The sequence below is a fragment of the Solanum lycopersicum genome, chromosome 5 (genome assembly GCF_036512215.1).
Source record: "Solanum lycopersicum chromosome 5, SLM_r2.1".
NCBI lineage: Eukaryota > Viridiplantae > Streptophyta > Magnoliopsida > Solanales > Solanaceae > Solanum > Solanum lycopersicum.
In genome coordinates, this window is record NC_090804.1 from 3592785 (window position 1) to 3662813 (window position 70029).

At 30.8% G+C, this 70029-nt stretch overlaps 11 protein-coding genes across 16 annotated transcripts in view; 6 read left to right on the plus strand and 5 right to left on the minus strand.

The window, feature by feature from the left end:
- Positions 1-9686: 9686 nt before the first annotated feature.
- LOC101251377 (cysteine--tRNA ligase 2, cytoplasmic) lies at positions 9687-14758 on the minus strand. 2 transcript variants are annotated; one of them, XM_004238870.5, is made up of 9 exons: positions 14378-14758; positions 13348-13411; positions 13024-13185; positions 12138-12308; positions 11784-12065; positions 11579-11704; positions 10926-11147; positions 10726-10842; positions 9687-10377 (listed from the first exon to the last, which is right to left on the minus strand). In XM_004238870.5, the coding sequence occupies exons 1-9, from the start codon at positions 14548-14550 to the stop codon at positions 10000-10002; spliced, it is 1695 nt and encodes a 564-aa protein (XP_004238918.1). In that variant the 5' UTR covers positions 14551-14758; the 3' UTR covers positions 9687-9999. The 2 variants fall into 2 exon arrangements, with proteins under 2 accessions (XP_004238918.1, XP_010320757.1); XM_010322455.4 differs by having other exon boundaries at positions 12138-12359; positions 14378-14711.
- A 639-nt stretch (positions 14759-15397) lies between these two features.
- On the plus strand, positions 15398-19091 carry LOC138348452 (uncharacterized). Its single transcript, XM_069297649.1, has 4 exons — positions 15398-17642; positions 17755-18267; positions 18335-18634; positions 18837-19091. Exons 1-4 carry the CDS (start codon positions 16944-16946, stop codon positions 19089-19091), a joined length of 1767 nt encoding a protein of 588 aa, XP_069153750.1. The 5' UTR covers positions 15398-16943.
- Positions 19092-19270: 179 nt separating this feature from the next.
- On the plus strand, positions 19271-20864 carry LOC138348453 (uncharacterized). The gene is made up of 4 exons (XM_069297650.1): positions 19271-19467; positions 19615-19750; positions 19979-20559; positions 20636-20864. Exons 1-4 carry the CDS (start codon positions 19271-19273, stop codon positions 20862-20864), a joined length of 1143 nt encoding a protein of 380 aa, XP_069153751.1.
- An 831-nt stretch (positions 20865-21695) lies between these two features.
- Positions 21696-24548, minus strand: LOC138348380 (uncharacterized). The gene is made up of 3 exons (XM_069297606.1): positions 24070-24548; positions 22446-23679; positions 21696-22326 (listed from the first exon to the last, which is right to left on the minus strand). The coding sequence occupies exons 2-3, from the start codon at positions 22950-22952 to the stop codon at positions 21886-21888; spliced, it is 948 nt and encodes a 315-aa protein (XP_069153707.1). The 5' UTR covers positions 22953-23679; positions 24070-24548; the 3' UTR covers positions 21696-21885.
- Positions 22960-23567, minus strand: LOC138348454 (uncharacterized). Its single transcript, XM_069297651.1, has 2 exons — positions 23129-23567; positions 22960-22982 (listed from the first exon to the last, which is right to left on the minus strand). The coding sequence occupies exons 1-2, from the start codon at positions 23565-23567 to the stop codon at positions 22960-22962; spliced, it is 462 nt and encodes a 153-aa protein (XP_069153752.1).
- A 2572-nt stretch (positions 24549-27120) lies between the features above and the next one.
- Positions 27121-28759, plus strand: LOC101244288 (uncharacterized). Its single transcript, XM_004239364.4, has 3 exons — positions 27121-28000; positions 28084-28162; positions 28497-28759. The coding sequence occupies exons 1-2, from the start codon at positions 27197-27199 to the stop codon at positions 28150-28152; spliced, it is 873 nt and encodes a 290-aa protein (XP_004239412.1). The 5' UTR covers positions 27121-27196; the 3' UTR covers positions 28153-28162; positions 28497-28759.
- A 4518-nt stretch (positions 28760-33277) lies between these two features.
- LOC101251674 (uncharacterized) lies at positions 33278-34473 on the minus strand. Its single transcript, XM_004238871.5, has one exon. The coding sequence runs from the start codon at positions 34264-34266 to the stop codon at positions 33388-33390; it is 879 nt and encodes a 292-aa protein (XP_004238919.1). The 5' UTR covers positions 34267-34473; the 3' UTR covers positions 33278-33387.
- A 6920-nt stretch (positions 34474-41393) lies between these two features.
- Positions 41394-50816, plus strand: LOC101251979 (glutamine--tRNA ligase). 2 transcript variants are annotated; one of them, XM_010322456.4, is made up of 23 exons: positions 41394-41797; positions 42782-42832; positions 43231-43302; positions 43523-43622; positions 43811-43906; positions 44759-44820; positions 44900-45001; positions 45156-45251; positions 45794-45946; positions 46019-46074; positions 47121-47211; positions 47281-47367; positions 47572-47769; positions 47850-47948; positions 48397-48528; positions 48636-48772; positions 48852-48951; positions 49050-49145; positions 49273-49373; positions 49479-49584; positions 49680-49769; positions 49870-49999; positions 50540-50816. In XM_010322456.4, exons 1-23 carry the CDS (start codon positions 41675-41677, stop codon positions 50632-50634), a joined length of 2373 nt encoding a protein of 790 aa, XP_010320758.1. In that variant the 5' UTR covers positions 41394-41674; the 3' UTR covers positions 50635-50816. The 2 variants fall into 2 exon arrangements, with proteins under 2 accessions (XP_010320758.1, XP_010320759.1); XM_010322457.4 differs by lacking the exons at positions 41394-41797; positions 42782-42832; positions 43231-43302; ... (3 more) ...; positions 44900-45001; positions 45156-45251 and adding an exon at positions 46158-46265 and having other exon boundaries at positions 45879-45946.
- A 2210-nt stretch (positions 50817-53026) lies between these two features.
- Positions 53027-54587, minus strand: LOC101244584 (MYB-like transcription factor EOBI). The gene is made up of 3 exons (XM_004239365.5): positions 54361-54587; positions 54021-54150; positions 53027-53817 (listed from the first exon to the last, which is right to left on the minus strand). The coding sequence occupies exons 1-3, from the start codon at positions 54509-54511 to the stop codon at positions 53274-53276; spliced, it is 825 nt and encodes a 274-aa protein (XP_004239413.2). The 5' UTR covers positions 54512-54587; the 3' UTR covers positions 53027-53273.
- An 8046-nt stretch (positions 54588-62633) lies between these two features.
- Positions 62634-67885, plus strand: LOC101244872 (uncharacterized). 4 transcript variants are annotated; one of them, XM_004239366.5, is made up of 11 exons: positions 62634-62771; positions 64017-64245; positions 64563-64664; positions 64802-64971; positions 65089-65222; positions 65294-65471; positions 65826-66393; positions 66534-66646; positions 66757-67000; positions 67238-67485; positions 67660-67885. In XM_004239366.5, the coding sequence occupies exons 1-10, from the start codon at positions 62716-62718 to the stop codon at positions 67460-67462; spliced, it is 2019 nt and encodes a 672-aa protein (XP_004239414.1). In that variant the 5' UTR covers positions 62634-62715; the 3' UTR covers positions 67463-67485; positions 67660-67885. The 4 variants fall into 4 exon arrangements, with proteins under 4 accessions (XP_004239414.1, XP_069153884.1, XP_010320761.1 ...); XM_069297783.1 differs by having other exon boundaries at positions 65089-65207; XM_010322459.4 differs by lacking the exon at positions 67660-67885 and having other exon boundaries at positions 67238-67585.
- A 1050-nt stretch (positions 67886-68935) lies between these two features.
- LOC101252282 (ethylene-responsive transcription factor ERF116) overlaps positions 68936-70029 on the plus strand; it is a 1505-nt gene continuing 411 nt past the window's right edge. The window contains exon 1 of the mRNA XM_004238873.5: positions 68936-70029. This exon is cut by the window's right edge and continues 411 nt beyond it. Coding sequence (XP_004238921.1) covers positions 69061-70029 — 969 coding nt within the window. The 5' untranslated portion in view covers positions 68936-69060.

The following is a 70029-nucleotide window of genomic DNA, read 5'->3' on the forward strand; positions in this document are numbered from 1 at the left end:
CGTCATCGGAGGGAAAAAAAAGGAATCACAACATTATGACTAAAATGAATGAATGAACTAACATAACAATGTTTTAAAAGTTATCAGTATTACAAACTTCAAATTTGAACCCCACAAATATAACTCATTGATGATCAATTTATTATTATTATTTTTTTATGTTTGCGTGATTAACGTTGATAACCATTTTCTTTTATTAAAAAAAATAATTTATGCTTTTATTTTTTTCATAGCAAGTGATCTTTCAAAATCTTACTAGCTACACAAGAGAGAAGCTAATTTTTGAATGTAGAGCGTAAGTATATCGTATTTCTGTCTCGAAGATAGAGAGTGTGTTTTTGATAAATCATCAATTTAAGAAAAAATAGTTTAAAACAGTGCGGAGAACAAATAACGAAAGTAAAGAAGTCATGATAAAATATAATAGAAAGCATAATAAAATATTCTGAACAATAACTACAACATAACAATAAGATAATTGAAATACATAATATAGCAAATATTATGTGTCTCCTTAAAACAATTTATTTAAAAAATAAAATATCATATAATTTTTTTGTTTTATATTATTTGATTAATGATGTTATATATATAAATGCTTTTTGTTAAATATACTATGAGTGAATGTTTATATTCTTTAAATTCCATCGTTAGATTCTTGTCATAATTAATATGAATCCAACCTATTTAATGAATATTTTTGAAAAAATTATTTTTTGAAAAATGGTACATTATCGTAGTTAAGAATAATTTATTTATAGACTTCTTATTTTAACCATAATAATAGTATATGATTCAATGACTAAAATTTCTATTCTAAATCGCTGATAGCTAACAATTTTTTTAATAATTTATCATTAAATAAGATTAACAATGAATTTTATCGTTTAAAATAGAATTTTTAGCTTTTCTTTCTTGGTAACTATAATACCTATCCTCAAAAACAAAAATTTCAAAAAGTCAACCTAGCCATGACTAAATTTAGTTGTTATTTTTTATTTCATAAATTTTTATTTTATATGGTACTATATTTTTTAACCTTTTTTTTTTTTTTTAACTTTTTGAGTTTGTGGAGGTGAGTAAAGGAGGCAAAAATTCATGCATCATAAATATATATGTGTAGGGTCAATATATTATTATACATTATATAGTACAATGGTAATTATTGGGTTCGTTAAATTAACATGAAATTATGACATCTAGATTTAGGAGTTAATTAGACTTAGATTAGGTCCTATAATGAAAGCTTATGAGAGAAATTTTTTTTTCTCAACACTAAACCTAACTGCCTATAATTCAAGTTTAAAATATGTTTAGGTCTAATCATATTTATCATATATGTATATGGATCTAATAATTTTCACTTTTGTTTCTTTATCTTATCTTTGGTGGGAATATTAGAAAATTGAAAGTATATAGAAATGAAGCAAAGGATTGGGCCACAATATAATTAGCCCTTCTATATGGGGCTCAAGAAGTTGGTTTGACTTGTAAAACAAAGTATTCAATAAAGTTATATGGAATTGATGAAATCTCTTTAATTTTAATCAGATCGATCTCGAGACTTAAAAATGAAGAAAATTTGATATAGAGTACGTACTTGTTTCCTTTTATTGGCCTAGTATGCAAAACGAATTAAAATTATTCTAGTCAGACATGATCAAGTATCTTATACCTTGAAAAAAATATATCGAGATAAATGATTTGATATTTTTATCCTTAATCAGATCGGGTTCGAATCTTCTAATGAAAAACTTGTGTTATGAATATTTACTCATTGTACGAACTTAAATTAATCGGATCGAAGAGTGTGAAATTAACTTAGCACTACTAATTAGTGGTTGAGACTTTACTAGAAGTGCCTAATAAACCACACAACTTTTGAACTTTCTCTTAGGTTTATTTTGCAAGCTTGTCAAAACTAAGTGGCTATGCATACTAAAAATTTTGGACTTAATTAACTTTAGGGTATTCTAAGTTGCAATATTATGAAAACACATAAATAAACAAAACATTTTGTACTCAAGGTTTTTATACTAGCTGTCAAAGATTTATTTTATTTGTTCTCTATTATTTTATTTTAAAATCAAATAGAATCTTGGCCATAGAAAAAAAAAAGAACTTTTGATTTTCTTTCTTCCCCTCCTTTTTCTTCCATTAAGGAAAGTCTTTTCTTTCATCTTTTCTTTTTTGGTTTGCTTTTTTTACTATAATAGATAAATATATGATAAATAGAAATTCGTGTTACGTAGGATTCCTTGTTATTTATTAATCTGACTAATTCAAATTCCTTTGACATATATAAGATCCATTAAATTAACTTTTTTCATTTTCATAGCTCGAGTACGAAAGATGAAGGAACTTGTTGTAAACTAATTTCTATATATATAAATGGTCAATTGAAAAGGGTACACAAGTTTTGGAACAAATTGTTACACCAAGACTAGAGTATAAAGAAAACTCAACTCTTTGTCTAAATCATGCAACATGCCAACATCTTGATAGTATTCATTTTTAGAGTCATCATGTAGGAAAATATTCCATGACATCTAATATTTCAACAACCAATATGTGTGATTATATTGTCCATTTCTATGAAGTTTGTTACTATGGTGGAGTCAGAATTTTCATTAAAAAAATTAAAATATAAAGAAATAAACATATGAAGTAGTCAATCAAGACAGGTAATTTCAACATTTATATAGTAAATAAATGAAAATAATTTTAATCTTGTAGACGTAGAATTATATTATTTTCAACAAAAAAGAATTTGAATGAACCTCTTGTGCCCCTAGTTACACGAAACCGCCCCTAGTTAGTTTTATGACTTGGGATGAGTAGTTTTGGTTTTAGTTGATTGAGAATTAGGTTTGAAAATTCACACCTTTAATTTCAAACTTCCTTACAAGTTTAACTAGTTCTTTTACCATTAATCTAATCTACCATGAGACTAAATTAAACCTATTTCTGGTACTCAAATAGTTGACAAGAATAAGTTCATTTCTCCCTTGATTAACTTCACTTCTAAATCTAAGTAACCAAGAGAAAAGAAAAAGGCCAGGGACAAAGTTTTTTTTAGTTTAACCATCTGATATTCGTAATTCGCTAGTTTGACTAATCAAGAAATGTGTTGTGAAACTTGTTCAAATGGAAAGTGTTTTCTATCAAGATTCAGAGCAATGAACACTACAATAAAAATGACTATTGCATTTAATTCTTAATTGCCGCTAAATATGTATTTTTAACGGTAATTGTCACTCTTTGTATATGTCCCTAAAGCCTTTAGCGACATTGGTTCTAATGCCACTTAACTAATGTCGGTAAAGACTTTACCACTCTTTATTAGTGTCAATATTTAATGCCACTAAAAGTTATTTTTGTTGTAGTGGAACCCGAGACTTTGTCTTTAAGGGTTTGGGTGATCTCATCCATCTCATCAGCTTATACCTTTTAGTGATTTTAGATTCTAGATTATTTTACTTCCTAAGAATAATAAAAAAGAATTATATGCATAACTAATTAAGGACTTTGGTTGTCTTATATATGCAAGTGTCCTAAGGTTACTTATATTTTATATTGAAACATATGCTATGCTTTAGGGTTGTCTTATATATGTAAGTGTGACTCTATTATTATAATTCTATAGGAATGAATAGATTCATAGAACCAAAAAGTTTTTTTTTTTTATTTTAATATTGAAACATGGTATACTTAGGATAACAGTTGCAAAGAAGAGCCAAAGTCATGTTAAAATATTAGGGTCTTTGCATGCACATGGCTAGTGAAATTATATTAGGAAGAAGCACATGTGAATGTGCCTCACACTATTGAAACAAACCCAATAGTAGTATATATATATAGGAATCTAGGAACCAAGAACAATGTCACATTACCCATATTTGGGTCCTACTTATACTAGAATGACCACTACCTCCATCTTTTACTTTTTAAAAAATATTGGTTCAGCTCAGTCTACTAGTGATATTATTCGCTATAATTTTCAGTCATCAGCTCAATATCAAAATGAGTTACGAGGTCTAGAACCTTGTTTACTCATGTACTCGATCGATATATTTCCCCTATTTTGTTGATGTGTGATTTTTGCCTATGATGTTACAAATTTTTGTTTGTATATTGTAGCGTGACGGGGAAATATATGCATTTGATATTTACATCGGATTAATCAATATAAGATGTATATTGTGTATACAATTTTAAATTAGATAGTTATAATTAAGTAATATGTATCAATCTCGCTTCAGTTATTACTTTTTAAATTTAAAATGTTTGATTTGATATAAATATCGAGTGTAAATAAATCTATTTTTAGGATGTGGTAGCTAGCAAGCATATTATACTTGTCCAATCACATTTGTCAAGTTCTCTTGTTGATTAATTAACAACAACCGTCCTTAAACAAGTTGTTCCTCTTTTCTTGTTAATGGTATTCCATCATCTTGATTAACACTACTAATTAAAACACTTTTAATTAAGGGGGATCTTAATCATGTAATTAATTTTCTTTGTTGTTGATTGAAAGTGATGGCAATATTATTGTTCAAAGATCTCCCAAATCCTAATTATGGCCCACCAACTAGTGTTTATCAAGATTAATCAACCAATTAGAAGTAATTGCATGGATTTTAAAACATCAAATTATATAATATTTCAGACATTGATCCCATCATAATGTACAAAATAAATATAATTAAATCATTAACTTTCTAGTCATCTTTACTTCCTTTTTGGAACCATTACTTTGGAAAGATCCAAAAAAAAAAATTAAAAAAAAATTATAGTTAATACCCAACAATTTTGACTTAATTTTCAAGTTGTAATCTCCTTTTTGGGATGTTTTCAAAAAGCATAATTTAATTAATCCAAACAATGTGGGTATGACTCAATATAAGTCCATACATGTATTCCAAGTGACACCTACCTACTCTTTAATCATATAATAATTAAAGAGTAATGCATAAGTCTTGTGAAGTGATAATTAGTTATAAATAATCAATAATTGTGATATTTAAAAATCAGATATTACTTACTTTAACTAATACAAGATTTTTACTAGCTTTCATCAGTTCAGATATAGAGTACCTCTCTGTGATAGCAACACACACTTTAACTAATATCAAATAATTTATATTAGTTCTCTTCAGCTCAGATATCGAGTTCCTTTGTCATTCTGCACCTCATGACTGTTGTCATCGATCTTTATCATGTTGTTAATTATATAATTTATCAAAAGACATGCTGACAGAATTATCCTATAAGTGCCTTAATTATGTAAATATTTTTTTATAAAACTCTTATTACATTTAAATTATATAGGTACCTTGCTTATTAATCTATTAGCTAGGGGATTAATTAATTAATTAATTAATTACATAATAGTCTAATAAAATGAACCCTTGTTTATAGAGTAGACACATCTAGACTATTTTAATTATGTTAGATGTCAATCCCATCATGACCTTTTTTTTTATTTTGAAATTACAATTAGTAATTAATTAATTCATTAAGGAAAACCCGTGAATTAGGAGGGGATTAGTCAATCAATAAGACAAATTTTAATGTGATTTGATTTTGGGTTATATCAATAATAAAATAAATAAAGTACATAAACACCACTTAACATGTCGTGCAAAAACAACTAACTTAATTAGTGATCTTTTCAGATAATTAATCACCAAAAATAGAGAATTTTTCCACCACGAATCAGTGGATAATTTGTACTTTAAATTATAATTTTTTATTTATTTTTCATCGAATTCGCTCATTAGGAAAATATATAGTGGAGTATAGATTCTCGCTGAAAATATTGAAAAACTTCGTAATTTTTTCTTGTGAAAATAATCACTAAATTTTTTTTTTTAATAAAACGGTATAATTTACAAGTAGTGAATGTGATGGGATTTAATAAATGAATCATACAAATTAGTGTATTATAATCTAATTTTATTTAACGAATTTCTATTAGGTGCTTTCGATTTTTGTGGGCTCCAAGTAGTATTATAACATGCCACGTGTTTTTGAATATTCATATCTTTCATTATTGATTTTTAATGTAAAGTTAAACTATTAACAAAAGCATATCTTCTTATACATTTTGAATACTTTATAGATATATTTTAATAGAAATTAAATAAATTTGTGATTAGAATCTTGATCACAAAAGAATCTATAGTAACATAAAGTATACAAATATTTTTCAAAAGAGTATTTTATAGAAATTCGTATAATATCGAATAAAATTAACATATTCAGTATAATTCTATAAATAAAATTTGAATAAGTGAGATTATTTTTGATAAATTGTCAACTCAAATAAATATTGTATAATCAATGTATACATGTAAAAACACACGCATATAGACATCTTAGGCATGTGATCTTGGTCAAGGCTAGGATTAATTAAACAAAAAAAAATTAATTTGAGGTGTTTGGAATTAATCACTTTAATTATGCAATTTTTTTATTGGCATAATTAGGAAAAAAGTAAAGGACTTTGGTTCAACGAGAAGTCAAGTTTTATATATATATATATATATAGGACGAATATTAATTAAAGTATTATTTGTAGTTCAAAGTGAGTTTGAATGTCTTATATGTTATACACATTAGGTCATTCTATTTTATTTTAATTAAGTGATCAACTATGTAATATACACTATATAATATACAATTATATTCAAGGAATAGATAACCTAAGATGACCTTTCGAGAGATCTATAAATTAGTGTACAATACAATAATGTATTTGTTATTAATTAGAGAACCAATTAGTAGTGTACTTTTTTTTGATAATTAAAATGTGTATGATTATTATAATATAGTAGATAACAATTAGGATGACATAAAATAAATTGTATTGTCTTAGACTTATCTAAGACCTATCGTTAATATTTACTTTCAGTCAAAAATCAAATAATTAATTTTGACGATTCAAAAGTAATGTGAGAATGTATATTAATTAATTGAACTATGAATATATATACGAGAGACATGACTTGTTTCATTAATTTCATTTCAACGTTAAACGCGATTAAATTCAATCATAGTTGCACTCAAGGTCATAATCAGTAACCTAGTTATTGCTAACGTGTATTGAAAATCATGATATCGCTGCTAAAACTCAATGAAGGCAAAAACACAAAATTATTTCTTTTGTTGTATCGAGGTGTTAATGGAGTAACCGTATACTATACCTATGTTAGTAAAAGAAAACAAATCACTCATAAAATTAATCGAAATACGTGAAAACTAACTTGTAATACATGTTGATGCAAGGCTTTGATGTAAATCCATCAAAATGAGTACATCGAAGTTGGGCCCAATATCCAATCTACTAACTTAAGGCCCAATATTTCCAATTACTACAAGAAATTCAAGCATTAAGATTTTTTTTTTAAAATCATCGCAATTTCATTACAAGTTACAAATTACAAATTATATTCGCGAAGGTATCGAAGAAAGAAACATTTATTTACGTTGTTAGTGAAAACATGTTCATTTCTATAAGAAGGATTCACTCAAGGTGTAAAAAGAAATATAAGGAATTTTACGATTTTTTAATAAAACGATCTTTTATCTTCTTCATATTGAAAAAGTAGAAAAAATAAATTGTTAATTGATAGAAATAAAACGACTTTTCGTATAAAAGTGGACAATCTCATTAAAAAAAAATTTATAACTTGACTTAGCAACACAATAAATGACATATTTCTCTTTAATCCGCGTATAATCAACTAACTAACGTAAAGACTTAAAAGAAAGAAAGCAAAAAAGGAAATTATTTCATGTTTACAATATAGTTTCCTTAAGACAAACTCATGAATCATGATGACACTTCATATGTACTATCAAAAAAATTATAAATTTTCTTTGTGGAAAAAAAAAAATGAAAAGTCCAACAATGTGGACATATTATCCCTTATTATTCACCTTTAATTTTTTTTCCCCACTGTACGACGTTATTCGAAACTTAAAATTCAAGTCAAGTCTTTAGATTGACAACTCATTATTAATATCAAAATTTTACGCTTAATTTAATGACGATATCAAGATTTTTATTAATAAAATTAAAAATATAAAAAGATTGAGAAAAATTATATATATAAAGAAAATAATTTTTATAATATTTTTAATCAAAAAAATTCAGATAAACCCTTTACGCGTATAGTTAGTGGGACCCAGAATAAGTTCAAATATTCTTAAAGATAGAGAAAACAATAATGTTAATGATAATGGTGTCATATCATAGGACTTTAGGATTTTTAGTTTCTTCAAGCTCTGATTGTGATTTGTCAAGCAAAGTTAGTGGCATGACTCTAGGAGTGAGATACACATGTTTCATGATATATTTGGGTTAAGAAAAAATGATTATTTGTGCTCGATGTTTATGTTAAATTGATTAGAGGGGTAAATTGAAAATTTAAATTTTATTGAGTTTCTCCAGTAATAACTTGGTTTATAATCAAGTATTTATAAACATTTTATATTATATACTTTACAAAAGATATTGAGTTCCCAAAAACGTGATTTTACGCCTCATACAAAATTAATTATGTTTTTTTTTTCAACCTACCCTACTCCCATCGTGACTCGCTCAAGTTTTCTTCTAATTCTTTCCAGCATTTTCGTTCAAAGTTCAGAGCTTGCAAAAATGTTTTTTTTAAAAAAAATTCCATCATTTAGCTTTATAAATTATTATTCTTCGCCCCGTCCTGTTTTCATCCCTATTAGTAGCATTGGACCAAATCAAAACCTGATTTTAGAATTTGGGCCATATGGTCCATATTAACTAAATGTAGCCCAATTATGTATCATAAGCCCAATTGATTTGGGGAAGAATTGCAAAAAATAGCCGTTTAGGACCCCCTAAAATTTACACTCGTCTTTAGAATTTAACCATCTCAAAATTAACTTCTGACCCAAATGAGTCTAAAGTTTGAATTCGGGCCGGAATCTAAGTTTAGACCTGATCATCTGAAGTCGACCCGAAGGTCTAAAGAAGAAACACTAGCAGTCTAAAGTCAGAGTGAAGTAGGGTCTCTAGAAAAGAATTCACTAAAGTTGCATGGGTTCTTTCTTATATAGAACATATCGACTACAAATTGACTATTGCAGAAACTGGCTAACCTTTAAATAATTTTTAAAGTCTAATATGTTTTTAATATGCTCAAAGAGGCTACAGGAGTCAATTTTACTATGATATGGATGATGGAACAAAAACATATTCAATGAATCACACAAGTGATGTCTGAAAACAATAGAACGTACGCAGACATTAACCTTGCCTTTCTGAGGTAGAAAGATTGTTTCTAATGAACCATTAAAAGTCATCAGGAAAAAAAAAGTTTATGCGAGGCTCATGGGACTCGAACTTATTATGCATGCCCAGACAAGACATACAACAACATACTCAATGTAGTTCCAGGAATAGGACTTAAATCCAAACAAGACATTTTCATTCCAACACTCAGCAAAAAAAAGAACTTTAGAAGTATTAATATAGACTACTACTGATAAGTATGAACAAGATTATAGAACAAGTAAAAAGCAATCAAAGAGAATGAACATGGCAAGAAGGAATGCTACTTCACAAGAACAAAAATAGAACACATATTAGCACCACTTTTATGCAATCAGTAGAGTGAAATAGCTATAAGAATATCTCCAAATAGTCAAAAACTGGTTGTGCCAGTATATTCATAAGTATTATCAGTACAACAATGATACAGTTTACATGTCAATTGGATCGCTCAATCCAAGGCAAGGCAAAAATGTGCCGTGAAATGTAATAGGAAGTGGGCGTTAAGCCTCAGGCTCTTTCTTGTAAAGAGAATTATTCTGCTCATCTTAGTTACATGCCCAGCGCAACAAATAGTATCATGTACGTCTCATCCATAAAATTTCTAGTTCACAAGTTAAGAGTTCAATTAAGTATGCAAATAACTCCAAAAATGAAATTCAATACGAGTAATCAGAGAAGGGCTACTGAGGTGGCACCGTAGTATGATCTTGTTGAGCTGGCGCAGCAGCGGGCTGTTCTTGTTGTGGTGCTGCAGAGGGCTGCTTTTGTTGAGATGGTGCAACAGGCTTTTCTTGTACTGCTGCTGCAGACTTTTTCGGTTGAGCTGGGGCGGCAGGCTGTTCTTGTATGGATCTTACACAAGGCCTCCAAGCTGTTTCGGTCGTCCCTGTAATGTCCATTAAAGAGATACCCTTGGCAGCTAGATCAGTTCTGATTTGATCGCTTCTAGCGAAATCTTTGTTTTTCCTTGCTAGTGCTCTTTCCTCTATTGCATGCAGAACATCTTCCTCTGTTAACTCAGCCCTTTTCAATGCCCTCTGTTTAAGTTGCTGCAGAACCTGCAGAAGAAAATAAATCAGTTAAATAAGAGTCAACATCTGAAAGTCTCATATAGTAAAAGGAAACATATGTGCTCTACATTCCAATTGGTTCAGCCTTGCTCGACTAGTAACAGGATTACCAAGAAAGAAAAACTTTGGACACATAAACCAAATAAAATTTTAAATACCAAAAGTATACTTGGATTAAAGAAACTGTTTTTGTATGGAATGAGGGCTATAACACAACTGACACGATGGAAATGACAATATTAACCAATTCTAAGTATAGAAAGGTGCTAGTCATTTTTGAACAAAAGGAAAGAATGCCCAAAAAATTGAGACAGAGAGTATTAATTCAGGCAGCACCTCAGCAGAAGTTGAACCAGCAAGCAAGCCAAGAACATCCAATACTGCCTTCACTTCTTTCAAGAGCTCGGTCAGGGACAAAGATGCAGATAAGTGTTGTTGCTTTTGCTGCTTTTTCTGGAAAGATGAAGGGATAATGGAATGATTCAGTTATCACACCAGCCATATGTAGAAGTTAAAAAGGAAAGTAGTGTTCCCACCTTCAGTATGGTCAAGCAACTATTCATTTGTTTAAGGGCTTCTTGAAGAGCAGCATTTAAAATTGTAGGTGTATGCAAGTCATCAGAGAGCTTTGTCTTCAACTCATTACGCAGCTTATTGATGCATTCTTGGGCCTGAGGGGTAACACGCCCCTTTGCATTTTTTGCAGTTTCAGTTCCTTGTTGGAAAGCTGACAAGGTTTCTTCAGAATCTAGTAAGGTCTATCAATCACAAAAATGACCCGAATAAATGTCTAAAAATAAAACAGATGCTAACTATAGATTTAGATTGGGAAACTATGGTTTTGAAGTCGCATGAACATTCATATATATAAAAGCTTCAGACAACCTTTCATTTTTTAATTGAACTAGTAAGTTGCTGAAAACATAAACCTAAAATCTTATTACTCAGTTCAGCTATTGTACATGCAAAGTAGCAATAGAACCACAATCCTAAGAGCCTCGACGGCAGATCTAAAAGGAACATACATGGACGGACAGAAATTAAAGAGGAAAACCAAAAAATTGCATAGGAATCGCTTGTACCAATCATCAAGAAGCAAATAATCAACTCTTTTTTGGGAATGGTAACATTAAAGCAAAAATAATTGAACAAGAGGTATTAAAAGTTACATTAAATGTGTATTCCTAACCTGATAAATGTAGAACACAGATTCTGAAGCAATTTCTATCTGTGATATTGAATAGTTAACCGGAGATCGGTAGTGATTCCCCAACAAGAAGTACCTCAATGCAAGGGGATGGTACAATCGAGTAACCTACAAAATATGCATGCTATGATCCATAACATTTTATAAAACAATCATATTAAGACAGTAGCTAAAGATTATATTCTACCTCACGTATAGTGAAGAAATTCCCCAATGATTTCGACATTTTCTCATCATCTATGTTCACAAAACCATTATGCATCCAGTAGCTAATATTACTCTCTCGGCAAGCAGTGCAACTCTGGGCAATCTCATTTTCATGGTGAGGAAAAGTCAAGTCCATTCCACCACCATGTATATCAAAGGAATGTGTCAGGTAGTGCGCACTCATTGCACTGCATTCTATATGCCAACCTGGTCTTCCAGGACCCCAGGGGCTCTCCCAACTTGGTTCACCAGGCTTTGCAGACTGTAAGTAAATGAAATTGGCATGTCAGACTAAAATAGTAACTCCGAAGAAAAGTAAAAGAAAACTTCGCACCTTCCACAAGGCAAAGTCGGCAGGATTTTTCTTTCTTGAATCAACTTCAACTCGTTCTCCAGCTCGATTATCTTCTAATTTTCGTCCGGACAATCGACCATACTCTGGAAAACTATCAACAGAGAAATAAACATCTCCATTGATTGTGTATGCACAGCCATTAGCCATAATCTGTAGGTTACACCTCAAGATCATTAGCATTAAGAAGAAAGCAAAGTACACCTGAATAAAAGAGAAAAAAAAAACAAAAAGCAGCTCAAGGTAAATATAAGATAGAAAGATAATAGGATTGCATACTTTAAGCAGTATTTTGCACTTTTCTCCCATCCAACACTGAGTTTTACTTCTCTAACCTAACTATTAATCCTTACTACATATACTTCTTCTCTCATTATTTACAAGAATAAATGTCCCAGACTCCCTTTTAATGCAAAGCATGCTATCACGGAATGTTGTTCTAATTACTTCTTCTTTTTTCAAAAGTAGCAGAAATTGACAAACAAGTTTGCATTATAGAACTAGATAAGCATCCATATTATTGAATTTGAGAGCAGGAGAAACCACATATGACGTCAACGTCAAATAAACATAACAAGATGAATCCTAGAAGATCCTACACTATCAAAGATTCAAAATGACATGCATGGTTTTCAAGATTATCCAGAAAGCATCTCTATCTAAAGGAATCTATTACAACCTCTATCCAGGGAAAAGAAATGAGAAAAAAGTTAGCATCATAAAACTGCAATAACATATTTTAAAGAGAAACAGACCTCATCTCAGCTCAAGTGGGGTTTGAATACAGGGAGAAAATGAAGAGGGACCACATCAACAAGCTTTGACTTGTAACAATAAGTTTTGGAACGGATTATCTAAATGTGAGTACCTTAGCTATCATTTCCTTAATCTGCTCCATGTGCTCAGTAACACGTGGCTGATGAGTCGGTTGGAGGCACTGGAGATCATCCATGTCTTTTAGAAACTCTTGGCAGTATCGACCACTCAGAGCTGTTGGATCTTCTCCAAGCTCATTAGCCCTACGAATTATCTGGAAAGAACAACTGTCATGCGTTTGATGTATTATCTACAGTGAGCTATTGATACTGCCAAGCTTATCCATAAAAAATAAAAAGAGAAGGGTCTAAATTCCTTTAATCTCGGGAAGAGAGAACATAAAAGAGACTTACTCCCCAAAATTTGTATATCTCACCTTGTCGTCTACATCGGTGAAGTTGCGCACATACATAACCTCATATCCCAAGTATTTCAGATATCTGTAAATTCCAGATCATGTAAAATTCCTATCAGACAGTTGAGTAATTTGAAGTAAAAGCAATCACAGACTACTAAAAGAACTAATCTAAATGCACTAACATTGATTTATACCACAACACATGATAAATAACACAAGTCTCATCATAATTACACAGATGAAGATCAAAACAAAAGACCCTCAAGGCATCAAGAAGATGCAAATTAGTTACAAAAGAAGAAGCAAAAACAGTGATCAAACTAGTTTGGGGTCTCTTGAACTACAAATTCTCTAAATCTCACTCAACTAACATAGTTGAAGTGTAAAAAGAATAACTAAACCTTAAAATTAACTAACTAATAGCCTATATAGATAGAACATAAAAGTAAAATTCCAATTTATTGGTTTAAACTAGACATTTCAGAAAAATAACATCTAGACCACCAAATTCCTCAAAATTAGACATGTTTTACTCAATCTTCCTACTCAATTTTTGATTGTTTCTTCATTCACATACAACAAACAGAATCAAACTTCAAATTCTTATCAAACTAGTTAGAGTTCGTAATAAATCTAATTATATCCCCCAAGTCCTCTAAATGAAACTGATATATTCAAACTTAACAACTTTTTATAGCCTACTTCGGAAAACATAAGTGCTTCTGCAAAGTAGTCGAAGTGTTCTTCAGAAGCTAAAAAAGAGTAGTTTTTCCCTAAAAGAAAGCACTTTAGAGAAAAAATCACTTACAACCACTATCAAAGGTTTATTGGTAAAACACAAACTACCCATCGACAAAAGTATTTTTTTTTAAAGCATTTTTCAAAATAAGCTGATCATAGAAGCTTGGGCAAACGAGCTAAATCTCCAATTAAACACCAATACGTAACATAACAAGAAATAAACAAGCAAAAACTACAAACAGCTCGAATCAAATCCAGAAAAAAACAACAATTTGATGCAGTTACAATTGAAACGTAGAAATTTGACCTGTAGAGAAGGTCGAAGGCGACATAGGCACGAGCATGGCCGATATGACTGTAATCGTAACTCGTAACGCCACAAACGTACATTTTGACCTTGCCAGGTTCCTTCGGTATGAATACTTCCTTCTGTCTCGTCATTGAATTGTACACTTGAAATTCCACCTTCTCGTTCGCCATTACTCAGAAATTTCTCCGATCGACCGGAACGGATAGTCAATTTACTCCTCTTACTACAAAAACCCTAATTCCGGCCGTTCAGATTTGTGCCTATCGAATAATAAGAAGCGTTACTTTTCTTTTTTCCTTTTATTCAGCTTTTATTTTCCTCTCTTTATTTTGGGAAAAACTTTATTTGCTTAGTATATAATTTAGGTGGAAAAATCACATTTGCATTAATCTTTTTTTGCTTTATTTATATGAGTCAACTTATACTGAATTCGATTAAATCGAGTTGGACTCTTGTGATAGAATAGTTGAGATTCCTGTTTTATATGAGTTAATTTGTATTAAATTGACTCAATCGAGTTGAGCTAGTGGTAAAATAGTTGAGGTTCATGGATATAAGAGAAGGATTATTCAGTGTTTTTTTTTATTTATAAATATTCATGTTTTTCTTTTAAGACCGAAGCATACCGGAATAGGGATTGCAAGATGGGAATTGAAACACATGCTTTCACAAATGAATCTTATAATACATGAATCTAAATTTTAATCAAATTTTTATATTGCGTCTGTTTCAATTTATATGAATTATTTTCCATTTTAGTCAATTTCATAAAAAAATATATTATATTTCTATATTTGGTAATAAATTAATTTTAAAATATTCATCTTAAAATTGATGAAATGATTTTCTAGACCACAAATTTCAAAAAATAAAATTTTAATTTTTTTATGTCAAATGAAACTTAATATACATAAATTAAAATATAAAAAAAAAATTATAAACGCATGACAAAAATAAAAAGTAAAAATAACTTAAATACACAACTATAATTTTTATATTCTCTAATTTTCCCTACTTTTTTTAAATATTACATAATTCCCTATTTTTTTTATTTTAGTATAAGTTTTTAGATACATTACACTCTCTCTCCTATAATACACATTTACCAATTTTAATGCCTATTTTTTCTCCATTAAAACACTCAACCTCTTAAATCAGTTTTTGAATTTTAAATTTTTTCCATTTAAACACTCAACCTTTTAATCATCTTTTTAATTTTGAATTATTAAATTTAATTAAATTTAAATAAAAGAACAAATTTTGAAATTTTGAATTTCAAAATTCAAAAAACATAGAAGCAGGGTTCCACTGCATTCTACCGTTCTTACCAAAGTCACGTTGCACTTCTTTTTTTTTCCTTAATCGTCTTCATCCCTTCATAAATTTGAATCTTCTCAACCCAGCAGATTTTTCTATTTTCTTCTTTTTATTCTTAATCCATATTCGACTATTTCTTCCTAATATTGAATCGTAAGAACCCAGACCCTTTTTATAGTTAATCCATCATCAATTCATATATTCTTCTCTTTTTCGTTTTTGTTAATTGTTCTATTACTTCATAGTAATGGATCCGTCAATCAATAGAAGGATATATGATTCCGATGATGATAATTGGAAAGAAAATAGGAAAAAGTCTTTGCATGATCCTATGAATCTTCAAAAGGATTCAAACAAAGACCATGGCGAAACATCAAAGGTTGTAAAAATACAACCAAAAAGGAAAAAAGAAGCAGCAAACACTGTTGTTAGGCCTACATTGTCTCGGGTTAGTATATTGGTACTTAAAAATGGTGTTGTTTAAATTAGTAAAATTTTTAAGGAATCAAGTGTGCTTGCTGATACATTTTAAAAAGGGTGTATAGTGTTTTAGATGGTCAACTGATACGTGAATTTGTTGTGTTTCATAATATTTTATATGTATCATTAGGTTTTTGAAAATTATTATAATGTATCATTCAATAAGTGTAGTAAAGTATAATCTGTGCTTGATGATACATGTTGAATCTGTGTGTACATTGTTTAGTAAATGTAATGATACATGTAGTAGCTATGTATCACATGTTCTGCATGTAGTATGAATTCCTGTATGATATCATGTATCAATAAGGTATTAGTTGTTTAGTTGATTTACTCATACATGTTTTGAAACTTGTTATAATGTATCATTCATTAAGTTTAATAAATGCTTAATCAGATATAGTTGATGATACATATAGATTCTTTGTGTATGTTGTTTAGTCGCTGTTTATGATACATGTATTAGACATGTATCACATGTTATAATGTTTTATTTAATTCAATGATACATGTTATAGACATGTATCACATGTTTTTCATATAGTATGAAATTCTGAAAACTGAAACCATGTATCATTAAGTTATTAGTTGTTTTATTTAGTAGTTATATTTCTATATCGTTTTAATTTGCGGTTTTATTTTCAAATTGCAGCCACTGAAGTACAAGATTAAAAAGATACCAACACATCCCATAAGGTTTGCTGTCAACTTTAACAACAATTTCCTAAAGGACTTTGAAAAATACGTGGGGGATAATGTTATCCAAATGTTTAAGGATACAATTTTTGGACCCTTTTTAGACATATCTAAATGTAATTTTCAGGGCCAAATAACTAAGTGCTTATTGCTTTTAGAATTGGAACAAAGCAACCCTAATATGTTGCATATTAGACATTCCAACGGGTGTGTCCTGAAATTTGGTATAGATGATTTTGCATTATTAACAGGACTTAAGGTCAGAGGAAATACCAATGATTTCAAATACCCAGAACAAACTAATTGTATGCTTTTTAAAAAGTATTTCCCTGGTGCAGTCAATAGTGTTACAAAGCATCAACTAGTTCAAAGGTTTAAGATGGGTAATTGGGAGAGCAATCAGGATGCACTCCAAATGTCTATACTGTTCTTTATTCATACATTTGTATTAGCTTCTATTGATAACACAGCGATATCTATTGTCGACTTTCTAATGGTTGAAGATGGTAGATATCAACATTTTCCTTGGGGTCAGCTATCATTTTCCAAACTAATTGATTCACTTAGACAGGATTTTGACGTTAGTAAAAAGTTGTACCGATTATATGGGATGCCATATGCACTAAATGTTTGGATATACGAATGTGCATCCAATTTAAATTCAGAAATAGCTGTGAGAGAACGCAATGTCATCCCAAGAATATGCAATTGGAGAGTTGTGTCTGAAAAGGCAAAGTTTGAAATGCTTATGTCCACCATTTTCCAAAAGGTAAAATTTTATTTTTGTATATGGAATATCGTTATTTATGTCTTTGTGATACATTATGAATTATTACTGTATCTAACAGTTAAATTATCTTATGTGCTTGTGATACATTTAGAATGCATGTTCAAACATTGTCCCAACAACAGAGGAAATTGAAGCTTTTGATATTGCTCAAGTTGAACATGCTCATTCTACATCAATACCATTAGTACAACCAAATGAGCAAGATGATTTAGATGATTTCTCCACAAAACCGCCAGAACAGTTATTGAGGACATATTCTAGAGTGTCTGATACATCTCCTCCACCACCGCCAAAAAGAAGAAAAAAATCGATTATTCAAAAAAAGAAGGTGTCAGAACAGAAACAGCCTGATCAATCAAATGTGTCTCCGACACCGGATGATGATGTACATGTTTCCATGTCAAGTCTGCCTCAACATTCGAATGCTGATGATGTACATGGTTCTGTTCCACAAGTGTCACCGAAATCGGCTGCTGATGTACATGGTTCTGTTCCAGACGTTTCTCAGAACCCGGCTGCTGATGTTCATGGATATACAGATTCACAGAATGTCAACAATATAATTCCTCATATTGAAGAGTTGAAAGGATATTTGAAAACTTACGTAAGTAAATTATTTTGTAATTTTTAAACAAACTTTTATTTATCCTAAATGTATCTACAATTTTTAGGTTGACAAGAAATTTGAGGAATTGATTATTTTGATAAAAGCAAATCACTCCCAGCTGATGCAATCTATTAGCAAAGAGAACATCAATTTTCAGGCTGATACAAGCACATTTCAGTCTGACAAACAAACATCTCAGCAAATACCGGTTGATCTCGATGATATGGGTGGTGTAGCTGAGGATGGTGGTGGTTTTTCTGGTAAAAATGGTGAGCATCATATCGTCGACGATGCAGGGGATGTCGATGTGGATGGTGTTGGTGTTGCCGTAAATGAGGGTGAACCAATAGTCACTGATCCAAAGGTAATGTTTATGATACAGTGGGTATGTTGTGTATCATGCACATATAGTCAATGCTTTGTATCATGATCATTTTTTTTCTCATTTTATATTCTGTCATGTATCATTCATATTTAATCAATACTATGTATCATGTGATTGTTATCAATGTTACGTATCAGCACAAATTATATTAACAGTTTTTATTTCAAAACTGCATATTCAGGATGGTGACGCACATCAGTCGCACCAAGATTTAAATGAACATATCATGGACCAACCCGTTGACGACAATGTTCATCACAACATCCCTCATGTGTTGCCCGAAAAAACAACAACAGATTCATCGGTACATTTTTCAATTTTGATTTATGACACACAATTTCATTACACACAAATTTATTCTAAAAATCATTACATCATATTATACAGGATTCTTCAACTTCAACAACAATATCGCTATCAACTCAAGCAGCAATAGAAGCGCTTATCAAAGATTTGGGTAAAGATGCTACCAATGCTAGACCATTATATTCTTACGATCCAAAGAATATAACTAGCAGCCAGTACTTGTTGACCGACAGTCAATTACCCACTGAAATTCCAATAACGGGGATTGCTGTTAAAACTGATGCAGTCACTCCTGCGCATAGAAATAGAATGCCTTCGAGAAGGATTCAATCTCCATATTGTACTTCTCTTGGGTCAAGCGAAAAGGGAAAAGAGAAATTGAAGGATATGGCTCGACTCCATTTCCCGTTCGAAGGATGTGGCATTGCAGATAAAGTTTCACCGAAACTGATTGAGGATTACATGAATTGGTTGTTGAGGGGGCTTCTAAAAAATCATAACAATAAGTAAGTTTTATACATTTTTTTTCTCATTGTTAGGCGTAATCATTTTATATACAACTAATTCATTATACTTTGTTATATAAAAACTGTAAATAATTGAGTGTTATGTATCATGTGGATACATTGAAAACTTAAGTATCATATATGCAGGAACCCATCGGACGATAAATACAGATCAAGATCTTCTTCTTTTGGATTTACGATGATGGACTTTGTTGTTGCTTTTCCAATGAACAAGAATCGGTTTTATGCCATGTCACAGCCAAACAAGTGTTGGTCTGATGAGGTAAAATATTAAACTATTTATGAAATATGTATCAGTCATAACTATATTATAACGTCATGATACATTATCTATAAGTATCATACTATTTAATTAGCAATGATACATTATGTATAAGTATCATACTATTTAATTTGCAAAAGTATCATACTATATTCACATAATTATATTTCTTTTTTTATATTGTTTAGATGTAAATAATTTCTTACTCTGTTTTCATTTTGTTTATAGCACATCGATGTGATTTTTTACTACCTTCGTAAAAAATCAAAACTTTGCAGCATGGATCAATACAGATACACAACAACCCACTGTTTGTTCATGTCACATGTAAAAAACTGTTATGATAGATATTACATGGACGATGATGATGATAGTCTTACTACACAAGAACATATTGATCGCGCTTCAGTTGTATCTGTACATGAGAGGTCAATAACTAACACCATCAAAGGGTTTGGAATACCAGCTGCTTTACCATGGCATCTTGTAGATGAGGTCTACATCCCAATTAACTGTGATCAACAATTCCATTGGGTGTTGGCTGTTGTTGAGTTGAAAAACAGGTTGATAAGGGTTTTTGACTCATCAATTAGCACAAGGAAACAAACAATTCCTCATGAGATCAAGATGTTGTCTAAAATGCTTCCTTCATACCTACTTGACAGTGGTTTTTTTGAAGAAAATGAACGCACAAATTTTGCTGATTGTCAAGCATATAAAGACAACAATAATGGATCACTTCTGGAGCCTCAAGTTCCTTTCATAATAGAATTTGCACAAGACATCCCTACACAGGAAAGCGATAGCCTGTAAGTATCAAGAATTTTTTCAGTTGCCCTTTTTAATGTATCATTAAGTTTTTAATTTATTCTGTATTTTTTGTAGAGACTGTGGGTTATATGTTACTGCATTTGCCGAGTATATCAGTGACCAAATCAATATATCTTATGCTGATTTTAATCCTGATTACCTGCGTCAAAGATATGGAGCATTGCTGTGGAGTTATGGAATTGAGAAGGCTAAGTGCGGATATGTTAGCGACAATGATGATCCACCAAAATCCAGGGGCGTAGTCACACCACCACCAGAAGAAGATTTAGTTCACATAGCGTAGCATTTCATGATAAAACAATGTTTTAATGTTATATTTATTATTTTTATATGTTATTGAACAACTATTTTTATCCTTTTTAATGTTATTTTTTTGGTTTTGTCAATTTCCATGAATATTTTTTTCACATTACGTAACAAATTTGTTTATATTGAAGATATAAATATCAAATGATAGACATAAACATTTTTAAATTTTTAATTAAAAATAGACATAATAAATATACTGACAAAACCAGGTTTAAATCATTTAATAAAGTATAATCAAAGTATTTATAATCAAACATAGACATAAAGATTTTTAAATTTTTTATTTAATCTAGATGATACACTGCCAAAACCAAATGATACATATGTAACAGAAACACACTAAAAATAACTGATACATTGGCCAAACCGTATGTATAATGTACAATATGTTACACTCTAATCCTTAAATTTTACAAGATACTTACGTAAATTGAATAGCATATTCATATGAATTGCTATTATTTTTTTAAAGGAAAGTTATTTACTGTATATTTCAATAAAAGCATATCAAAAAAAGCATTACACAAGTTAAATTATATAAATTCACATGATACATGATTTATAGTCATTCTAAAGTACTCAATAACATTAACAATATATTTGTATTTTTTATCTAATGGAGATGTATCATTGTGCAAACCAATGATACACACTAAAAGTACATGATACTTTATATAAACAATGTGTACAAAAAATACACAATAAATGTACATGATACACTAGATTAACCATATGTATCATGTACATTATGTTATCTTACTGTAGCATAAGATTTATATATTCAAAACAAATATTGACACAAGTATTTTTACCAACACCAATAATAAGAAAGTATTTATAATCATAAGCACGACTTCAAATGTAATTACCACATGTTTGTACGTTTATTTATCTAAACACAAAGTGTTCAATTTGCAGTCGTAATTAAAACTGAAATTCATTTAAATGTTTACGTGATAAATTATTCTTTATATCATAGAAACATTACGACAAATTCACTTCTCTTTTGGGTAGAAAGTACAAGTTCTTCTGTTGTGCCCTTCTTGTCCACATTGTCCACAACAATTTGTGTTCACCGAAATCTTTTCATCTGCATTCTTTCTTCTTCTTTTTCTTGGTCGTCCAGATGATCTTCTGTATCTAGGTGGATACACAGTTTCAGCTACCACGTGTTTAGGATCTGACCAATCTTTCTTATCTGGCATTGGCACCATTGGAATTTCATATGTTTTTGCCAACGCATCAGGCTTGTAATAATCAGAGCAATACGGATTCATATCGGTGACATTCTTTTTTTTCAATACAGCTATTGCATGTGAACAAGGTATCTCATCTAGGTTAAATCTACCACAACAACATACTTTCCGCTCAAAACAAACAATATATCTTCTTCCATTTTCATAAACCGAGAAAATAAACTCAGATGATGGAACAACCTGTGTACATCAAAAATTTTAAATATATAACTTTTAAAAACCAAATCATGTTAAAAAAAAGCATAATGATACACAGAATTAGATATATATAATATAAAGTATCATATAATGATACATACCTCCATTTTTGAACTTTTAGCTGCATTTATAATCAACAATTCCTCAAATTTTCTACCTAATGTGTCCTTTGTGTATGAGGCTACTTCTCTGTTTTTGCAATGCCAAGATCCAAAAAGAATTCTAACCTCTTCCAAGAATTCTAATATAGTTAATTGGCGTGCTTCAACAAGACAACCATTGATACATTCTGCAATGTTTGAAGTCATCATTCTACCTCTGTTTACTGTTGCATGAACTCTTGACCACTTTTCGTAACCTGCATATTCAAGGTACTCCTTAACCCTGTGATCAATTCTATCAACCTTAGCCATCAACTTATCAAAATTTTCCTTTCTATATGCCTTGGCCATAGAGTAGAATATATCACTTATGGCCTTTCTGCTCCTTTTGAAGTTTCCACATACATTCTTCCAAAGATGCCAGATGCATGCATAATGAGGTACATCGGGGAACACAATCCTTACACTCTTCATGATACTCTCATTTCTATCTGAAACAACACACATATCTTTTCTATCGCCAGATGCATGTTTGAACTGTTCAAAAAACCATTTCCACGAACAATCATTTTCGGTGTCAACAACACCATATGCCAATGGAAATATGCAACCTGATTACACACACATTATATTATTTGATACTTAATATATAAAAAGACATCATTACTATAAATAAAAAATACCTGCGCCATCAAGTGTGCTTGCTGATACAAATGTCCCTTTGTAAGCTCCACTCAGATGTGCACCATCCACAACAACTACTGGTCTGCAGTATTTAAATCCCCTAATGAATGGTCTTAAGGCGATGAACAGATACATAAATTCATCCTCTTCAGTCTTATGCATTCTTATATAAGAATCTGGATACACAGTTTTTAACATGTGTATGTATCGCGGCATCCGTCTATATCCAGCAGATGGTTTTCCTCTAATCATGGAGAGTGCACGTTCTTTAGCACGCCATGCTTGCTGATAAGATATTTCAACACCATAATATTCTCTAATATCATCAATTATATCCCTTGGTGTATAAATTCGTTTATAATTGACCAATTTTGGAGCTGTCACTCCACTTACAAATCCCACTGTTGCTTGGACTTTGGTTAATACCCTCTCCCTCATCGGACACGTATGTTCACTATTGAAATTTCTAACAATGAATATATCAGATTTTTTCCTGCACGACGCCTTCATAGTCCAACCACATTTGTCTGAAAAGCATACCAACACATAGCTGCGTACATTTTTTAAGCATATTAATACACATATCAAATACATCATATATAATATATTCAACAATAATGTTTAAATTAATCAAACAATGAATCACACAAAAAGTATCAACCAATTTTTAAGAAAAGTATCAAACTTTAATGAAATTTATCCACTATTTGTGATATGACTGTTTAAAATGATACAGTCCTTACTATATCAGTAGTAGTACTTTCAAGTATCAAAATACTTATTTCAATGTATCAAAAACAAATTCCTGAAATGATGATACATTAGATTATAAAATAACATATGAAACTTGCAGGTTTTCATATAGAACAGTAATGTTTCATGTACTAATTAAATTATAAAACAACACATGATACATTAAAACATCAAAATACTGTCATACCTTTGTTGATCAGACCTCTTCACTTTGCAGTTGAAGTTGTTCTTTATCTTATATTTCGTCATCACATCTACAAGTGTTGCTTTATCCTTGTATATCTGACCTGTCTTCACATCAACAATATCTGAATTTATTATAACATTTGCAACTCCAACTTCTGAATTTTCATGTGTCTCAAATAAGCTATTTTCAACTATTGCCAAAGCCTGTGTATCATTTGTTGTGCCTTCTACACACGTTATTTCTCCACTTCTTCCATCAAAGTTATGTACAGTACCACTATTCTTCTCAATTGTGTCAATACATAATGGATATATTGAAAATCCAGGCTCGTTTTTTTTCAGTTCAAAATATAGTTTAACACTCATATCGTTCTTAAGTTTCATCGGACAGGATTTACCTTCTACAATGTATCGAATTTCAATTTCTTTCCTTGATACATCAATGTCCAACTTGACCGCAATTGCTGCTTTGAGATTAGAAAACGAAATTGAATCTCCAACAATGATTCCATCAATTTTGTAATTTTCATACTGCAATTCGTTCACCCAAATTCCGGAATGTCTAATCAAAATCGAAGTATTCATCTTCAAAAACCCACTGCAACAACAAAAAAATTTCGGCAACTCCAATTGTTTTCTAAATAACTGATACAATCTTTGATTTTTAAATTATGAAATTAATATCCAATTAAGTGCTGATTTAATGCTGATTAATGATCTGTTACCACAATTTAAGCTGTTTTAGTAACAGCTGTAAATTGTCCGTTTTTATCCCCTATTTTTTCTTAACAATTTTAAGTTACTATGTATCATTTACCATGTATCACAACTTTCTAAAGTATCACGGCTCAGCATTTTTAAGGGATTTTTTGTAATTAGTAAACTTGTCGGGACAGAATGTAATTATTGATTTACACTATGGGATTCCTTAAATTTATACAAATAAAAATGAAAAAAGAGTTGGGCTTTGTGTACTTTAAGAGTTCGATTGGGCTTGTGTTGTAAAGGAAATAAAAGGAAAAATTACGGAATACATTTTAATAAATAATTATTAATTTTAGTAATATTTTTTATTTATTATTATTTAGGGATAATACTCAATTACCCCCTAGCCTTTACCCAAAATCCCTACGATACACCTTATCTTTGATGAGGTCCTATTACCCCCTCCAACTTTTTTTTTAAGTAATATATTACCCCTTGCGTGCCTACGTGGCAAAAATCGTGATTTCACCCATCTAGGGCGCGTGAGTGCGGAGTGAGTGCAGCTTTTGGCTAACAATGGCCAATAAAAATGAGCCACGTGTCAAAGCAATTTGAAAAAAAATTCAAAAATAAATTTTATTGTTTCTCTCAAAGCATCTTCTTCCTCTTTTCAAAAAATAACCCCATGTTCATGGTTCTTCGTTTTTGAAGAAGCTCCATCCATTATCATTCAAGCTCCTTGATTTGAAAAGGTAAAGTAAAATTTAATATATTCTTTACATCTTTTTATGTCGATTATTAATTCTTATTTTATGTCGATTATTAATTCTAAACTTGATAATTATATTAAACCAAATGATAAAATAATAAAAGATCAATATTAACAATTTGAAACAAAACTCATTATCTTTATTCATATAGATTTATTAATTATGGGGCATAGGGAGTGGGGTGGGACGTGAGAGAGGAGGAGTATATTTCATTAAAGTCAGTTTATCGAAAACTGAAAAAGTGGGTTCCGGCGCGTGTTCAATAAACAAATCGATCTTGCAGATTATTTTTGCCACGTAGGCACGCAAGGGGTAATATATTACTTAAAAAAAAGTTGGAGGGGTAATAGGATCTCATCAAAGATAAGGTGTGTCGTAGGGATTTTGGGTATAGGCTAGGGGGTAATTGGGTATTATCCCTATTATTTATAGTAATAAATAGCAATATTATGATAAATTTATAATATATATTAAAAGTGAATTATGTATATGATATATATGTATTAAACTTGTTTTATATGTGTTTAGTAAATTATTTTCTGTAATATGAATTAAAGTTATATTATAGATATATTAGAAGTGATTATGTAAAAAAAATTATTATTACTATAAATGATAAATATTTTCTTAATATTGTATATTTACGTAAGTTTTCCATTGAAACTTCAAACTTGCAAAAAATCATTCTTTGGGCAAATTGTCTACCAAAGACATACACTTGGGCCCAACATGGGCTTCGTTTTTGTTTGGACATTCATATGGAAAAATTCTAAATTTTTGTACTAATAATAACTTAGAAATTTTGTACTTTCTTGGTTAATATATACATAGATAAAATTATGTATATATTAGGTAATGATTAAATTCTCTTGATGAAATTTTTGTATCAATCAATACACTAATTATTTGTAGTTGGTGTATTAATTAAGTGGTGCTTAACTTGCTACATGATAATTATACTCTTAATTGGTAAATTGAATGTCCTATTTGAATCAAGACTATAAAATGAATATTGCAAAGTCGTATAATGGAAACGTACATAAATATATTATAATTAAAAAAATACCATTTATAGCAATAACATTTTTTTCACTTGATCACTTTTAATTCAATACTATTAGCAAAGAACAATAAAAAGTTAGTGATAAAATGATTTATAGGATTTCTCAACCTTAACGTTAGTCTTGAATTTGAACAACGAAAAAAAGAACTTTTGATATGAATACATCTTATATTCATAATCATGAATAAGCGAGTTTTCAAATATCCTATATGTCGATATAGTTTGATTTTTTTAGTTTGGATTGGTTTTTATCCAAACTATGAATATACATAGAAAGCCCAACTATCAAAAATATGGTGTAGTGGAAAAGCTCTTTCTTCAATCAATATCGAAAAATTTCTTGATACAGAGTGTTTTCTCGATAAAAACAAAACGCAGATCGTCATTTGCACCGCACATTTTAGCACATACTCCCTATATTTCAATTTATGCGATACATTTTGAATTTTGAGATTCAAACAAATTTACATGTCAATAATATTATTTCTCCAAACCTGAATGTTAGTACCAACCCTACCCCCACCCCCACCCCCCACCTATATAAAGCTTACATTCTCGGCGATTTCACAGAAAAAAGTCATTAACACCCAATGGGACATGAAAGATCGAAACATCTGCATAATTTCGACTTATCTTGTGGTTTTAAGTGGGGTAATCACAAGTTTTTGAGATGTGCGAAGGTGGATTCCAACGGAGAAATTCCTCATTTCCATCGGAGATCAAATAGGTCTAACGCAATCGGACGGCGGATGAGAGAAATAGACGTTATGGTTAACAATCGGAGATCTAATGAGGTTAGGGATGAGTTGTTGAAGGAAACGGATGTGGGTTTCACTCGAAAATTCAGGTTGACGGGTTACAACAGTGCTGCCGGAGGCGGCGGTGGAGGAGATGAAATCGCGGCTGTACGGGAGAAGTTGATGTTTGATCTTCAAGTAGAGGTTGATAAGATGAAATACGCGATTTTTAGAGATGGGTTGGAAGAGGAAGTGTCTGTAACTCCGGCGATAACACCAACGGAGATTACGACGGGTATAGATGCCTCTAGGCCGTGGAACTTACGTACTCGAAGAGCGGCATGTAAGGCACCAATAAACGGAATCGCCGCCGGTGGCGGCGGCGGCGGCGGATCAAATGAAGCTTTGAAGGTTGATGTTATCAGAAACAATCGTTTGTCGTCGTTATCACCGTTAAGGACTGAGAACAAATCTGTAAGACTTCAAAGTGAGTTTTTCGGCGCCGGAGATTCATACACCGACGAGAAGAGAAAGAAAAAAAATTTCTCCATTTCGCTTGGTCGGATTGAGATCGAAGAGGATTTTATGGCAATGATTGGACATAGACCTCCTCGTCGACCCAAAAAACGAGCTAAAATGGTTCAAAAAAATTTAGACGTAAGTATTTTTTTGAGAATTTTTTGATCTTTTTTATGAATTGTGATTCGAAATTTACTGTTCCATTGCTGTTTGTTTTGCAGACTATATTTCCCGGGCTATGGTTGACGGAGATCACACCGGACTTATACAAAGTCCCCGATGATCAGTAGATTCAAAAAGGTAAAACTTTTATCATAGCAGAATCAGTATTTGAAGCTTATTGAGTTCAAAATCAATAAATGTGTCTATATTCAATAGATTCATAAGACAAAATACAAGATTTGAACTCCTGGTAGAGTCAGGATTTTCAGTGTAGATTCTTGAGTTGTGTCGAAGGGGTTTGAACGAATGATCTTCTATCTCCACCCCTAGTTTGAACGAATTATACTGGCCTATAGTCGACAGTCTAGCTTTGCCCCTCGATAAACTAATGTAGTTTCAGATTTGTATATCATGATTGATTTTAAAATGTGTTAACTTAATTGTTTTGCATATACAATGTTTATTTTTGCAGATGGTGACTTTGATTGATACTGGTATAGTGGCATCACCTTTTCGAGTTTGGGAATTTGATGAAACTGTTGAATTTTCATTGGTAATGAAAAAGGGTGTAAAAGGAGGATAAAGTTGTTGCTCCAATGCTAATTTTGCGTAGAGGTGATTCGAATGGTTCATATTTTCTCTGGTTTATATGTTCACTGGAATAAGTTTTAACATAGTGTGATGTTCTTAGATCAAAGACAATTGTTCATATAGTGAAAAAAGATTCCATCTTTTCGAGTTGCGTATTACATTCTACATTATCTTCCCTTTTTTTCAAATTAGATACATTTTGCTTCTCATTGACAGTTTTAGGCAGTGGAATGTTCATAGATCAACACCGGTCATATTGAGTTCAAGTGTGTTATGTGCTACATTATGTTTTTGTTCTTTGCATATTCACAACTGTGTGACTGGTTACTCATATCTTGTGTCTAATAGTTGAAATTCTTTTCATATTCTTTCAAAAATTCAGAGAAAGCTGACTGCTCAATTTTGTTAACCTTCATATGTTGCTTTTGTTTTGGTTGAACTTGATCACAAACTAGGATTCGTAGTATATTGTGTTGGCTTTTGTTTCTTGTCTTTTGTGCACAACCGAAATCTAAAAACTGGTCTATAACCTTATCTTATTAAGTTGGGGATTTACTTGGTACACAATGGTTGTTTAGATATTCATCCCTATTCCTACATCTCTTCTTTTTATGTTATAGAGGTGATCAAACCAGTTCACACACACCTCGACTATCTAACCAGATATTTGCTTGAATATTCCACTAATACATCCACCGTGTAACTTTGTTCACCAAAGCTTACGTAGAATAGCAATGAGAAGATATTACTTAGCATTTTTGTCGCTTACTTTTAATATAATGATGGTGTTTAAGCACACCTTGACTATTCAACCAGGTATATACTATCTTCCACCAACATATACATTGTGTAATGTTGTTCATTAAGGCTTAGGATGTGGTAGTGGGACGATATAACTTAACATTTTTGCCATTGTTGTGATTTGAACTAGTATCTCGTGATTTTCAGTCACTTCATTAACCATTTCACCACACTCTTGACTGCATTAATTAGAATATACTAAGATGATCAGTGCAGTGTTTTAATGTTAAGCAAGTGAATTTTAGAGGACATAACTTGAGCTTGCTCCTTTGATATATGTTTTCCTTTCTTTGAATTTCGACTAATCTAGATTCAGACTGCATAAGTTGTAAGGCTCGTTTAAATGTGAATTATGAGATCTTTTTTTTTATATCTAAAGCTCGAATCGAAGTTACATGTGTTCATCTTGGTGTATAGTCTAAACTTGTTTTCTATTGAGATGAGAGATGGGCTGAATTTAAGTTGGTAGGTTTGGTAAAGAAGATTCCTTATTTATATGGCAGGCTAATATTATTTACTTTTTAGACAAGAAACATTAAATAATAAAAAGAAAATAGAAGGATTTTTTTTAAAAAAATACATTATTTAATTTTTGGCTTAAGTCATATGCGGCCCCTTAAAGTTGTTCGCATAATTCACTTAGACAACTCAACTAGGACTATTACCTATTAGACACTTTAATATTTAAGAATATGTATCTATTGAACATAAAACGAAAACTTTTTTTAAAAATATTTTGCGTGTAATTCACGCGCATTGTCTTAAAAAAAATGACAAATAAAATTATGACACTTGGCACATGAACCCAGTCTAGCAATAAAATATAATTTTTTAATTTAAAAAAATGAAAAATAGTTTCCCTTTATTTATTAATCACAAAAATATTTAAAAAGAAAATCTCCCCCACCCCCACCCCCACCTAACCTTTCTTCTTCCTCTACCCAGTGAACCCCGACAGCCACCATTGATGAGATAACAAAAATAAAAATCTCCCGTTCAAATTTATTCACCTATCATCTGTTATTCTCCATTCGTTTTGAGATTTTGTGAAAATAAATAAACGTCAATAAATTATTTTTAAGATTCATGACCAAGAAAAATTGAAAGTATGTTGAATTTTTTTAATATCATCTTTAATAAATTAATGAGCGGCGATGTTTGTTTAATCGAATATCGATCAATTTTTAACTCCAATGTTCGAATTTTTCTTCTTCTCACATATGAAATTGGCAGATTTTTTTTTACAAAAAATGAAAGAAAAAAAGAAGAAGAATGAAACAAAATGCTAAGAATTTTGAAACCATTAGAATGGTGGGGGAAGAAGATAACCACTGATGGTAAGAATTTTGAAATCATTAGAATAGTTGGGGAAGAAGATAACCATTGGTACATGGGTATGGGGGTTGGGGAGGGGTGGGGTTGATAGAAATAGGGAAGAAGAAGACAACTGTTCTTCTTTTTTGTTAATTATTTTTTAAAAAATTAACTTGAGGATATAAATTAAGAAAAAAAAAGAAAAATATTATTTTTAATAAATCCACGCGCTCAAGGAAAGTGAATTACACGTTTTTTGCCATGTCAGCATTTTGTGTCTAATAGGAATGACTTTTGAACAAATAAAGTGTTCAATTGACATAAGGATTAGTTAAGGTGTCTAAATGAATTATGCGGACAACTTTGAGTGGCTGGAGATGACTAAGGCCTTTATCTCTTAAATTTGAAAAATTGTAATATATGTTTTGTAGAGTTTTTTAAACCATAATATTTCTTGGTAGGCAGAGTTATTTGAACACTTGTGCTGATGAAAGTTAACAGTTATCATCAAACACACAAACTAAATAATTATTTTTCTCTAAGTATAAGTCCTTTTGAATATTTTTTTTTGAGGGAAACTGAGTTAACTTTACAAATTTGACTTTTTGACAAAGTGATTGAAATTTAAAATTGAGATTATCAATCCCTAGATTTTAAAATATTATAATATGGGATTTTTATATTGACATGATAAAACTATATGAAATTAGTTGATATAAAATTATGATTCTTCTAATTTGAAGGTTCTAAAAATTAAAACTCCTATTAGAATAGGTCATTTTAATTATAGTAACTAAGTTTATAAAATCGTTTTACCGTTAGACTAAGGGTGGTTTCAGTATAAATTTTTTGAAAAATATTTTCTTAAAAAAAAAAAGTTTCACGTGTAAATGCGTGTAAATTAAGTTTCACAAAATGACATTCCACGTTCATTATGTCCTTCCCATGGTCCCGACCCTCCAACATACTTGCGTGGAAACGTAGCCCCCATCCTCATCACTCCGCATCCCTACCCCGTCCTCACTTTCCTTCGTACCGAACACACCTTAACAGCTCACCTTTTTTTCATCTTGGATCAAGTTCAGGCCCAAAATGTTCAAGGTTATTGGATCATTTGGTATTTTATGGGCCGGCCCAAAATTTCCGTCTATTTATGATTCATTTGGTTGCCTTGATAATATTTTTATTACCAAAAATATAACATCTAAATATGGAAAAAAAATGCACATGAATTAATTAGTCATTTTAAGTTCTTCTATAGTTGAATAAAATCATGTTATTTTTTTTTTGTTTTTTCTGTCGTGTTAGGGTCTAATTGTTGTTAAAGAAAGTGTCAACCACAAATTAAATAAAATATGAAAAAGGTGTTCAATTAATTAACAACAATTAGGCCGCACTTAAATGGAAAATTGAAGGTGACTAATATTTTTGAATGGTTTCTATAAATAAATAAATTGTAGACTTCAAAAGTAAGTACAATTATAACTTATAAACATACATAATTTACAATTGGTAAAAAAAAAACTAGAAAAGTTAAATTTCTTTTTATTTGGCCTCAACTTGTTTAATATTAATTTTAGATTCTGCCTAATTCAAATTCATGTCACATAAAAGAAACGTACTCTATTTTCTTTAAAAAATTTTATAAATTTAAAATTTAAAATATTTAACTAAAACAACGATAATAAAAAAGTTAGATGATTCATGATTGGGACAAGACCAAATCAATTAAATGAATAGACCATACTTTTTTATGGATTTGACTCTTAGCCAATGGTTTTTAAGATCTAAAATATAGTTACAACAGAATAACTACATAGTCAATTAATTAAATTAATCACATTTGCAATCAAATGAAGTATTATATTACTTCAAAATAAAGGGCCTCAATCATTGATTAATATTCTAAGACATTATTGAGATCTAATTCTTGTCTAGCTAGATGCCATTATAGACAACACAAAATGGACTAAAATTTGAAGATAAAATTCATATGATAAGATTTAAAGTTTATTTATTTTGTAGACAAACAAATGAAAAAAGTGACCTTCAATATTCAAAAAAAAACACAAAACTTATCCGCTAAATAACAATATTCCAAGTAAAAAGAAAAAAAAAGCATGAAAAGCCATAAAGGAAGGTGGCTCTTGTTCTTTTGTTCCCTTTTCACATTTGACCTATATTCTTTCATAAAATAGTTAATAATTCTTTTTTACCTATAAGAATCCTATGTTGATAATATTAATTAAACCTTTTTGAGTTTTTACATGTTTTTTGATATTTATATTCATAAATTCAAATTTATGTTACATATGGCTAATTAAAGAGAGTGTTGTCACCTCTATCATATATATTTTTTTCATATCAAGATTAGAACCTCATACTATAAAAATATATTTTTTCCATCACAATTCTTAAAATTATTCCGTACACTCACAAAAAGGGATTTAATATATAAAAATCAAGAGAATTCAATATATGATATAATATAATATATATACAAATTTACGATGAAGGGTGTGAACTAACTTGTTACCACATGTCAAATTATACTATAGGGTAAATATTATATAAAATAAATCTTATAAATTTTAAAAAAGAAACATCTATAAACTATATGAAATTTTGATCTATCATGAACCAAAAAAATAAATAAATTATTTCTTCTTTTTGGATTTGCAATTACAAAACAAAGAACCTAAACCAAACAAAGCTTGTGGAATATTTAAAACAGGACTCACATGAACTCCATTGCTATAAGATCTACTATAACTCTTCTTCAATGGATGTGATTGACTCTTCTTTGATGATGATGAATGGCTCTGATTAAACGACGAAAAATTCGTCGAAAATGAAGAAGAAGAAGATGATGACGAAGATGATGATGATGATAAAGATGAACTCTTTCTAAGAACTTTTATTTTTTCTCTTTGTTCTCTTTGTGAACTTTGTTTTTGATATACTTTTGGATTCTTTTGTATTGGAGCAGAGCCAGTTGAGTTACTTCTGGTTAGAAATTGCAAAATGTGGCTATTTTGGTAATTCAAACTACTACTTCTTCTGAATTGCCAAAATGGTTTTGGTTGTATCAATTTTTCTGTTTCTTGTTCTTCTTCATCATCATCATCATCAATATCAGTGGATAAGAATTCCTTTAAGCTTTTTTTCTTTGTATTTTCCTTATCATTTTCAAGAAGTGGCTGTTTTTGCAATTGTGAAAAGGATTTTGGCTGTTTTTGCAAAGATTTGTTGGTGATTTGTGTTAAGGGTGTTGAGTTCTTGATTTCAAAAGGGAGGATCTTGCCATTGGAGAAAAGTTCATCAGCAGAAGAGATGAATAATTGTTTTTCACTAACACAAAAATCAAAATCAAAATCAATGGTGGATGATGATTCAAGAAGAAATGCATCTGATCTATAATGATGTTGTTGTTGTTGTTGTTGATGGCATTCAAGTGGAATTCCATCATCATGTGAAAAGGAGATTCTTGGACTAACAACTAAACTTGCAATCTCACAACATACTTCAACAGCCATGAAAATGGCTATTTTTTAAAGGATTCTTGATTTTTCTTCTTCTCTTTGTTGATGAGTTATGGTGTTGATTTCAAACAGTTGAAGAAAGAGGGTGATGTTTAATTTATAAGAAGAAAAAGATGGGCTAAAGAAAGGTGTGTTTGGGGTATTTTTTTAAATTTTATATTTTGGTAAGAATGAAGTGTGAGCTTTTTGATTTTATATATAGCATTTTCAAGATTCTATTATTGGTACAACAAAGTGTTATTGCCAAGACAATGGCTTGTTTCACTTAGGTGTAACATTGAGATTGACATTACATGCTAAATTATCAAACATTTAAAGGACAATAGCGTCCAACGACGTGGCTTAGTGATCTTCGATAAATCAAAGGGGTTGTCTTCCACCTTAATGTTTTCTATACGATTTAATTAACTGAACGGAATTAAAGATTGTTTCGAAATCGAATTGAAATCTCCATAGAGTATAGCTGACTAATATTAGGGGTTATATTTTAGAAAGATAATCACAAAATGAAGATTATTAATCAAGAATTGACATCTCATGTCTACTCTATTCACTATTGTTACTACGTTGTTACATCTGAATAAAGTAATCTAAAAACTAGTGATATAATTACCGTGCGACTATATATACCATTTGTTGGTAAAAAATCTTCAATTTTCCCAAATCCTCAATCCGTATCTCATATAGGTAAAGTATTTGACTGATGGAAGATAGTACCTACGCAATAAAATACTTAAAATACGTGTATATTGATCCGAACACCACGGAACATAAATGGAAAAAGTTTGTTGAACTAATTAGCTATGGCCACCGAAAGCCTAAAGAGAAGTAAAGAAGATTCCTTCACCTTATAGGGATTAATTTCCAAAGAAACTTTACCTTTTTGAAAATATGAGCAAAAGAGAAAATTATGTAATGATTTAATACACACTTTCACCTTATAGGATCTACTATTTCACTAGTAAAAGAAACTCTGGCATTTTGTGACAAATTAAAATCTTGTGGGACCATTTTGCATTAAAAGAGTACAAATTAGTAGGATGTTTTGTCTAAAAAAAAGTTTTACTCGAAAGATTAATCAAAATCCCACTTTATCTAACTTAGAGTTAAATCTAAGGAAGAATTATATTATTCTTAGAAGAGTAATAAGAACTTGCAATAATTTTGGTGGCTACAATGCTTTTCAAAATGTTGGTATAGTAATAATGATAATAATCTATGAGAGTTGTGATGGAGTAGTAAGTACTCGTTCATTCCTAACTAGAGGTTTCAGATTTAATTTTTCCTAAATACGAAATTGTTTTTGTTAAAAAAACACTCTATCCTTTAAAATAACACTCTCCAATGCGAAGCTAAATTTAATTGATTTCTCGAACAAGCTAAGAGAATTGTACATTTAGTATATATGGAAGTGATAAATGACCAGAAAATTAAAAAAAATTATAATATTTTTTAGTTAAAAAGTATTAAAGTTTTAAAAGGTAAAAATGTTTAACAAGGTAATATTACATAAATAATATATCATTCTAGCCAAATAGATTTTTCCTAGCATATACCAGTAGCTATAGAAAATATTTTTAAAGAACCATATAATTAGTCACTTACTTTAATTTTCCAGGTAATACTTCCTAGGTTCACAATTATTTGTTATGGTAAGGTCATGCACTCCATCAAGGAAAATTTAATATAAGGTGTAATTTGACTAATATAATCCTACTATATCAAGAACATCAAAAGTCCACATAACTTATCAATTGAACAAAATGGAGTATTTATTAAGAGCAGAATTGAAAAAAATGACTAATTATTACTTGATTATTTAAATTGACAATTGATCTTAGACATTTATTTTTAGTATACTCGCCAAATAATTATCGACGGAGAGATTATTATCGTAGAAAAATTGATTATTTTTTTTGAATGAATTTATGGACCTTAAATTGTTGAAAATTGAAGGGCTAATGTCTGCTAAAAGAGAAGCCTATCTCCATATAATTGTGTTCCATGATGTGAAAAATCCAAGACAATTGAAAGCTATCTGAAAGTGAAAGCAAACAATGACATTCTTCTTATGGATGCAATTTTTGCCTCACATTCACAACTTGGCTCTAACATAATTTAGGATTTTTAATCATATAAATTCTTTTCCTCGGATCGATATACGATAACTGATACTCTATTAATTTGAATTCACGTCATCCAAACAAAAATCTCCCTTTTTTCAAAGTTTTTATAAGTAGAGTAAATTATAGTATTTGCATTTTGTTGTGTTCCTCTCTTAATAATTTTTGAACGGACAATATCTTTTATGTGTTAGAGGCCGATGCACATGAGTTTGCGATATACTTTTTTTTTTACGCTGCCCTAGGAGTTTTCACCCCTTTTGCTTCCTTGATGAATCGAACTCGCAATCTTCGGATTGAAAGTGAGGTGTGCTTGCCATTCAAGCAACTCTCTCTCATCGAGTTTGTGACTTAGTCAATAGTGGCAAAGAGGATTTTACCTCCTTACGATTCCAAATCGAAATAGTAAATTTCTGAAATTAGAATAATAAAAATGCTTATAAACTTATTTGTTTTTTTATAAAAAATATGACTTAGTCACTATTAACTGTTTGTAAATTTTGTAAAAATATGATAGTCCTGTCTAATCTCATTTAATTTAGGTAATTATTAAAGACAAAGTGGAAAGATTAATTGAGAGGTAAAAGTAGGAAAATATGGAAAATGTAAGAGTAAATATTGACAGATGTGTAATATGCTTCAATAATCTTATGCCATTTACTAAAGTATACTTTATACATTACCATAGTAAAATGATTTCAATTCATCATTAAAGTTTGTGATGGGATATAATTAGATATGAATTACTCATTTCTAATTTGAGATTTTGAATTTGTGTTATAAATATAAAAACAAAACTTATTAGATAACACTTCCTTCTTAAGTTGTGTAAATTTAATTAAATCAATAAGAGTCTAATAAAAATATCGAATATCGGGTTAAAATAAAAATATCTGATTAAACTAGATTATATGAATCAAATATAAGATTGAAAAAAAAATGATTAGATTCTACTCGAAAGCTCAAGTAAGCTTGTGTTTTCCTCAATTCAACAATAATATAAGCTGATTTGGCGCGACTCGGACTTACCTTGATGTCAGACCTAATAACGAACATTGAGATTGATCTTTTTGCCTCTAATAGGAGTATTAGATTCACGTTATAAGAATAACATATGTCTTGAAGCTCGATTGACCATAAAAAAAATTATGGTGAGATGGGTATGATTATTTCATCCTTAATTAGAGGTTTCAAATTTAAGTATTGATCATAAAAAAAATAATCTTAATAAATAACGTTTCTTCATTAAGGGGTGTAAATTCAAATCAGTGGAACTCCTACTACATACATCATGAAATAGCGCACAATGTTAAAAACAAAAGATCTCATTCGACTCGACTATGAACATTGACCATCAGATTGAAAATAAAATAATTGATTAGATTCGCCTCAAAAGCTCAATTGAGCTTGATTTTAACTCACGACCTCAATTCAATACTATATATAATAAGTTTGATATGTTGAGGACGATTCAAATTCAACTAAATGACAGACTTAGATAAGAGTGTTGGAATTCATCTTCTTGCCTCTAACGAAAGATTCATATCCAAATCATGAAAATAAAAAACGTCTTATATATATATAATATAATAAAAGAGAAATAGATAATAATGGAGGATAAGATGGTACTAAGAAATTTCATAAAAATTACATCCTTGCTGGCCATTTAATTCAATCATAATTTTTGAAAGCATATCATGTTACTACAATAGACCCACTGTCCAAACAAATTCTTGTCCTTTTTAGGACACATTTGGCATCTCCTATGTGGTATTTTTATTATATAGTATTCCTCTAATAATTAATCCAACCTGCCACATTTTTACAATTTTATTCATTTGTTGGGGGTCAGAATTGCACCTTCTTCTAAGTTTCATATTCATTCTCCCATCTTGTGGCTGTCTCCATCTCTTCATTTCATTATCTCATAATGTGATCTAAGTGAACGTCTACGAAAAAATTATAAAATTACGTCTTTTATTTTATTACAAATTAATCTATTATATTCAAGTATAAGTCGTTATCTGATTTTGATTATCTAAAGATTGTTGAATCGAACGCTTTATCTCAAATCTCAACTAGAGGGGAAGTCACTATACTTTAACTTCTCATCTTGACCTAGGTGTCACATTGATCGCGATGTCACTATACACATCAACCAACATTGATGTGACATAAGTGGTTGAAGAATTTAAATTTAACTGTTTTAGCATTTATAGTTTTTTCTGAAGAGTAAAATCGTTATTTTTTAAAAAAATCAATTAATATGTTCAAGAGAAATTTATTGGATTATTTTTTACATGCGTATCTATAATTTATATCCAACATATTCAATTTGATGAAGATGTTGGTTGATATCTAGTTGTTGAACAAATTGATGATTGGGAGTTGTTTTATATTTGGTGCAATTATTTAATCAGAATGAATTGTGAATTGAGGTTTAGTGAAGAAAAAAAAATATAGGAGTATAGTTTGATATATTTGGTGAAGAGAAAAGTGGATGATATAGTGTTATAAAAACGGGGACTTTAGACAAATTATTTTACTTAATACTAGCCGTGAGACGTAAGTTTCATGAATCTTTAAGCAATAATAATATTGTATAAATTAATATATTTTTAGAAAGATAAATTCAAATAGGAATTATAGGAATTTCAAGAAAATATTAAATAAGTAAAAATATATGTAGATCTTTTTTTTTTTAAAAAAAGTTAATTAAAACCAACAATTGACAAAAAAAATTAATCAAAACTACTCATCTAGAAAAAATCAATCAGACATCCTTAAAAATTGAATAGAAATTTATAAGATAACTTGAAAAATGAAAGAAGAAACTTACCATCAAAAGCATCAAATAATTTTGTGTTTTTAGCAATTTTTGACCAACTTATTATTATATATATACACTTCCAAAGGTTTAGGTTACTAAGTCCAAGTTAGTATTCTTTGATGACTGAAAATTAAACTATACTTTGTTGTTTTAATATATATGGCTGAGAAAATGAAAACAAATGGTGTCATTTTTGAAATTGGAGTTATATTATATTGGAGACTTCCATCTTTTCATAGGTCCACCACTAGAAAAGAAAAATGAATAATGCAAAAAGAAGATTATCGTAAGTGTAGTCGAGTTGTTTAGCAAATGATCTCTAAAATAGGAGGTTTCAATTTTGAAATTCATGTGTGATTTCTTAGTCGAGCTAGTCACATGTACAGTTTATCTTTCTAAGTATATTTATAACCTATTATACTAGAGCGATGTTTATCTTATATGTACTGAAAGAATAACTAATGTAGATTTCCTCGACAACTAGATTTTTTCAACTTCAACTTTATATTTTTTGTACATAAACATGACTTTATGTCGAAAATTTGCTTATTATAATTTTTAAAAAAAAATGAACTTTCCATCATAAACATCTTAACATCAACAGACAATTTCCAACAAAACATTGCATAATAAATTATAATATTTTGACAATTACTTCGAATAAAATTATTTGAGTTCGATATCGATAAATTTAACATTAGTAGATTTTTTTGGGAATACAACCATTTTAATTTAGTAGTCAAAATAGAGCAGCTAACGTCAAATTAGTCAGATCCAGCATATTTACAAAAATTCAAACTTATTTTCACATAACGTAAATTATTTATCGTGAATTTCTTTTACATATCTTGTAAAAATATTTGTTTGAAGAGATATTTGATAAGTTTATCATTTCCTTCCATGATTTCCTTTTTTTACATGTTATCTTTTTATAATTAAGGAGTTTGTAATCTTTGAGAACACAACAAAATATGAATAAAAAACTATATATAAGGATAAATTTGTCCGAAGAGGGTTTTTTATCTGATTAGCTAGTTGTTGAGGCAAAACGATAATCAATAATTGGTCCAAGAGGATAGAGCTGAGACACAATATTAATTGTCTTGAAGATTGAAATGATAAGTAATTTAAGATAATTATTTTTAGAAATTACGATAAATAATTTGAGGTGCGAATATATATGTGTACTTTAGTCAACTTGAGAAGAAAGAAGCTTTTGATTGCTTAGTTTAAACTCCAAACAACTTGCAACCCAAGAAAATATTCTTGGATACAAATGAGAATATTTTTTCAGTCAATAATTTAGCCCAAATTTTCTATGAAGTGGCTATTTGTTTAATCAAAATCGTCTTCCCAAGGTGATCACATTTTAAAACACTAAAACTTGTTGCATAATTTTGATATAGTAATTTACTCTTTCAAGAATATATATATATATATATATATCATCTAAATTTGTTTTGAGATAATTAAATAAAATTACAAATGTAGGACATAATTTAAATATGACATTAAAATTAGATATTGATGAAACTTCGAGGTGTAGTAACACTTGAAATGTTCTAATCGAGTGAAAAGGGTAAAATTATCTTTACAGTTCAAAATAAATGAAATTCAATTACAAATTTGATTTCATTTGGTTTGACCCCTTTGATAACCACCTTAAATATATGAAATTGCACGCAATGACTTTGAAAATGAATATTTTTAACGATTTAATCATTATTTGTTTTTGGGAAAACCTTTCATAAGGATAAAAAATTTGGTCATTAGACAAATAGAGTAAATAATACAACACCTCACTCGACGTAAGTCCTACCGAGTTCGATAGGAATTAAGTTATATTTTTTATGATATAACTCGTAAGTTTTAAAACTAAACTATTACCTTTGTCATCATAAATTGTATAGAAATTAAGTTTTACAATGCATTTTAACTTGTAAATTATGAACTCAAACTTTAGCCTAACTCGACATAAGTTTAGTAGAAAATAAAGTCATAAAATATGACATAACTTATGTATCTTGTGGAATCTATAACCCGCAAATAATTATTCATTCTTTCAATATTGATGATATTAATGATATTTTTGATACGTACGTTATTAAAGAATTAACGATATTTTTGATACGTACATTATTAAAGGACAAAAATTAAAGACCACCGATACGGATTCTTGACCCTTTGAATAACACATAGATGGGCCAATTTGATCCATCACTCTATTGTAAGGCCTAATGAGCTTTAGCCCAAATTTGGTTAAACCGAAAAAACCTACTAAAATCTCTTGCTCTTCATATTCCCCAAAGAAAAAATTGTCCTAAATTTTCCCAAAGATTCTTCCTTTAAGAATCTTTTTATCACTTGTTAAACTTCCAAAAATTTGTTTTTTATAGTTTTAAAACTCAAGATTTAGCTGTGGGGTTGCTGGGAATCCATTGAAGAAGCTATGGTGAAGGAGGATAGCAATGTTTTGGACCTGTTCTTGAAAATTGGGTTGGATGAAAAAACTGCTAAAAATACTTTGGCAAACAATAAAGTCACCACTAATCTCACTGCTGTTATTCACGAGGTACCCCATGAGATTTAGCTGCAATTTTTTGATATTTTGGGGAAGTGTTATAGCTCAAAGAATTTTAGATGCATATGGGTATCTCTATATTTGTTTAGATTATGCAAAAAGGTTTGATTTTTAGATGAATACATGCATATGGGTATCTCTGTATTAGTGTAAATTTCATATTTTGTATAAAGGTTGGATTTTGAGGAAGTGTTGTAGCTCAATGATTTTTAGATGCATAAATGCATATGGGTATCTTTGTATTTGTGTAAATTTCCTACTTTGTATGCAAAAAAGTTTAATTTTTGAGGAAGGGTTGTAGCTTAAATTTTTTTTAGATGCATAAATGCATGTGGATATCTCTGTATTAGTGTAAATTTCCTGCACTGTGTGCAGAAAGGTTTTATTTTTTGAGGATGTGTTGTAACTGTGAGATTTTTAAATGCAGAAATACATAAGGTTATCTCTATATTTGTGTAAAATTCATACTCAATATGCAAAAAGGTCTGATGTTTTGAGGAAGTGTTGTAGTTCAATGATTTTAAGATGCATAAATGCATATGAGTATCTCTATATTTGTGTAAGTGTATTAATTTTGTATGCAAAAAGATTTTTTTTTTTTGAGCAAGTGTTGTAGCTCGAAGATTTTTAGATGTATATGTATATGGGTATCTATATATTTGTGTGAATGACCTACTTTATGCATGCTCATAAAACTGTGTGCAAGATATATATGCTTATATAGTGCCATCAATTTTCTAATACCCTCATATCTTGCAACCAAACTGCACAATGTAACTAGTTCTGGGGAGGGGTGCTAGGATGGATATACAATGGTTCTTACTGGTTACATGGTCTGATTCTTTGTTTTGCTGGATTTTGTCGCTTGTAATTTGTAAGTCTTGTGAGATGTGATTTTTCTTATTCTCAACAAAAGTTCCAGAAAAGCAATTATGTCTTGAATTTGCTCCTAAGTTTGTATCATCATCAATACAGGCAGCTGTGACAGATGGTTGTGACCGAGCTGTGGGCAACCTGTTGTATACGGTAGGCTTCTAGAATCTTGGGACTTAAATTGGCGATATGTCCTTTATATTCTATTTTCTCATGAATAATTAATATGTTTGAGGTTCATTTTCTGTCAAAGCATTATTTAACGCTTTGGAATATTCTGGTTCTTCTAATTTTTCTATTTTTGAAGATAAAAATCCAATTGTATCTTATTACTTTCCATTATGTTGGGAGGACAAGCACTACAGCCTATAGGCACGTAAAAGATGTGACTGAGCTTTATCCTTTTGCATGATAGGTTCTTTTAATTTTTCTATTTTTGAAGATAAAAATCCAATTTATATCTTATTACTTTCCATTATGTTGGGAGGACAAGCACTGCAGCCTACAGGCACGTAAAAGATGTAACTGAGCTTTATCCTTTTGCATGATAGGTTGCTACAAAATTTCCAGCCAATGCACTTAACCATCGGCCCACATTGCTTCAGTACATTGTATCTACAAAGGTTTGTTATTCGCTCAAGTCTACGTTTATCCATTTTATTTGGTGGTCCATTTATGCAAGCATAGCACTGGAGTGGCCCCTAAATTTTGTAAATCATCTTTTTATATTGCACTAGCAGTATAACTTTTTTTTTTTTTGGAGTTAGGCTTGTAAAGTATTGAGTCTAGGTATGATTAATTGGCGATTCCCCTTTAAATTTGTCTTTTACTGGACCATTGCAGATTAAAACCCCTGCGCAGTTAGAAGCTGCATTTGCCTTTCTTGCTTCGACCGCCTCTGAAAATCTGAAGGTCCATGATTTTGAAGAGGCTTGTGGTGTTGGTAAGAGCAAATGATCTTTTCTCAAGTCCAAATATATAATATTTATGACAGTAGATTGTTGTATCTTTTATCTTATTATTGGGGCAAACTTTTGGGGATGGTGGTGGGTTTGAATTACTCTTTCCTAGAAATAATAAAATATGTTCCTTTAAAAGAAAATCACATGTATTTCCTATAATATTGAGCAGGAGTTGAGGTATCCAAGGATGATATTGAACGTGCTGTCAGTGAGGTCTTTGAAGAGAAGAAGACCAATATACTAGAACAGCGTTATAGAATCAATGGTTAGTATTGTTGCTTGTAGAATTCACCTAATTACGTTTTTCTCTGAATTGGAAAATCTATCTCTGTCTTTATGTGTTTATATGCAATTTATTGAATGTTAGAACTCTAATTGCTAGCAATTATGCAGAACAAAAAGGCCCAGGACACTCTTAATTGACTTGGTTGAACTAGACATTCATGTACCTTTGTAGTTTCTAGATGTCATGACATGCGAGCATTATTTTGATTGGTTCATCTTGTTTTCATCCTTCATACTTATCTTACTGGTTTCTACAGTCAAATAAGTCTTTCATACTTGTAAAAGTTTCAGTCCATCTTTTATATCAACTTGATATCTATCTCATCTCATAATAAACAATAGTAAAAAATAAAGAAAAGATTAATTGTTGTGATGCTTCTTATGCTACAAATAATATAAATGATCCAATTGTCTGCTTGTTTGATTAAGGATATTATTCCTGTTTCCTAAATTAGACATAAATAGAATAGGATTATCAACTTCTAGTAATTATTTGTTCGATCAAGTCACTGCCAGGACCTAAATTTGGCAGCTTACTTCTGACTCCTTGGTGGCTCTTTTTTCCTCAGCAATCAGGTCGAATAAATTTATAACCATCTGATTTGATACTATACTTTTTAAATAAGGGTGGCATTTGGCCCGGGCAGGGGGTTGTGGGTGTGTGTGTAGATGTATGTGTAGTTGCGGCCTTTTTGAAATGTTGGCAACGATAAATGTTATGTGATCCAGGACTTTCTTTTTAGTAAATAAAGTGATATGTAGGTAAGACACCTCTTATTTACAGAAATAATTGCTCTTACTAATATGCTTTTATCTAATCTCTCCTTCATAGTTGGTGAACTCTTTGGTCATGTGCGGAAGAAGTTGCCGTGGGCAGATCCGAAAGTGGTCAAGGTACGTTTCTTTTGGTGTCAATGTAGTAGATCTGGATTGTGCTTCTTTTTTGATACTTAAAGATTATCTATTGTCACAGGAAGTAGTTGATCTGGAGCTGTATAAATTACTTGGGGAAAGAACTGCCGCAGATAATGAAAAGCCTGTTAAAAAGAAGAAAGAGAAGCCTGCAAAAACTGAGGTGGTGCTTCATCTAATTTATTTTATTCTTAACTGTCGGGGTTACATAAAACCATGTCCTACCTTTTGCTGACCACATCTTTAGGTGGTGATTTTTCATCTACTATTATTCTGTCCTAAGCTTGGCTGAGTTGCTGCTTCTTCGTCTTATGTAGGCTAAAGCAAAAGTTGAGGAGACCTCTGCACCTAAGCAGTCTGAAGAAGAACTAAACCCATACTTGATCTTCCCCACACCGGAGGAAAATTTTAAGGTGCTTAAGCTAATGTATATGTATATCCATTGTTGTGAACTCATGTTTATAAGTCTTATTTGTCCTCTTAGGCTTAATACTATGACGTTTTTCCTCACTCCAAATTTTATGCCATTTTAATGCTTTAACATCTTTTACATGATAAACTACATCACTTTTTTAACTAGAAAAAAATACACTTAGGTTGCATGAGAACATCCTAACTAGTTTGTAATCATATGGTGCTGGTCTTTTTATCTGCTTCTGCAGCTCTAGTTATGTATGTGAGAATTTTGATTTTTCTATCATTTTTGGATCCTTAACTATGTATATATGCACACATTTTCCTTGTTCATTCATCATAGGCAGGATCAGTTTTGGTTGTAAAACTTAGGTAGTCACTCGTTAGGCTGCATTGCATATTTGTAGTATCAGTTGTTGGATTAAAGCAGTCCGTTGTTGTCAAATTCCTTCACTTTCAGGCTCTTTAGGTGAGTTTATGCAAGGTTTTAAGCTATGTTCTTATTTTTAGCGGTATGAACATCTGCTGTCCTGATAATCAGGTGCATACAGAAGTATATTTCAGTGACCGGCCTGTGCTCCGAGCGTGTAATTCCAAAGAACTACTTGAAAAGCATTTGAAAGTGACTGGAGGAAAAGTTCTGACGCGCTTTCCACCTGAACCTAATGGATTCTTACACATTGGACATGCGAAGGTATATCCAATTCGGTTATTGTGCTAATGTGATTTTAACCATGCTCTTAATCTTGACTTTGATACTAAACAGGCTATGTTTGTGGACTTTGGTCTGGCAAAAGAAAGAGGTGGTGGCTGTTACTTGAGGTGCACATTCCTTTTCCTTCTTGCTATGTGTTTTTCCTTCTTCATTATCTCATGTTAATGTTACTGCGTGATTTTTGCTCAAGATGAAGCAGTATATTATGGAAAGGGCGACTGCTTTTGATGCCGAACATACATATCCGTGTGTTGTGAGAATGGATGCTTGTCCTGGGATCTGCTCATTATGTGGAGGGGTAGGCTCATGGTTTTGATCAAAATTTTCCACACTTAATTTAGTGTAAATTAGGCCACTCAAACAAGAAAGATAATGCAATTTAGAGATGCTATGTGGAGCGTAGGCAAGAGGCACTGTGGAGGGAAGAGTGGGAGAAGGTTATGGCTTGAAGGAACTAATGTGATGGTTCTGGATTAATTATTTGGCCGAGAAAACTGTGCATTAGGTTGTCTGAATGTAGTTCATCATACAATCCACAAGATGATGGTCTCTTGTTAATTCTGCCCAAAAATCAACCAAAGCTGGTCAGTTTCCAAAAAAATAAAAAATCAACCAAAGCTGGTGGATGTTAGTATTTTCCAGTCTCACCTGTTCTTATATGTCTCCATATAAATGTATTGATTCAGTGACTATGCTTAGGGTTTCCAGAGAAAGAGGCATGATGGTAGCCTGTTGCTGGTGGGAGGTAGAAGGTATACCATGGCTTTAGTCAAGGTCTGGTCTGGACACCATGGTTTTCAAAAAGAAAAAAAAAATAAGACTAGTTACATTCTCCTTTTGTCTTCGAAAATTTTGTTCTCTGCAAATAACCCACCATGTTGTTGCTGGAATTGAATTCCAAACCCGTGGGCGTATATCTCTCAGCCCCCTTTGTGCAGAACTTTATATAAATTTTTAATGCAGTTCAAGGCACTGTCAATTTTAGGCCCAAAATGTTGCAAAGCATGGCATATAGTTTTGCAATGCAGAAATAGTTGGTTTGTGTCCACTTTCTGCTCTTCACATAAAACCTCTAATTTCGTTTAGTTGGAACCTCTTTTTTACTTGGGACTTGGGAGTGTTAGTTTCCTCATGACTTTGCTGTTGGATGTAGGTTTGATGATACCAACCCTGAAGCTGAGAAGAAAGAGTACATCGATCATATCAAAGAAATTGTTGGGTGGATGGGATGGGAGCCTTTCAAGGTATGATACTGTTCAATGCCAACTGTCGGCTTTCCATGTTTTCTGCACTAATATGTTGGCAATTTTCAGATCACTTACACTAGTGATTATTTCCAAGACCTTTATGAGCTGGCGGTAGAGTTGATAAGAAGAGGCCATGCATATGTTGACCACCAGGTAATTATAAATACAATATGATATGTTTAATACATGAAAATCGCTATTATTTTTCTCTTGATACTCGTTTTTGGTTTCTACCTTCAAGTTTACCCTTGCTGACCTGAGCCAACCTCTATTTTAAGGGGCTTAACTAACTGTTGTGATTTTACATTAACTGGATATTATTATGACATATATGGTCTGATTTTCTACATAACCCAGACAGCTGACGAGGTAAAAGAATATCGGGAGAAGAAGATGAACAGCCCTTGGAGAGATAGGCCTATAGAAGAGTCCTTAAGATTGTTTGATGAAATGAAGAAGGGGATGATTGATGAAGGCAAAGCGACATTGAGGATGAAACAGGACATGCAGAATGACAATTTCAATATGTATGACCTCATTGCATACCGTATCAAGGCAAGTTTTTCTGACAAATCTTTTTGGATTCTGTTTTATTTTTTCAACTGATGTTTAATCTGTATTACCTGGTTCTACAGTTCACTCCTCATCCGCATGCAGGGGATAAATGGTGCATCTACCCAAGTTATGATTACGCCCATTGCATTGTTGATTCTTTGGAAAATATCACTCATTCGGTATGTATGTAACTTGTTGCTGTCATATAGTGTTTTTCACTTTGTCAAGTCAGCATGGCCAATCTTGGATTTTTACGTCCTCTATTACTTTCTGTTTTCACTTGAAAGTAACAAAAAAATTATTTTCAAATCCATTATGTAGAGTATTCCCCCTTTTCCCGTCAAAGAGAGAGAAGATATTTTTGATGTTTTAGACAGTTTATAACAAGCAAAGGATGTAGGATCCCTTTTTGTAAGTGGACTTCACATTTCTGTGTAGCATACCTTGTAATATTAATATAAACGTTACCATTATAGAAAAAGGAGAGAAGCGAAAGCACTGATGTTTGAATGTGCTATACAATACTGGTCTATCTTGCCGTGCAGCCCCGAATTATTATGGTAAAATAGTATTGCTGTTCAATATTAGCCTAAATTAATTCATACTTCAATTTCACTTCTTATGCAGCTTTGCACCCTGGAGTTTGAAACCCGCCGTGCATCATATTACTGGTTGTTGGATGCCTTAAGCCTTTACCAGCCTTTTGTTTGGGAATACTCACGGTTGAATGTGTCTAACACTGTGATGTCAAAGCGTAAAGTTAGTTTTTGACTCGAGAGTGTTTTTTTAATTATAAATTATGTATAATAATTTTCTGCTGGTAAATTTCTAGTTTCAAACTGATGCTTGATTTTTATTGTCGTCAGTTGAACCGTCTTGTAACAGAGAACTGGGTTGATGGCTGGGATGATCCTCGTCTCATGACATTAGCAGGATTGCGACGTAGAGGGGTAACTTCAACAGCAATAAATGCTTTTGTTCGTGGGATTGGAATAACTAGAAGGTTGGGTCTCATTTATCAATGCGCTTGTGTGTTCCTGGTACAAAAGAAAAATAGTGTTTGACAGCCTTTCTTTATGCAGTGACTCTAGTATGATACAGCTAAGTCGCCTGGAATACCATATAAGAGAAGAACTTAATAAAACAGCTGCTCGGACACTAGTTGTGCTAAATCCCCTTAAGGTGGGTCTTTTAAAATTAAGTGTTCGCGGATGGAATATGTGTATATATGTATTCTACTTTCGATTTTCAGAAACTTAAGTTATCAACTTCATATTCAGGTTGTCATCACAAACCTTGAAGCTGGATTAGTAATGGATCTAGATGCGAAGAAATGGCCTGAAGCACCAGCAGATGACGCTTCGTCGTTTTATAAGGTGGGCACACATTTTCTACTAATAATAATCAACTGGTGACGGATGCTGTCTACTTCTGTCCTCACTTAATAAAGCATTTCAATGTCATTGACCCTTAATATCTATTTAATTTTTATTAATTTTGCAGGTCCCCTTTTCTAGCGTTGTGTACATCGAACGTACAGATTTTCGTTTGAAAGATTCTAAAGATTATTATGGTCTTGCTCCTGGAAAATCTGTCCTATTGAGGTACTGTCCTTTAACTCATCTCTTTGGCCATCTGAATTGTCCGATTTCAGTTCCGCACTTCCCTTAGATGTAGAGTTCAAACTATTAAGCTTATTTGCTTTACAGGTATGCATACCCTATCAAGTGTACAGATGTAATTCTTGCTGATGACAAAGAGACAGTTCTTGAGATTCGGGCAGAGTATGATCCATCCAAGACCATTAAGCCTAAGGTGGGTTTTCTAAAGTTAAATTTTCCCTTATATTATTGTTGGCTTTAGTATCCCGGATTCCTTGTTCCTGGTTTTCTGAAACAATGATGTTGCAGGGTGTTCTTCATTGGGTTGCAGAACCTTCACCTGGGGCTGATCCACTTAAGGTGGAGGTCCGGCTATTTGACAGGCTGTTCCGCTCTGAGGTTTATTTTCTTTACTTTTGTTGAACTTACTATAACCCCCTTTTCCCTCAACATGAGTAGTTATCTTTGGAGACTTACTATTGCTTGTTTTTCATAAAAGAATCCTGCCGAACTCGATGACTGGCTTGGTGATTTGAGCCCTGAGTCTAAAGTGGTTATACAAAATGCATATGCTGTGCCCTCAGTTAGTAAGGCTACTCTTGGAGACAGATTTCAGTTTGAAAGGCTCGGTAAGTTCTATTACCCTGTTCTTCGTAGGGAGCTGAAACTTTGCTAAAATGAAATTTAAATGCCATTATAATGTTATTTCGGTTCTTTAATTGATTTATGAGTAGTCACATGGAAGTTGCTTCTAGGGTGGCGCATTTAGCATCAAATGATCAATCAGGGAAAATTTTTGTATCTATCTAGCAGCTTGACCTATGTTGTTTTTCTTGAGTCCTACAATAGGTTCCTTTATTGTCTCTATTACTTCTTTGATGTTGGCTTTTGGGCCTCTTAAAATACAAATAGCGAAAATATCAATTTCGTTTGTGATTTGCTTTTACAATATCAATTTTAAACTGACAGACCTGAAAAACAACACATGAAAGATGTAGATCACTTGATTTTTTTGATTTTTTTTTCATTTTCCACCTTTCAAATTCTGAAAGGCCTCATCAAGAACTGCCAAGATATTGATCAACCTCAGCAAAAAACTTGATTCCCAGCTCCATTTTTCTTGATTCCCAGCCTAACACTTGAGTTGTTTCAACTGATGACTTTTGCAGGGTATTTTGCTGTTGACAAGGATTCAACTTCTGAAAAACTGGTCTTTAATCGGACTGTCACTCTACGCGATAACTATGCTAAGGGTGGGAAGTGAAGCTCTTTTTCTGAAGAAATTGAAGTGTGTGATCAAGATTATCTAATGTAACTTTTCTTTATATTTACGTGTACAAATAGACGATTTTCAAGGTATTGATTTTCCATATTTCATGATAATGCTAACTTCAGATTTGTACAAATCATCTATACTTCAAAAGACAATAAAGTTTTGGTGGCTCAGTCTTTGTTACTCTCCCTATGAAGTACTTTTTGCTGTTCCATTTGTACAAAAGCTTGCAGCTATGAACATCAGTTACTGAAGAAGCCAATATCCTGCTTCTGGCTTTTTGCAGTTTATCTAAGTCTGCTTAAAGGCCAGGTTTTTGCTTTGATTTCTAATCATTGATCATAAGCATATCTTGTGTGACAATGCTTTAGATAAAGTGAAGCTATTAGAGGTAGTGATGAGTTTCACGCGTACTTGACAGGAAAACTACTGTTTAGATTCTCTTCAATGATCTGGTATTTCTACGAGGAGCCCTACTCGAGATGGAGCATTGACTCTTATGGAGGTTGTTGAAGCTTTATATCTGTCAAGGGACCTTGATCATGAATGAGTTAATGTCCCAATGAAAAGGACACCCTTGTTATAATCGCTTTGGCGTGTATGTTGAATAGTTATGTGTAGAAAAGAACCCTCCACCACTATGAAAACAAGAAAAAAAAGTTGCAAAAAGCTTTGCAACCAAATCTTGTGTGATTCTATAGCTTTGAGGACATGCATTTACTTCTAAGGATGGGGTCCTTGTGTAAAATTTCATTGAAGGGTAAAGACACCCATAACTTTGCAAGTTTTTAATGAAAGGTCTTTTGACAAGAAATATCATATCATATTTGGTCCTATGTGAAGATTGATAGAATTACTTTAATGATAAGGGACCAACCATCATGTAAAAAGGGGTCATTTCAATCAAATATTCAAATTCTCTCAAAAAGGCCTTGTACCCTTATTACAGTGGACCGAATGTGTCGTCTAGTGGTCAATGTAGATACGAAAAAGTTAGACGATTTCTTTTCTTCTGCCTAACCCTTGATGAACAGAGTTAACCAAGGGTCGATATCCAAAATGTGTTGCTTTTTGGAGGATGTGATATACGTCCTACAATATTTTTGAAACGTCTGAACAATATAGTCTGGTGTTGTGAGAGTGTAGTCTCTTCAAGCTGTGAGCTGTGATTTATGAGAGTGTAGTCTCTTCAAGATTAATGAAGTGATGTTTGATGATAATTTGATTGAAGTTAGAAAAAGCATGATGCTAAGTAAGTTCCATTTTCACATGAAATCTTAGCCTGTTTAGTCACATGCTAAGTTGCACCTTTTTTTAAGGATTGTGAATTCCTAAAGAACATTTGACAGCAAATCTCATACCATAAAGCATTTCTTGAAGTTCAGTCCTATTGTTGTATAGTGAATCTTCCACATTGTTTGTTTTATCATTTATTACTTTCATCGATGTTGCTCGGACTTTCAAAAAATAATGTCGTATCATATGCTGAATCCTCTAAATATACATTACTTTTGACGGATTATACAATATTTTTGAAAAATTCGAGCAAACAAATCGAATTACTAAAGTATAGTAGAGGTATGAGTGCCAACTTTTCTCTTTCCTCTCTTGCTTTTTCCCTATTTGAAAAATCAAGTACTACTTGTCATACTTTCTCATAATGCTCTACTTGTAAAAATTGTACTTTTATCCTTGTTTTTCTTGAGGGTAAAACAATCAAATCAGTGATTGGATTTCACCAATATTCCTTCTAGTTGACCTTTCATGTCATAAAAATCTCCCCTACCTAACATAGTATGACAATGAAGAGAATGCTTACTAAGGGGTACGACGACCCTCAAAGCGAAGTTCGATCATTTTTAAACAGAAATCTTGGATTCAAACTGAATGGAGTACTTTTCAATTGGGAGTGCTTTACCTTGTAGTGGGCCGGGCTTACCCTGATGGCGTTTTATCATTTTTAAGACCTATCTATCACGAACATGAATTAACACAAAATTGGCTATACTTCTTTTTATATTACACAGTATTTCATACAAAATACTATGAAATAAGTGTCCCCTTTACATGACTAGACAACACAAGAAGGGTCCTTTTCCTTAGCATTTTGAGCTCTCTCTTTCACCAAAGTCACTTCATCTTTTCTAGTTAATCTTTCTATGACTCAAGAGTCATCTTCTCAATTGTAGATCAACTAGTGGATAAGTATATAATGTTAACCAAGACTTATCAATAGTACAAAGAACCATCTTTATTCCATTCCATTCATCGAATTTTACGCTTACAATTCCTTTTTTCTGACCATGAATTGATAAATTTTACGTCAAACTATATAAATGACAAATTTTGCGTCAACTTGAAATCAACAAAATAGGACAAAAAATCAAGAAAATTTAAATAGTAGTCATTTGATATTTCATTTATACAAGTCAAAGTCAGAACTTTTACAAAACCTACTAAAAAACTTTAGTCCATAGCATATAGGCATTAATATCAAAGTGATATTATATAAAGCCAAGTAAGACTTTCAAATACAATATTATGATTACCATTTTGCCCCTCACCCCCCCCCCCCCACCCCCCCAAACACACACACCTTTTCTTGACTTTTGAAAATTGTTCAAGTCTAGCTAGATGTCTACATCTCCTAGCTTTTTGAATTGCCAAAATTCATCCATGTTCCACAATGATCCTTCATCATTCAACCAATCAGCTTCTGCCACGTCACATTCTGAAATTGACATTTCTTGATATGTTAAATGCTCTGGCTGCTGAATGAAACTTCCCACATGGTAACATTCATCATATTGATGAGTTGAATTCATATTTTCATTCAACACATGCATTGAATCTAATGAACTTTCTTGTGAACCCCATGTTGTGTTATTGTTGTTAGCAGCAATATCATGGGATTTGTTGTGTTTTGTACAAGGTTCTTGATTATTGTTGATCAAGGGTAAATTAGGAAGTTTTTTTTCAATTGATGATGATGAAGAACATTGTTCCATTTTTTCAAGTAATCTTGGTACCCATAGATTCTTGATTGCTTCAACAAACTTCTTGCTATTTGAATCAACTTTAAGTTGTCTTGCTTGTTTTTGTACCCTCGTTCTCCAGTAGTTCTTGATTTCATTATCCGTTCTTCCCGGTAAATGCTGAGCAATCTTTGACCACCTAGAAGGTATAAACGAATTCAAAATTTAAATTTAATAATAAAATTCGAGAATCTTGAGTTATTTGAACTTAAAAAAGGTAATGACAGTTCGATACACAAAATATCTACATTGATATAAACAACAACCTAGTGACACGAATATCGAAAGTTGACTATAATGACTCAAACTCGTAAACTATAGATTATACAAATTTAAATTTACCTATTTCCCCATTTAGAGTGAAGTTCAAGAATTAATAGTTGTTCTTGTGGAGTGAGATTTCCACGTTTAATATCTGGTTTTAAATAATTCAGCCACCTTAATCTACAACTTTTTCCTGTTCTTTTCAATCCTGCAAAAAAAAAAAAAATTTAATAAACAAACAAATAAATAAAAAGAATAGAATTTTCTTTTCTTATACCAATATTATACAATTTTGATACATATCTTTCACATTTAGCTAAATGACAATTCAAAAAAAGTGTATATTTTTTTAATAAAAATATTTGTTACTTAAATTCAAGAATTATATAAAATATATAAAAAAAAATAAAAAAATTACCAGCACATTTTGCTAAGGCATTCCAACGACCTTCGCCATGAGTAGAAATATAATGAATAAGAAGATTATCTTCTTCAAGAGTCCATGGACCTCTTCTTAGCTCAAATAATTCATCTTTATTTGATAAAATATTATTATTATTATTACTCATAATTTAGAAAGAAGAGAGAGTAGAAAAGAAAAAAAAAGATTTTTTTTTTTTAAGTAAGTTGATGAAGAATGAAAGAGAATTTAAAGCAAAGTGAAGTATTATATAGATGATGACAATAAAGGATTTTTCTTATACGTGTCTAAAGGAGAAAAATAATAATAATATGAATTTATTTTTTTTCCACATGAAAATAGTACTAAAAACTCAAATGGAATTTTTTTTTGTTTTTTTTTTGTGTGTTTTAAGAGTATGAAAATATATTGTGTCATTTTAGTAAACAAGAGAATAATAATAATAATGATCTTTGTATGAGCATCTAAATACATGTGGATGGACCCCTTTTCTTTCACTTGTGAATGAATATTGACCATATAAATTTCAACACTCTTTGGTCCTCCACCCCCTAAAAATATATTTTAAAAAATTAATGTTACTTTAAATATAATTTAATTTTAGTTTAGTTAATATATATATATATATATATATATATATATATATATATATATATATATCTGTATATATATGAATTTCAACACTCTTTGGTCCTCCACCCCCTAAAAATATATTTTAAAAAATTAATGTTACTTTAAATATAATTTAATTTTAGTTTAGTTAATATATATATATATATATATATATATATATATATATATATATATATATATATATATATATATATATATATGAATTTCAACACTCTTTGGTCCTCCACCCCCTAAAAATATATTTTAAAAAATTAATGTTACTTTAAATATAATTTAATTTTAGTTTAGTTAATATATATATATATATATATATATATATATATATATATCTGTATATATATGAATTTCAACACTCTTTGGTCCTCCACCCCCTAAAAATATATTTTAAAAAATTAATGTTACTTTAAATATAATTTAATTTTAGTTTAGTTAAAATATATATATATATATATATATATATATATATATATATATATAGCATGTTTAAATGTTAAGAATTTTGGTGTTCTATTTTTACATCTTCATATAATTTTATAGTAATAGAAATATTATGATATATTTAAAATTACATAATTTTTTTTTTATAGAAATGATGTCTATTTAATTACCATAACCAAGTGAAATTATTATTATTATTGAGTACATAAATTAAATAGGAAGTTCTTGAACAAGAAAATGATAAGATCTTTTTTGTGTGTGTGGGTCTATTCTATTATATAGTGCTCTAGCTAGATTGTTTCTTATACCTTTGTGTCAAAAGTATATAATCTAGATATATATATAAATCTTGATACGTCTATTATTTTTACTTATTCAGTTTATATTTTATATACTTTATAAAAAAATAATTATTTATATAAATATTTTATCATAAATTTTTTATCAATTGATATTTGATTTAGGTCATGATAAATTATTTGATGAATAATTAATATTAATAATATTTTTTTCTTATAATGCAAAGAAAAGCCTTGAGGAAAAAAAGGGGAGTCAAGAAAAGTATGATCTTGAAAATGAACTTTACTTTATTGTTGCCTCCTTGGAAATTGATTCCTATTCAATTTATTTATATTATATTATATATATTCCTTCTTTTTAATTTTAATTATAAAAGAAACGTGCTTGACTAAAATTTATATAATAAATTAATTCTTTTTGATATATTTATTAAATATGATAAAAAAAAATCTGACAAATAAATATTAGGAACGGTGAGAATTACTAAAATATTATTTTGTGTCCAAGTAAATTAAACGTGGAATTATATGGTTTGATCAAAAAGGGTGGCAACAATAACTTTGCCAAGAAAATATATGGGAATTTAATTAATTAAAATACTATTTTGGTTTAAGTTTTCAAGATAGTGATGTTTCCTTTTTGTTTTTCCCTATGTTTATTCCAATTTTGCTTTGTCTCAAAATTAATTGTTGGATTTTCATTTTTTTTCTAAGTCAAGATAATGATGTTTCCTTTTTAATTCAATATAAAAATTGTATAAAATATATTTCATTTACAATTTTTTTATATTTATATAATAAAATTTATATCTGAAAATATTAATTAATATTCATTTATTTTTAAAAAAATGTAGAAAATATTTAGGATAGAGTAAGTATCTTTTTTGAAATCAATTTTTATTCTTTAAGTCAAAGTCATCAAAATGGCTAACAAATCCAAAAAGTTTGATGTCTTCAAAGTTATTTTTTATAATGCTAAGTGCTTTGTATTAGAATATAAAAAAAATATTTTGTTGGAAGGAATATTATGAACTTAGATATCATGTTTATATAAGGGGAATCAAACAAGTGGTAGAGTATGTCCAATTGGAGTTAAAAAAAAATTAGCTATAACATTCATTGTTAATCTATAGCTAAATTTCTTTTAATAATTAGCTATAGATTAACAATGAATGTTATAGCTAATTTTCTTTTAACTCCAATTGGATATACTCTACCACTTGTTTGATTCCCTTGATATAAACATGATATCTAAGTTCACATTTATACTATACTAAGGTCCTATTATCCTTTCTGAACTTATTTTATTAATAATTTTTTATCCCTTTTTAACTTACGTGGCACTATCTTGTGGGCTCATCGATGGTTGATTTTTTTCGAACTAGTAGCACGTATGCTAAAAAGGGGTAAATAATTACATATAAAATAAGTTCAGGGGGTAATAGGACCTTAGTATAGTATAAGTGTGTCTTTGGGATTTCGGGCATAGATTGAGGCGTACTTGAGTATTTTCCCTAATTCATAGCTAATTAATCGTTTAAATATAATTAACAATAGAAATTGCTCCAAACAAGTTGTATATCTAGCACGAGCCATAAAAATAGGAATTAACTATAAAATTCATCACTAATCTATTGTTAAACATGAATTTTTTAATTTTATCATTCATCGTTTAATAAAATTAGCGATATTTTTTTATTATTTAACAACACAAATTATTCGTCACTAATTTTCTTAATTTAGTGTTAAGAATTATTAAACATAGGTGTCATTGTAATAGCTAGGAGTATATCATGGGAATAAAACTAACACTGTGTTTGGATCGTTGTTACCCATTGTATTTGTATTGTATTGTTATTATATCTATAATATTTGTTTTGATTTTTACTTAAAATATATTGTACTGGATTGTTAAATTTCATTGTTACGTAACAATGAAAATCCCTATTTTATGGAACAACCAATTTGGTGTGTTTTCATTGTTGTTTAATTTCTTTTTTCAATTATATCTTTACATAATATTTCAAAATATTATTTTACCCTCTAAGTAAATTTATAAATTACAATACATACGATACAATCAAACTAAACAATTAAAATATTATTAAACAACAATAAATAATATAATCTAACTAAACATTGTATCTACTATTCAATATAATATAATAGAATATAGTTAACGATGATCTAGACAAAGTGTAAGTGGAATATCTAATTGTGAGCCTTAAAAATATTTTAGTGGATGATTCGTAAGAAAGTACCAAGAAGTTATTTGGGAGTTTGAAGGTAGGGGCCAAAAGGATATATATTTGTATTGAAGTCCTAATTTTTTTTAATTTCTTTTTTTCTTTTCGAATTTTTAATTTTAAAATAATAATTAAAGTATACTTTAATATTTGCGTATATCTTATTCTTTTTTATGCTCCATTTTACGTTTTATGGAATTTTATCAAATATATATATATATATATATATATATATATATAATACCAAGCAAATAATAACCGCAAGATATAGATATACTAGGAAATTGAAAAGAATTCTATTCTTTTTTAAATAAAATAAAATAAAAAAACAAATTGAGGGCGGAAAGAAAGGAAAAATAAAAAAAAAATTATCAGATGAAAAATCGAGCACTCATCGATGAAATGAAAATTTAGCTCTTCAATCGAAAGGATTCAACCAATAGTGTATATTTTCTTAACCTTATCTTATATATTTTATTTTTTTTCGACAAGAAAAATATCAATAATGAATTCATAGAGAACAACGAAAATAATAAGAAAATTAGCTAGGTATCTAACTAAATTAAAACATCAGAAATAGGTAAAAATCTTTATTATCCATTTGTATTTTGATTTAATGTCAAAGTACTTCATGTAATAATTAGATAAATAGACACATTCTTCCCCCCTTGAGTAATTCTCAAAGGTGTCAAAAGAATCTCTACAGAGTGGTATTCAGTAAGTGGCAAACATATACAAGAATAGCTACCATCCAAATTATATACAAATACTATAATTAAAATCAAGGGGAGTGATAATTAAGATCACTTAATTTTTAATGCATATTTTGTGTTACAAATATAAATACTTTATGCCATGATTAGATTAGTTAGATGAGTGAATTCAAATACTAAATGGCCTAAGGATAAAAAGTGCATTTATGAAAAGGGAAAGTTAAAAAGAATATATATTATTCGATCAACTAATTTACTGATATAATTGAAGTAATATATATACAACATATACACTATACACTATACACACACACATACACACATATATATAGTATAAGGTATGGCTATACGTTGAATATGTTTTATAAATTAAGGCATAATATGTAAACATGATTCTTAATTTGGCTTCAGCGGATACTTATGCCTTTCAACTTTGAGTGTGTATAAATAATCTAAATTAAATGATCGAATGGTGTGTGTGTATATATATATATATATATACACACACTTTAAGTCCATTCCACTAGAGACAAGAGAGTAGACAAAACATGACTAATCCTATGTAGTCTAAACCCCTCTCTTTTGCCTCCTTAACTTCAAAAGACAAAAGAAAAAAAAAATGAAGTCTCATCAAAAGACAATGAAAAGAGAAAAAAGAAGAAGGATGTGAATTAAAGTAGAAAGAATGAGAATCAATTATTGAGAGTGGGAAATAGAGTGTATAGAGAGAGTTTTGTTATATTCTTAAACAAAAAAAGGGACATAATTTCCAAATTGAGTAATAAGGTATAGTGGGAAGAAATGGATGCTTTGTTTTTTGTCCAATTTTGGGAAATATATAAAGTTAGTGACTATGCATGTGACCTTAGAGAGGGATAAGAATTTGATAATTGAGTAAATGAATAAATCAAGAATTGGACCTAGGATCCATTTGTTTTTTATCCTTAATCAATGATATCATAATTCTAATTCTAAAATGAATGATTGATTGATGAGATTGACAATATTGTAGAAATGGACATAAACCAATAACTAATTAATTCCCCCCCACACTACATGTGTTTTCACTTCAAGTGTGCTTATGATTTGAGAAGGTGACTAGTATATCTCAACCATTTATCAAGCAATTATGAGAAAAAATATTTTTTTTTATTGATTTTCTATCTGGTATTTGATATCTATTTTTGATCTCAATATATTCATATTTGTGTTAAAAAGCTTTACTTGATTCAGAGAATTGATATACAACTAATCTAGGTTCTCGCAGAAAAGTTTCAACTTGGAAGATAGAACATATCTTACCAAATATGATTCCACATTATTCTTATTGCTTGAATTCAAAACTTTTAATTAGAAATTTTGGTGGTGCATGCAAAAAGATAATTCTAATCCATAATGGAAATGAGTAATGTAGTATTCATAATATGTCTCTTTGTTGTTTTAAAGAATTTAAACTTTACATTGATAAGTTTCCATAACTTAGGATTTCATTTTACTACACAAATAAAATTATTATGTTACTTTTATATTTTCCTATTTTTAATATGTTAATGAAGAAAAGAAAAATAATAAAGGTGACAATTTTGAGATTAATAGTTGGGAGAAGTAGAGTGGCATCTACAAGTTTGGGGAGAATTTCTACTTTGATGATTATAAGAATTTATACATTTGAAAGATAGATTCGATTATTGCCTTTTTAATTTCATATATATATATATAGTTGCGGCCCCTCGATCAAACTAGAGCGTAAGGGCGCTTTTTTGTTTGTATGAGTCCTGACTTCTTTTCAACGGGTAGTCCCCTTCATTCTAGGGAAAATTGTATATAATAGCAAACTAATAACCTAAATTAAATGGAATAGCTATGGTTTGATTTAATTGTGCTCTATAGCAAACATTAGCTAAAATTTGCCAGAGTCTCTCTCCCAAAAATCTCGCTCGCCACTCTCCATTCTCGCTCGCCTCTCTCGCTTTATACACATAAGTGTATAATTCTGTTTCTGTTTTGTATAAAGCGAGAGAAAATTGTATATACACATGCCAAAATGTATATCTTCGTGTTATACACTTAATTATACAATTTACAAACATTTTACTTCAAATATTGCAGAGAAAAAGGCCAAGGAATTATACAATTGCGAATTATACTATTGCAGTGAAATACAATTTTCTCTAGCTTTATACAACAGAAGTGTATATATTGTGTTTCTGTTTTTGTATAAAGCGAGAAAAACATATATCTTCTTGCTATACACTTATAATTATGCAATATACATACATTTTAATTCGATTCAACTGTATGCAAAACAAATTATACAATTGCAGCGAAATAGGCCAACGAATTATACAATTGTATATGTATAGCAAATTATACAGTTTTATATTTGCTATGGAGCGCAATTATGCAAAGTTTGCTATAGCATACAAATATGAATTTTTTGTTTGCTATATGTGACAGTTGCCCTTCATTCTATGCTGACCCCGGCCCGGGCTGGCTTCTTGGGAAGCCCGTTCCCACAGCGCTCACGGCCCGGCTGGCCTTCCAGCGGCAGTGAGGGTGCAGGCTCCCGAAGAGAGAAGCCCAATGAATGTCAGATGCAAAGCCTATATCTAAAAGATATATTCTTAGTTACCGCTATATAACTTCTGTTTCAATTCAAGACAATTCGGAGAAGTTACACATTTGGCCGTTCGACCAACAAATATCAGTCAAAATACTACATATATTGTATATTAACTATTTGTATATTATACATCCGTTGACTATTTTTTAACGTATAGTTATTTGAGTTAATTTTTCTTTTTGAAAATATATAATAATGGCAGAAAAAAAGAAAGAAAAATCCTAAACAACAGGTGTTATGGGCTTCTAGAGGCTGGAAATGGTATTTGCAAATCTCAAGCCCAATACAAGCTACTTGCATAGAGAAAACTCATTTTGATTTATTGGGATATTTTCATATAAAATATATTACATATTAATTTTTGGGAGAATTATCTTTACTTCCATGAAATTTTGACTTATAACACATTATCCGAGTTTTGAATCATATATTATTATATTTATCGTGAATTTCATAATTACAATAAAAAAGAAATTTGATGATATACAAGTTTTGTTACAGTTTAAATTTTACTTGTACAAATAATTATCTTGAATCATAAATTCTATATAATATAGTAATACTAGAAAACTTATTTTCGATTGACCTTCGATTCAAATTAATTATTTAACATATTAAACATAACCTTTGGCTTTATGTACACCAAAATCATTCTTAGCATACTTTTGGTTAGTCAATAAAGATATACCTTTTAATAATAAATAAAGGTGTGATACTAATTATAGTGATGTGTCATTGTCATTTTTGTGAAAGTAATTAATATTTTTTTTAATAGTAATATAGGTGAATTAAGATATCAATATTCTTTCTCCTCTTTGTTTCAAAAGAAAATGTATCAATTCCTTTAAATAAACAAGGACAAGATGGAATATAATATTAAATATCAAGCATTTACCAATTGTAGTATAGTTTTATTTCGAAGCTTTATCGATAAAAGAATATTTATTATCGAAGATCACAGATATTTACGAAAGGTTGATAATTTTACGATTAAATATATCTGTTAAAAAATTATAAGTAAAAAGAAAATAATTTTATCTATTTATTTCTCAAACTTTTTTTTAAAAATTTGTTTTTCATTTTTTAAAAGAAAATTCAATTATAAGAGTAAAATTAATAATAATAAATTAAAGAAATTTAAGATAATTACTATTTTATGATATAATGTGAAGAATTAATAAGGATAATATAGGAAAAATATCGATAAAGTTGAGTAAGGGCTGAATAAGGGGCATGAGTTGTTGCATGTTTGACACGTGTCCTATAGATCCTAAAGAACTGAATCCCACTATAAATTTTTATTTATTTTTTCAATTCTGAAACTTGTCTCGTGTATAAAAATATAAAATTTATACACAAAAAACTTAGAATTATAATTCTTAAAAATTTTTAATAAAAAGATGGGAAAGAAGCATCTATCTTCCATTGCCAACGATGTTATTCATTCATGTGCTATGTTAGTTTTCCTCTTTACTACTATTTTTGTTGCATTTTTTTAGTTACTAGTATAAAAATAACTGCTTTCTATGGTTATTTGTGTTTTTATTTTCTATCGAAACTTGTTTCGTTAAAAGATAGAAATAAGATATGTGTACAGACTGTTGTTATTAGATCTTACTTTCGATACGATTAGATTATGTACGTAGTTGTTGTGGTTATGCAGGAGCTAGGGGCTAAGTGGTTTATTTGAACTATTTTGATCAAAATTTGTAGTTTTATTTTTTTGAAAAATTATTTACGTATTTTCTTCTTTATATGAAATAATTAGTTATGACTTCAAGTTGTTCATATAATTAATTACTAAAATATTTGGACATGATTGATTGATGCTTGAAGTTGAAACAAATTGAATGAGAATTAGTAAAAAGTATCATAAGTTTGCAATGAAATTGACAACTCAAAATACTTAAATTACGATTAAATATAGATTTGTTTGAATTTCAAAAAGTGTCACGTAAATTAAGACGGAAGGAATACATGATTTTACTTAGTGATTCGAATTTTGAGCTTCTCTTCAATTTTGAATTATACACAATATACACAAAATTGTGAAAATACTAATCATCATACCATTTGTGTTTTACTTTAAGTTGTTAGAGAGCAAACACTTTTATGTACACGTGTTATTTAATTATATCTTCAACACTCCCCACACCCTCTCGTAGAGAGTGATCTACGAGAGTGATCAGGGTGGATTTAGGATTTTTTAAATTATCATGGGTCAAACGCGTGATCACGAGCCGTGGCGGAGCCATTATACTATTAGGGGGATTCATTCAACCCCTTCCAGCGAAAAAATTATATAATATATATGTGGTTAAGATAACTTTTTAAGTATATATAGTAGATGTCGAACCACCTTCAACTCAAATTTTGAACCCCTTTATCGAAAATTCTGGCTCTGCCACCGATCATGACTAGTAGATGACTAGTAGTGAGACTTAAAACATAGAAATTTGTTCATTCTGAAATCATGTTGAAGTGCGTAACAATCATCCAGGTTACTAAAAAACTGAAATAAGCTGCTATTTTGCTCGTAACTAACAGAAATTTATCGCGAATTCATTACTAAATGGTACTCGTGACGGGTTTTGCTGTTTAGTACAAAATTTATCTGTCGCTAAATTCAATTTTTTTTTTTGTAATAAAGTAGGTATTTATCATGTTCTCAACAGTGTTATTGATAAATGTTTTGTCACAGGAGGTTGGGCACCTCTGCAGATGAATTAGTGCATGAATTTGAGGATGGATGGGATCCTAAAATGGGGTGTTATTCAACGAAGTTGGTCGAATTTTGCTGCTCTAAGGCCCTCACTGATGTATGCAGCAAGTTGGAAGAGGCGTTAGTCGACGGTTCGTTTAGTCGGATCACGTTCGACATGATGCTAGCATGGCAAATGCCAAGTTCAGATGATGAAGAGAGGCATTCAGTTAGTCCAATGACTCTTGTCTTTATTACTACTTTGATTTTGTGCATAGTTTACTTTAATAGCTTCTGCAGTTGCTATGTTTTAATCTTAACCGTTTGTTGTTATCCGTTTCATGCCTAAATATACTTGTAGTTTCATATGCATATACTTTTTGACTTATGTTCGTAACTTATAGGAGATAAGTGATTTTGTTTTTTTAGCAAAGCGAACAAGAACGGTTTGATTGATACTTTTTTACCGATTCTATTTAGAATTTTTGCGATTTTTTTTTCTTGATGATATGTGCTGTGAGATGTGTTGTTTGCTTTATGTAACAGGAGTGCGTGGCAAAAGAAAAAGAAGATAGGAAAGTAACTTGTAAGTTGCCTCGAGAACAAGATGACATTTCGTTGTTCTACTCAGATGTCATGCCGCTCCTAGTAAGGAACTTGTATCTTAACTAGAAATTTTCTTTTGTCACATTGTGCTACTCGATACACACTCGGATTTCCTCTGGTGTACACCTCCTGATAAATGATATGTATTTCTTACGGTACATTTATGTCTGATTTGACAGGTTGATAATGAACCAGGTGTTGGAGAGGATGCGTTCTTATGGATGGGGACGCTTGTACATTTAGTAGCTGATATTGTTAATGGACGATTTACTTTCGAGACGCTGACAGCATCTACGGAAAATCGACTTCATTATCCCGCTTATGACATGTTTCTGAAAGAGATTGAAAAGTAATTTTCGTTTCTCGTTTGGAAAATAAATATAATAGAGTTGTTGGGGTTGAGGCGTATATAGTTGATTTTGACTGATGGATTGGTTCTCCTTTCTGGTTGACTTCCGTTGATTAGATGTGTGAAGCATTTGCAAACACAAATGACACCAACAGGCATGGAAATGGCGGACGATGAGTTCATACTACATGTGGAAGGAACTGCAAGTTCACAAAGAGTAGTGCGCCACATCGGAGGTACAAGTTGGCCTGGTATGTCTTGCATTTTTTGTGGTTCGTATTGTCACGTGGCTCGAGATTGTTAACAGACTCTTTATTTCTAGGTAGGCTGACGCTAACGAACTATGCCCTTTACTTTGAGGCATCTGGTGTTCTCTCTTATAAAGAGGCTATTAAGCTTGATCTTTCAAAAGACTGCGAACAAAGTGTCACGACAGCTGCCACGGGTCCATGGGGTGCTCCTCTCTTTGACAAAGCCTTAGTTTATGAATCATCTGAATTGTAAGTACTCTTAATGACTTCTAAATATGTTGCACCAGTTATTCGAGTTCTTCGGTCTTTCCTCGAGGATTAAATTGTATTCAAGTTCTTCGGTCTTTTCTCGAGGACTAAATTGTATTTTCATTTACTAGAGACATGAACAACCGAGTAAGTCTCATCTTAAACACTTCAGGAATATGTTGCTTGGACTTTCCGAAAATGTTGACGGGATCATGTCGGATCCTTCAAAAGTAATGCTTTTTTGGAGGATCTAAAACAGGTGGCGGCAGCGTTTTTGAAGAGTCCCAGCAACATAACTTGAGGTAATCACAAAATCCAGGCCAGCTTATTAATCGACTTGTGTTTTCCGTTTAGGCAAGAAGGGATTGTCATTGAATTTCCAGAAATAACAAGCTCAACAAGACGGGACCACTGGCTTTCTCTTGTGAAGGAAATTATGCTATTGCATAGGTTTTTACGGAAGTTCAAAATAGATTCACCATTGGAGTCGTGGGAAATGCACGCAAGGACAATACTAGGAATCATTAGGCTACATGCAGCTAGAGAAATGCTTAGGATATCACCTCCAGGCCCCAAGAACTTCCTAATTTTCGACTTGCTTGATGAATTGCCAAAGGGAGATTACGTGCTTAAAGAGCTTGCCGAGAGTTTAAAAAAAGTTGACACTAGACACCCGTGTAGTGCTAGCTCGATCTTGAGAAGCCTGAATGTCTCCCAAATGTTTGTTCCGAGTGTAGAGTTAAAAGAAATCCAAAAAGATATCAATGACGTCCCTACTTCGCCAGTACAAGTCGACCATGTTTCGTCATTGGGGAGTGCTATTGATCAGTCGAGGGAGGAAGCTAAAGAAATTCAAAAGGCTAAAGCTACGGTCGAGGATCTGAAAGACGAAGGAATTGGCAATAGTGTGCAGGTTCTTATGGTAGGTTGCTACGCTGCTTCGATAGAAGTCCTGTTTACGAGTGTTGTGCAGCTCGTATTCCTAATTGAAGAGTTTCAATATGTCTCTGTACCTTTATGTAGCATATCGGTTGTGCTAAAGTATGTCTTATTTTTCCTTAGGGTCTGCTTAAACCATTGAAGAAGTTAGTTCCATATGTTGAAGAGGCGTTTACATGGGAAAGGCCGTTATCCAGTACGATTCTTGTGGTGACGACGATGGTTGTAATTTACAAGTAAGTTTCTTTATTGCTGCTATGTCATTTGCCTATGTTCGATGTCAAACAGTGAACTCCAATCGTTTTAGCAAGTCCATATTAGAGCTAACGGATGCTTATGACTGTAGCGAGTGGGTTGGCAAGGCAATAGCAGCTCTCTTATTGGGAATTGTCGCTACGATGATATGGGCTAGACGAAGGAGAATACCAGATAAGGTTGACAGGATAGTCATCTACACTGGATCCGATCAGACAACAATGGAAAGTATAGTGTCGGCACAGCTGGGGCTGAGAAGCGTCTACGACTTGATCAAAACGATGAATGTAACTATACTGAAAATTTGGTCAGTATTGGTTTCGAAAGCTCCAAAGGTACGTTATTTTGCCCTGCATTTTTTTGCTTTCAACTCCTTCCGTCGCTCGTTATCTTAGTAGGTAATTGAAGCCCGTGTACGTGTAGATAGCGTGAATCACTAAAATTTTAATAAATATCAACTTCTCAACTCGTTATCTCAAATGTACGAGTTTGAGGCTTGTATTAATTCAGTGCTAAAAACTTAATACTTTGAATCCCTTGAATTTAAATCCTGAATCTGCTTCTGAACACAGCATGCAGATATGGTAATGGTAGCATTGGTCGTTGCTGCTGTGATTTTAGCCGTGGTTCCTTTTAAGTTCATTCTCATGGCGTTGACGTCGTATGGGTTTCTGGCAGCATCAAATATAGGGAAAAACAAGCAAAATGAGAAAGGGAATAGGAGATTACAGGAGTGGTGGGACTCTATACCCGTTGTTCCTGTAGATATTGTAGACGAAATCGAGCCCAACACGTAATTTTGAATGCCGATATGATCCTGGTTTGTTTCTTCACTACACCGAGCCTTCAGTACCGTCTATTATTTCAACTTCCAACTCGAAACAAAAGCTTGAAGTTCGAAAAACATGTTTTTCTTTGCATACCTTTTGATTCGCAAGTGTTCCGTATATTTGATGTTCTTCGCGCGTTGTGTTCATGTTGTGTGTTATGGCAGGGTACGTACATGGACGTATGTCAAGATACGAATAGAGCAAGTAAAATGGTGTATTTCATGTATACATATGTTAATATTTTTATCGTTTTGTAACGCGAGCCAGTGTGAATTACATAGTTTTTTTATTGTACTTTTCTGGAATAAGAGTTTGATGAATTTTTGTAGAACAATAAAACATTCAGATGTGTTATATGCAGGTTATATATAGTTTGCAATGTCTGCAAAACTTGTACTTGATTGAACAAAGTTTGTTTACTATCTTGAAATATATATTTGCGCGATTTTAAAATACTGTCATTAGGTTATTAATCACCATTTCTATGTTCTTTACATGTTATTTTTTCTTACATACTCGATTTTTTGTTCCAAATTTCTCTACTCCTTTTAATGTCTTTAAAATCCATCTAACTATTTTTCGAATCGAGCTTTCAGATAAACCAAATTGAGGGACTTAAATGAAGTCGAGTTAATGAATTCTATGAAACTTGTGAGTTGGATGAACTATATCTTTATGGGCTGATTTTATCGTATTTAATCAAACATTTTTCATTTGTGTAGAGAGTAGTTTAAAATTATAAGTTGATCCAATATTTTTTTTAAAAATTATATCTTTAATTTGATTTTTTGTATATTCTTTTACATTTGGAGTCTTCACCTGAGTCAAAAGCTATATTTGATTTTACTTATTAAAAATAATTAATAAGTATCAAAAGTTTATTAAGTGTTGAAGTTACCGCGCTTTTAAAGAAACTTCATTGAAGAAGTAAGGTTATATTCTTAGGAATATGTTAATTAGGCAAAAGTTTAAGCAAGATTATAAATAATATATATATATATATTCCTTGATTTAATTAGACCATATTAAATTAAGAGGATACTAATAAGATTAAGGAATGAATCAAAGATCTTTTTTATTTTAGGATGGTAAGCATCGAATTAGTGTAATTGGTAAAGATAAAATTAATATATACTTCTATTAGAAAAAAATGGTGAAAATGTTCTTAAATTTTTTATAAAAATATAAATTTAAAAATAGTTGTGCGAAAAAACTAATAACTAAAACAAAAAAGTACATTATTGAATAAAGTATTTAAAGCAAATTTCAATAGTTTTTCATTATCTGAAACTTTTAGTTTATCCAATAAAAATTCAATTTCCACCTTATAAATTAATTAATCAAATAAAATTATTCATGTATTATATAAAAATTACCATTTAATTTCTTATTTATTTATTTATTGGCTATAATTACTCAAAATTAGTTTTTCGAGGGAACAATTCCTCAACTACCTTTTATACCTTAACCTATTTGTCTTCTTTTCTCTAATTTTTGTTTTTTTGGTTATACTCTGTTCTTGCCAAAAGAAAAAAAAACAGTTTTTTTTTCTTCAGTTTTTCACAATGAAATCCAAAATCAAACAAGATTGTATTGATGAAAATGAAGTAATTGAAATTGAGAGGACAATAAGAGTGAAAATTTCAGACCCAGATGCTACAGAATCATCTTCAGATGATGAAAAACAGGAAAAAAGACCGAAGATTATTGTTCATGAGATTGTTCAGAAAAAGGTAAAGATTCAATCTTTTTTACTTAATAGCAAAAACCCATTAGATTTTTATCAATTGCCTCCTCCTAGGGTTCGAAAAAGAAAATATCAGAAGAAGGGTGTTTCTGCAAAATCTGGAAATCCGCCATTAATGGCGGATTCTCAGAATTTGGATTTAACGAAGGTAAAGACTCGTTTTTCACTAAAAAACAGAAGCCCTTTGAGTTTTGAACAATCTTCTGGTAAATTACCTCCTATGGTTCGAAAGAGAAAATCTGGAAAATTTGCTACTGAAATTAGAGACCCATTTAGCAAGAAAAGGATTTGGTTGGGTACTTTTAATACTCCTGAAGAAGCTTCTGAGGTTTATCAATCTAAGAAACTTGAGTTTCAGGAGAAGTTGGAAAAGGCTAGAAATGCAAATGTGGATAAGGTTATTTCTGCAAAATTTGAACTTGGGTCTTCTTCTTCGAGTGCTCCGCCATTAATGGCTGATTATCAAAACACAGATTCATCTAATGAGTCAGTTGATAGATTGAAGAAGGCTAAAAATGCAAAAGAGAACATGGTTATTTCTGCAAAATTTGAACTTGGTTCTTCTTCATCGAGTGATCCGTCATTAATTGCTGATTCTCAAAACACAGATTCATCAAATGAGTCAGGTGATATATTGAAGAAGTCCAAAAATGCAAAAGAAAAAATGGTTATTTTTGCAAACTCTGAACCTGGTTCTTCTCCTAGTGAGCCAATATTAATGGTGGATGAGATTGATGAGCAATTGAATAAGGCTATAAATGCAAATGTGGCAAAGGGTATTTCTTCA

Coding starts and splice junctions, on each gene's coding strand:
- LOC101251377 (XM_010322455.4), bottom strand. CDS start 14,550: ATGGCGAACGAGAAGGTGGAATTTCAAGTGTACAATTCAATGACGAGA. Junction 12,360..13,023: donor TTAAGGAAATGATAGCTAAG/GTACTCACATTT, acceptor TCTTTTATTCAG/GTGTACTTTGCTTTCTTCTT. Junction 10,378..10,725: donor CTGGTTCAACTTCTGCTGAG/GTGCTGCCTGAA, acceptor TTTCTTCTGCAG/GTTCTGCAGCAACTTAAACA.
- LOC138348452 (XM_069297649.1), top strand. CDS start 16,944: ATGTTTAAGGATACAATTTTTGGACCCTTTTTAGACATATCTAAATGT. Junction 17,643..17,754: donor TGTCCACCATTTTCCAAAAG/GTAAAATTTTAT, acceptor TGATACATTTAG/AATGCATGTTCAAACATTGT. Junction 18,635..18,836: donor CAATAGTCACTGATCCAAAG/GTAATGTTTATG, acceptor CTGCATATTCAG/GATGGTGACGCACATCAGTC.
- LOC138348453 (XM_069297650.1), top strand. CDS start 19,271: ATGCCTTCGAGAAGGATTCAATCTCCATATTGTACTTCTCTTGGGTCA. Junction 19,468..19,614: donor CTAAAAAATCATAACAATAA/GTAAGTTTTATA, acceptor TCATATATGCAG/GAACCCATCGGACGATAAAT. Junction 19,751..19,978: donor ACAAGTGTTGGTCTGATGAG/GTAAAATATTAA, acceptor TTTTGTTTATAG/CACATCGATGTGATTTTTTA.
- LOC138348380 (XM_069297606.1), bottom strand. CDS start 22,952: ATGTGTGTTGTTTCAGATAGAAATGAGAGTATCATGAAGAGTGTAAGG. Junction 22,327..22,445: donor CTAAAAGTTCAAAAATGGAG/GTATGTATCATT, acceptor TGATGTACACAG/GTTGTTCCATCATCTGAGTT.
- LOC138348454 (XM_069297651.1), bottom strand. CDS start 23,567: ATGAGGGAGAGGGTATTAACCAAAGTCCAAGCAACAGTGGGATTTGTA. Junction 22,983..23,128: donor AAGCACACTTGATGGCGCAG/GTATTTTTTATT, acceptor TTTTTTGAACAG/TTCAAACATGCATCTGGCGA.
- LOC101244288 (XM_004239364.4), top strand. CDS start 27,197: ATGGGACATGAAAGATCGAAACATCTGCATAATTTCGACTTATCTTGT. Junction 28,001..28,083: donor TGGTTCAAAAAAATTTAGAC/GTAAGTATTTTT, acceptor TTTGTTTTGCAG/ACTATATTTCCCGGGCTATG.
- LOC101251674 (XM_004238871.5), bottom strand. CDS start 34,266: ATGGCTGTTGAAGTATGTTGTGAGATTGCAAGTTTAGTTGTTAGTCCA.
- LOC101251979 (XM_010322456.4), top strand. CDS start 41,675: ATGGTGAAGGAGGATAGCAATGTTTTGGACCTGTTCTTGAAAATTGGG. Junction 47,770..47,849: donor TCATTGCATACCGTATCAAG/GCAAGTTTTTCT, acceptor CTGGTTCTACAG/TTCACTCCTCATCCGCATGC. Junction 48,529..48,635: donor CTGTGATGTCAAAGCGTAAA/GTTAGTTTTTGA, acceptor TATTGTCGTCAG/TTGAACCGTCTTGTAACAGA.
- LOC101244584 (XM_004239365.5), bottom strand. CDS start 54,511: ATGAGTAATAATAATAATAATATTTTATCAAATAAAGATGAATTATTT. Junction 54,151..54,360: donor TGCCTTAGCAAAATGTGCTG/GTAATTTTTTTA, acceptor TTTTTTTTGCAG/GATTGAAAAGAACAGGAAAA. Junction 53,818..54,020: donor CACTCTAAATGGGGAAATAG/GTAAATTTAAAT, acceptor TATACCTTCTAG/GTGGTCAAAGATTGCTCAGC.
- LOC101244872 (XM_004239366.5), top strand. CDS start 62,716: ATGGGAAAGAAGCATCTATCTTCCATTGCCAACGATGTTATTCATTCA. Junction 64,246..64,562: donor ATGATGAAGAGAGGCATTCA/GTTAGTCCAATG, acceptor TTTATGTAACAG/GAGTGCGTGGCAAAAGAAAA. Junction 66,394..66,533: donor ATAGTGTGCAGGTTCTTATG/GTAGGTTGCTAC, acceptor ATTTTTCCTTAG/GGTCTGCTTAAACCATTGAA.